Source organism: Bufo bufo, chromosome 9 (assembly GCF_905171765.1).
Source record: "Bufo bufo chromosome 9, aBufBuf1.1, whole genome shotgun sequence".
NCBI classification, from domain to species: Eukaryota; Metazoa; Chordata; class Amphibia; order Anura; family Bufonidae; genus Bufo; species Bufo bufo.
Window position 1 is genome coordinate 220,591,980 of NC_053397.1, and position 72,089 is coordinate 220,664,068.

Sequence of the window (72,089 nt, forward strand, 5' to 3'; positions counted from 1 at the left end):
TCTTACAATATGCTACTAAATTAAACCTCCTTCAGCCACAAGTGACCCCGCACTGACCCCCTTTTTTACTTTTAGCTGCTTGCACACAGTATTCTATGTGGGACACAAAGAAGCCGCTTTTCTAATCCGCTGAAATCTACTTTGGCGGCAGCGATGACTCTCACGACGGCTTCTCAGTGGTGGCACTGACAATGGGGCCTTCATTCCTTCTCACAATACTACTGTACTCCACAAAGAAGCGGCCTCATCGCTGGCGAGTCCTTATTAGCCAAAAAAATAGCATGGCTGCTGCAGGAGGCGAAAGCGATGACGTAGCGATCAGTGACTAATCCGATCACCCACATAAGGGGACGAAAAACAATACAAATACTGCAAAACAATGCCAATGATTGGTGAGGTCGCCACTTCTAGGCACCAGAGGCACGTGCCCCTTACGCCCAATGCCCAAGGTCTGTGAAGGCTAACCTCCGGCACTCCAGCTGTGGTAAAACTACCACTCCCAAGATGTACACTTGCTTGGCTGTTCTCAGAACTCCATAGAAATAAATAGAGCATGCTGGGAGTCGTAGTGCCGGAGGTTAGCCATCACTGCCCTAGGTGTTCTAGATTGGCAGATATTCAGTTCACTGTCCTCACCTGGTATCTATATACCCTGCACCATGTAAAGTAGATAAGTAGATTCTGTGGGCATCTGGGCAACCAGCATCCAGGGCATATGCCCAACCTTGTTTTTCAGCCCCTGCTTTGGTTGGTTGTGACAATTTACTCTCCATTTGGGGGGTATTATCACTCCCTGGAGAGACTTATAGGCCATTCATGCTCCTCTGGAATTCTGGAAATAAGGTTTGCAAATGAGCTCTTAGCAAGCTCTGCCTCTAGTGCCACCAGATGTAAGGCAGCTATCCTATAATGTAATGTTTGACCCTTTAAGTAGGCCTTGAGACATGACTTGGATAATAACTAAGCCAGCATCTCATCTGCAGACAGCTGTTTCAGGGTGATTGCCCCTCATCATGCAGAGCAGAGGCGGACTGGCGTAACTGGGTGAGAGGCCTAGCTCAGGATTTGAGGAGGTACTATTTTGCCTCGGGGAGAGAGCGCCTTAAATGGGTGTTAGGAGACTTATAGGTCATACAGGCTCCTCTGGAATTGTGCAAAAAAAATAAATAATGCAAATTAACTTTTAGCATGCGCTGCCTCTAATGCCACCAGATGTAAGGCAGCTATGCTATAATTCAATGTTCAACCCTTTAAATAGGCCTTAAGACATGACCCGGATAATAAATAAGCCAGCACCTCATCTGCAGACAGCTGTTCTGGGGTGATTGCCCCTCATCAATGCAGAGCAGAGTGGACTAGCTTAACTGGGTAAGAGGCCTAGGTCAGGATTTGGGGGGGTACTATCTTTCCTTAAGGAGAGGCCTTGAGACATGACTTGGATAATATATAAGCCAGCATCTCATCTGCAGACAGCTGTTTCGGAGTGATTGCTCCTCATCAGTGCAGAGCAGAGAGGACTGGCTTAACAGGGTGAGAGGCCTACAAGTATGTCAGGATTTGGGGGGGTACTATCTCTCCTTGCAGAGAGGCCTTGAGACATGACTCGGATATTAAATAAGCCAGCATCTCATCTGCAGACAGCTGTTCCAGGGCGATTGTCCCTCATCAGTGCAGAGCAGAGAGTACTGGCTTAACTTAGTGAGAGGCCTAGGTCTGGATTTAGAAGGTACTATCGCTCCTTGGGGAGAGACCGCTTTAATAGGTGTAAGAAGACTTTTAGGCCATACATGCTCCTCGGGAATTCTGGGAAGAAGCGATTTACTCTCCATGCATGTCTGTTACAGACTAGAACCCGAATCTCAACCTCCATTGTCTTATATGGTAGAGCTAACACTTCATGTAGGCTATTCACTTAGGCAAAACAATTTTTTAAGTCCAGGGTGCTCTGCTATTTTATGAGACATTTATGAGACTTTTCAGCTTGTCTTCTGCACAGGAAATCCATTCTGTACCGACACACACTGTTCCCATAGCAAACATTCCACTCCCTGCAGAGATGTATGGCCAGGCTCATGTCTCTTGCCAGGACCTAACCATCTGATCTCCAGTGAAGACATACTGCCCAAGTGTCCTTCTCTAGAAGGACAGTCCTTGACCTGCCATCAAAAACAATCTACTAAAACAATAATGAAAAGCTAAACGCCTCTAAATTCACAGAAATCATCTCATCACATTTCCATGAAATCATCACCATGCACGTCACCATATATTAAAGACTGCACATTGTGGAGCCCTAAATGCCAATCTATCGCCCCCAGAGAGGGGTTCAGTGATTGATAGAAGCAGAACGTGTAATCTTATATTATCAATAAGATCTGATCTGCAGACAGAGCTCCAGCTGTGGAGGAACACACTAACCTAATACATACACATTGGCGGTCGTGTATTACGCCACTTTTTGTTATATTTAAGTCGAACATTTTGTAGCAAAGATCTTTTGATACAAAATCTGTTACTTTACCCCTCTCACGCCACTTTTGTGAAGTGGCGAAAAAAGGGGGGTGGGCCTTTTTTCCACGCCAGTCTAGGGTGTGGAAAATGGCCTTAAAGTACAACCAGCAAGAGAGCCGACATAGATTAAAGTATGCTGCACGGCCGGTGGCAGCAAGCACCTCTACATACCTTAGGTGCCTCCCCCAGCAGGGCACAGGGATCGAGACCGGAGTATCAATCAACAGGCTTAATAAATATCCCCCATTATATCTAGTGAAAAGATTAAGGGGCGGAGCATGACACAACAGCTTTCTCTGTGGTCGAGCTCTTTAAATCTCCCCCATACATCAGGCACAAAATAATGCATCGGTTATCCCCAAAATCTTCCTTTGAAGAGCAATGCCGGACACAGCCAAATATTGGAGGCAGTATTATAGTAGTTATATTCCTGTACATAGGAGCAGCATTATGGAAGTTATATTCTTGTACATAGGAGCAGTATTATAGTAGTTATATTCTTGTACATAGGAGCAGTATTATAGTAGTTATATTCTTGCACATAGGAGGCAGTATCATAGTAGTTATATTCTTGTACATAGGAGGCAGTATTATAGTAGTTATATTCTTGTACATAGGAGGCAGTAATATAGTAGTTATATTCTTGTACATAGGAGCAGTATTATAGTAGTAATATTCTTGTACATAGGAGCAGTATTATAGTAGTTATATTCGTGTACATAGAAGCAGTATTATAGTAGTTATATTCGTGTACATAGGAGCAGTATTATAGTAGTTATATTCGTGTACATAGGAGGCAGTATTATAGTAGTTATATTCCTGTACATAGGAGCAGCATTATAGTAGATATATTCTTGTACATAGGAGCAGTATTATAGTAGTTATATTCTTGTACATAGGAGGCAGTATTATAGTAGATATATTCTTGTACATAGGAGCAGTATTATAGTAGTTATATTCCTGTACATAGGAGCAGTATTATAGTAGTTATATTCCTGTACATAGGAGGCAGTATTATAGTAGTTATATTCTTGTACATAGGAGCAGTATTATAGTAGTTATATTCTTGTACATAGGAGCAGTATTATAGTAGTTATATTCTTGTACATAGGAGGAAGTATTATAGTAGTTATAGTCTTGTACATATGAGGCAGTATTATAGTAGTTATATTCCTGTACATAGGAGGCAGTATTATAGTAGTTATATATTTGTACATAGGAGCAGTATTATAGTAGTTATATTCTTGCACATAGGAGGAAGTATTATAGTAGTTATATTCTTGTACATAGGAGGCAGTATTATAGTAGTTATATTCTTGTACATAGGAGCAGTATTATAGTAGATATATTCTTGTACATAGGGGCAGTATTATAGTAGTTATATTCTTGTACATAGAAGCAAGTATTATAGTAGTTATATTCTTGTACATAGGAGCAGTATTATAGTAGTAATATTCTTGTACATAGGAGCAGTATTATAGTAGTTATATTCGTGTACATAGAAGCAGTATTATAGTAGTTATATTCGTGTACATAGGAGCAGTATTATAGTAGTTATATTCGTGTACATAGGAGCAGTATTATAGTAGTTATATTCTTGTACATAGGAGGCAGTATTATAGTAGTTATATTCCTGTACATAGGAGCAGCATTATAGTAGATATATTCTTGTACATAGGAGCAGTATTATAGTAGTTATATTCTTGTACATAGGAGGCAGTATTATAGTAGATATATTCTTGTACATAGGAGCAGTATTATAGTAGTTATATTCCTGTACATAGGAGCAGTATTATAGTAGTTATATTCCTGTTCATAGGAGGCAGTATTATAGTAGTTATATTCTTGTACATAGGGAGCAGTATTATAGTAGTTATATTCTTGTACATAGGAGCATTATTATAGTATTTATATTCTTGTACATAGGAGGAAGTATTATAGTAGTTATAGTCTTGTACATATGAGGCAGTATTATAGTAGTTATATTCCTGTACATAGGAGGCAGTATTATAGTAGTTATATATTTGTACATAGGAGCAGTATTATAGTAGTTATATTCTTGCACATAGGAGGAAGTATTATAGTAGTTATATTCTTGTACATAGGAGGCAGTATTATAGTAGTTATATTCTTGTACATAGGAGCAGTATTATAGTAGATATATTCTTGTACATAGGGGCAGTATTATAGTAGTTATATTCTTGTTCATAGAAGCAAGTATTATAGTAGTTATATTCTTGTACATAGGAGCAGTATTATAGTAGTTATATTCTTGTACATAGGAGCAGTTTTATAGTAGTTATATTCTTGTACATAGGAGCAGTATTATAGTAGATATATTCTTGTACATAGGAGCAGTATTATAGTAGTTATATTCTTGTACATAGGAGCAGTATTATAGTAGTTATATTCTTGTACATAGGAGCAGTATTATAGTATTTATATTCTTGTACATAGGAGCAGTATTATAGTAGTTATATTCTTGTACATAGGAGCAGTATTATAGTAGTTATATTCTTGTACATAGGAGCAGTATTATAGTAGTTATATTCTTGTACATAGGAGGCAGTATTATAGTAGTTATATCCCTGTACATAGGAACAGTATTATAGTAGTTATATTCTTGTACATAGGAGGCAGTATTATAGTAGTTATATCCCTGTACATAGGAGCAGCATTATAGTAGATATATTCTTGTACATAGGAGCAGTATTATAGTAGTTATATTCATGTACATAGGAGCAGTATTATAGTAGTTATAGTCTTGTACATAGGAGACAATATTATAGTAGTTATATTCTTGTACATAGTAGGCAGATCTGTGCCTCCACACAATCCTGTCTCTGAGCTCTACAGGCAGTTATTTCCTCCTCATGATGCTTTGTCAGCTGTTAGACATTGTATAGACAGGGCTATGTCTTTCTAAATCATGTCCAATCAACAGAATTTACCAGGGACACTACTCAAGGCGTACAAACTTCTCAAAGATGATCAAGAGGAATGGGAGGCCCCAGAGTTAAATATCAAGTGCCATAGCAAAGGGTCTGAATATTTATGTCCATGAGAAATGTTAGTTTTTACAGTCTAATAAATCTGCAAAAATTTCTAAAATTCTGTTTTTCGCTCTGTCATTATGGGGGATTGAGTGCAGATTGATGGGGAAACACCTGGTATTCCAGTATTCACATCATGTCAAAGTTTCAACTTCTGCGCGAGTCCATTAGCAAATCCATTAATCCGATTCTGCCGGTTAATAATTAACGAGCCGCACTGTATTAGATGACCTGTGTAGTGCGCTGGTTATATTCTGCATATACTGTATTAAGGTTAATTTTTCACATGAAGCTTATTAAACAGAATGTGTATTTGTTAAGCATAACCACAAGAAATACATGGGAATAGATGTGTGGGTGGCCCTTTGATATTATAACCACTTGCGCTCCGACAGGAAGGGCCCTTGACCCCGCACTGATCCCCATCTATAATATTTCTTGTATTCCACAATGTAGAAGCCTCTGGGGAATGTGTCATAATGGGGACACACATGGGGGAGGAACGCCCGCTTATGGTCTGCGTTCCCACCATCACCCCCTTCATTTTGCTTTCCTTAGAGAAGGACGGCGCAGCCTAAAGGTTTGTTCCTCCCTCCACTTAAAGGTGCAGAAAGTAAGTAATGGCTGCACCACAAGGCAGGGGTCTAGGGCAGGTTGGCGCACATAGATTCACCTCATCTGTCCGAAGAACTGAGTGACTATTGGAAACTGCCTATAGGTGGCACTAGAGAGACAAGAGTTTTCTTCTTCCCGGAGGAGAGCATGGAATTGAAAGAGTTAATCTCGGCAGCAAGAAAAGCTGGTATTGGGCTCCTTAATCCTCCTTAGTTTGTTGTTTTAACTCTCTCCTTTCCAGAGCCCACAGCTTAGAGGGAAGCCTGGAAGAGAGGTCATTTGCATGATTGGCCCAGGGAGCATTGCTTATGTCAGTTGAATCTCCCTAAGGAGAACCATTACTTCCACAGTTAAAGGGATTGTCCACTTTCAAACAATTGCAACCAACTGGAGACGGTTTTCTTGACTAATGTGGCTCTTTTATTACTACTAGGCAATACTACTGTTCACTGGACTGACCCACCCAGAGAGGACTGTAGAGCTTCTCCAAAGGCCACTGCTCACTTGGATGTACCTTAGGACTCATGCACACGACCGTTTTTGTGTTCCGTTCCGCAAAATGGGGTTCCGTGATCCGTTTCAGTCTTTGTTTCCGTGTGTCTTCCTTTAATTTTGGAGGACCACCAGACATAAAGGAATGTAAAAAAAAAGTCTAAGACAGGTTTGCCATGCAAATGATAGGAATAAAACGGACGCGGACGACAATCTTGTGTGCCTCCGCGTTTTTTTTTTTTTTTTTAGCGGTCCCATTGACTTGAATGGGTCTGCAAACCGTTTTCCACAGAAATAATAGGACAGGTTATATTTTTTTTGACGGACTGGAACCACGGATCGCGGACGCGGATGGCAAATGGTACACTATCCGCATTTTCAACGGCTCCATAGAAATGAATGGGTCCACACCTGAAACGCTAAAATCGCCGGAACGGACGCGGAAGCAAACAACGGTCGTGTGCATGAGGCCTTATGCTAGTCTTTAGGACAGTTCTGGATGGAACTTTAAGCTTTAAATAAAGGGGCGGGGGGGATATTTAGGTAAACCAGACTTTAAAGGGTAACCGTCATGTTTTCATAAAAAAATTTTTTTTTAGCATATGTTACTGCTGCAGCAGCATTATGCATAGAGCAATCTTTAGTTTCTTCACATACCACTGTTTTCCTTGAGTTTTTCCCTTAGTTACGGCTGTTTAAACATTTACAATATGAGGACCTTCTCAAGATGGCTCCTCTGCCAGTTCTCTGAGGCCAAAACTGCTTTCCCTCACTTCCCATACACACTTGCTGTAGACAGCAGCTCCCTGCTAGCCAATCAGATTGGATTACTGAGAGACACGCCTCCTCACTCTGAAGCCTAATGCAGGCATGCAGTGTGAAGGACCGCCCCTCCGTCTTCTGTTTATACTAAAAGGAAGACAGACAAGCCCTAGTAACGGTCTTTAAAGGGAGCAGTGGAAAGGGACAGGGGACATTAATGAAAGCTGTTATTATAAGGCAATTACAGATCTTCTGACAATCATTGACAAACTAACTCAGGTATACATGCCGAGCTCTAATAAACTAGCAAATAAAATAAAAAGATGACAGTTACCCTTCAAGAGATATTCACCCACAGGATATTGTAAAATGTCGGCTAGGTGCAGGTCCCACCATTGAAATGAATGGGTCAGCTAGAGGGGTCGTCGCCTACCGCACTAATGTGTCCACGTTGGCCATATGTCCCGGTAGCACTGACCTGACTTCTACTAAAAGTCATGAGTAAGGCAGACGTTCATAAAAACTGTTGTAAAAAAATTACAGAGGGGTGAAACCGGTAATTTTAGAAAGACAACGCACTGCCCCCCTTTTACCCAATGAACACAGCAGAAGTTGGTACCCATTAGTCATAAAGAATGTGCAAAGTCCCTGGTCCCGGCTAAAACCAGGATCTTCTAGAAGTAAAACAGCTGCACAGTGTTCAAGCAATGTGCACCTGCTCCGGGAAAATGATACCCACAATAATAACCGCCATGCTGGATGCAGAGCGAGCCAGTATAGGCCCATTGCCTAGGCATGACACGGAGAGCAGACATTGCCAATCGATTGTCAGCAATGTCTGCATTGATCTCCCAGTGCTCAGATCATGTCAGAGACGACACATACCTGCAGGTCCACCACTGGCCATCCCGCTCCCAGATATTAGCGGAGGCAATATGGAGAATCACAATACATTAGTAAGTGCCTCTGTATTAAAGGGTTTTGTGAGTGGTTTACTAATAACGACCTATCCTCAGGATACATCATCAGTATCTGATCAGCGGGGGTCCGACAACAGGGTACCCCCGCCGATCAGGCAGATTGAGAAGGGCAGTAGTGCCGCGCCTTCTCCACAAATTTTTCCAAGGCCAGTGACGTCACGTTCATCGGTCACCGTGGCCCAGGGGCAGCTCAGCCCTATTCAAGTGAATGAACTGGTGCAATACCAAGTGCAGCCACTATACAATGTACGGCGCTGTGCTTGGTGAGCTGCGAGAAGGCAGCCCCTTTAAGTGACCAATTTCCATAAAGCAATCAATGGGCGCCCATCGTACACCGGCTGTTCTTTCTGATCAGTTAGAAGCCTCCATGTCTCGGGCCAGGAGCGGCCGCGATCTTCCTGGCTGATCGCACAGGACGCACCTTCCTCCTCCATCTTCCCTGGAGGGACAGTTGAGCCCGGCCTGGCAGTGAAATGTCATGCATTCCGTCACTGCTAGATTGTCTATGTCCAGGCCTATAAAGCAGCCCCAACTGTTCCTCCGGAGCGCGGGTCATGTGACACTGGCGACTCTCGGCTGGTTTATCGTCTTACTTGTTGTCGCTGTCTGTATTATTTGGCGCAGCTGCTTCGTGTGATATTCCTGTGACCACAACAGACTGGACACGGAGAGAAGAGAGGTGGGGGGGGGGTGTATTCTGTGCCGGCCTGCGGGGCGGACACACCTTCTGTTATCTAGGAAAAGCCAGAATAAACCTAGATTGGGGAACACAGATGGGAGAATTCACCCGCAAAATAAAATAAAAACAACAACCGAATATGAAGACTTCTGCATTGTCATCTTCCCACTCCCGAGCAGTGCATGCAGAGTCTTAAAGGGCCAGCTACACCTTAATATCAAGTCATATGTAGTCTTTGGCTCTCTGCCTGGACCATTTACCTGCCTAATGACAAAAATTTAACCTCGACACCTTTTTCAAAGTCATTTAAAGGGTATCGGTCCCCTCTACGGACACGTCTGCTGCAGTAAGTACTTGCATTCTCCATGTAATAATAACACTTGAGTATCTATTCTGATGAGTCTGACGTGTTTCTCCTCCATTATTATTTTTGCTAGAAGTTATGAATGAATTACCATCTGTTTGCAATGAAGGTCCAAATGGGTGTTACCAGTTGGGGGGGGGGGGGGGGGGGGGGGGGGGGGGGGGTGGGGTGTCCCTGCACTAATCTTGCTAATATTGGAAGGATCAGATTTATCAGTCTAAGACCTCTTGCACACGAACGTGCGCGCCCCGTGGTCGTGCTGCTGCCCACAATGCACGAGCACAGTCCGTGGGGCAGCCGCAGCGGATCGCGGACCCATTTACTTTAATGGGTCCGCGATCCGGCCGCATAGGACATGTTCTATCTTTTTGCAGAACGGAAGTACGGGACGAAACCCCACGGAAGCGCTCCGTAGTGCTTCCGTAGGGTTCTGTTCCGCACCATTCCGTATCTCCGGATTTGCGGACCTATTGAAGTGAATGGGTCCGCATCCGTAATTCCCACGGAACGGCACATGCGGTCCGCAATACGGCAACGGGGCGCACACGTGCAAGAGGCCTTAGGGTACTTTCACACTTGCGTCGCTGGATTCCGGCAGGCAGTTCCGTCACCGGAAGATACGGCAATCTGTATGCAAATGGATACCAATTGTAGACCGGATCCGGATTGGTCTCACAAATGTATTGCAATACTGGATCCGTCTCTCCAGTTGTCATCTGGAAAAACGGATCCGGTATTTATCTTTTTCACATTTTTAAAAAGGTCTGCACATGCATGTAAAATAATGCCGGATCCGGCATGTGTTCCGGAATTTTGGACGGAGAATATACCGCAGCAATACCGGAAAAGAATAACGCTAGTGTGAAAGTACCCTTAGACGCTCCTTCATATGGACCTGATATAAAACAGAATAATCATCCAGTATACGATACTAACAAAGAACGTGTCAGTGTAGGGATCTGTTCATACCTGGGTTGTGTCTTTCACCTGTAACAGAAGCCCCATCGCTCTTCGGGATCCATGAACCATTAACGGTGCCCGTGCATGAGCCCTTAAAGGGGTTGTCTGATTTATACAAAAACCTATCATATCCTAGCAATATGCCTCCAATGTCCAAGACGGGACAGAACCCCATAAAATTCACACGCTGCGCGCCGGATAGGGTTGATCCTGCTGGTTTAAAATTATAACTGTCTTCCTGAAAATCATCTGTGATGTCCTTATATCTTTATGTAATTTAGGGCGTTCCATGCACCGATGGGCAGTGCCTGTGTCCTCAGCTATCTAGTGCAGGTCCCACCTCTCAGTGCACTGAAGTCCTTATTTTTTTCTCAGGGTATCATTTTAATCAGCAGAAACAACCCTACTGGGCTGATCCTGCTGACCATTGGTTTTTAAAGCGTTTTTTTTCTGGTTGATGATTTCTCTTCAGGCCAGTTTAACACAAGTGAATGCAATCAGGGGAAAAAGCTGCATTTCCTAGACCGTCCGTGGCTTGGCTGACCTGAGATCACTCGCATCACAGATCACTAAGGTGCAGTGAGTTTGGGTCCACCAAGCCGCAGTCATTCTGGGAAAAGTGGCCGTCACACAGACAGTTCTTCCTGGAAAGCAGCCTTAGGATAGATCATCAATATCACATTGCAGGGGGCCCAACTGCTGCCACCGATCAGCCGATTGAATGATTGACGGCCACCGGAACAAGCACAGCTCCATACATTGGCCAAGAAATGCACTGCGCATGCGTGGCCCCTGCTCCCATTCATTTCTATAGCCGAGCCAGCCCTTGGCTATTTTCGGCAGCCCCATAGAAATGAAGGGAGTGCGCCCTCCGTTCATTTCCCTGCTCCGTTCTCATTGTAGGTGCGGGTCCCAGAGGTGGGACCCGCACCTATCAGACAATGGTTGCATATACTAGCAATATGCCCCCATTGTCGACTGTGATGGGAATACCCCTTTAATGTCCCACTTCCTAGAAGTGAGCCCACCACGGCCCATCCTCACTTAGGACCAATGCTGCCGGATGACAAGGTCACATGACGTCTACAGAGGAGGCTGGTGCAATTCTCTGCAACAGAACTAAGGGAGCGTCTGAAAGTTCCCAGCGTGCTGACAAAAGAAGCATCTCTTCTCCTAAATCCCAGGGCAGATTACTGGACGCTCCCCGGCTCCGAGTGTGAATGCTACCTCCTTACCTATAGCTCTTACATTGCAGCCAGTGTAACTGCTATGAAACATTGTATCACATGATGTGGTTACCTAGGTTTTTTCTTCTTTTTTTTCTCTATTTGTCAATAAGAATCTTCAAGGAAAAAAGTCTTATAAATAGAAAGAACAGGTTGAGACATGCCTGGAATCTGTCCACCGACTGTACAGCGTCCTAGTTCACATGCAGCAGTTCATTGCCCCGAACGCCAAGGTGGCAGCAAAGCTTCGGAAGACACCAGTTTCATAAATGGTATTTGGTGGGAGGGGAGGCGGGAGGGTTACCATTTCAGATTTTGCATTGGGGTCCAGAAGCTTCAAGTTCTCTGGTCAGGCCCAGATGTTTTACCCTTGCGGGTTTCCTACTAATACGGGCGTTTCATACGCTGATCTTACTCTCAAGTGCGCTGGAGTCAGATGCTACAAATTTACAAAGAGGCCGCAGGACTGGACAGGCAAACATGGCATGAGTTTATATCATTTTTGCTACTTTTTACACCATCTAAAATTAGCAAAAACTAAGAAAAGAAAAAAACAAAGAGGCTTAGGGGAGACTTTATTAATATTCCTTATAATAAAAAAAAAAGTGCCATCATAAGAAGTGCTGAAATGCCTCGACCATTTTGGCTCAACTTTGGGGTCTGTGCACCAGAAAACAAAGCTTCCCCAGTAAGGCGCTGGCATAGACTTATTTGCATCATTGATTTAGCGCATGTACTGTTAAAATATGTAGGGCCCCCTCCACCTATTTTTTTTTAGGAAAGCAGCCAGTGTGATGTAAAAGGGGGAAAAGTTGGAATTTTTATTTAGTAACCATGCAAGACAACCCCTCGTCCATACGTCCTACTAGGGTTTATGGGTTTCATACATGACCCCTATTCACAGCTCTCCCTCAGGACAGGCATTAGGCACATAAGCTGGCGCTATGGCGGGCAGGTAATTGCCGGTAGATAGTAGGGCCACAATAGGGCGCCTTAGGTACTCCATGTGCCACTGTGTGGCTCCCATAGAAGGAAGTACAAGCCACCATTTGTATCAGTGATTCTGTGTATTATAGATGTGATACTCAGACACGTGGCCTGTGCCCCTATAGCGCTCTATGGACAGATCCTGCACTAAAGAGCGGCTTGTATGGGAAAGAGGTCCAAGATTTTGCTGCGAGGGGCTCATCATACATATTTTATTGCACTGTGCCTGTAATGGAGTGACCCCGTCTATGTACATGAATATTGCTGACTGAACGGTGCCACAGCAGATCTATAAAACAGGCGACCCAGACAAAGTCCTGTTTGCAGATCGACGTGTTACACCCTCCGGAGCACCTCACCCGAAATAAACTGCAGCAAGGGAGAGGCTATTAATTCTCCATCACCTGAGATGTAATCTCCGCTCCCAGCCCGGGGTGACTGCAGGGTGTCACAAACTTTCTAAGAATGTCAATAAGTAGGGAGGATATGTGAGGTTCAGCCAACGTAAAGGGCGAGTGTAATATGAGGTCAGCAGAATTCGGGAGGTTACACGTTACAGAGAATGTCCCATTACCATGTAAATCCCTGAGGTTTCCTCTGTCCTGTTAACACCAAGTGGTTAAGGCTGCGGCAACACTGCGGTTTTTGGGGCATTTTTTTTAATCACATTTTTCTCGCATTTATTTTCCATCTAGAGAAGCCTATAAGAAAACATCTTAAAACCTCCAGAAACAGAACATGCGACAATTTGAAAACAAAATGCCAAAGGACGAAATTATGTAAGAAAACTGTCTCTAAATGACACATCAGGCAACATCTGTCTGCGGCATTTTTCCGTAAAAAAACCTCTTGGTGACCCTTTTTTGTTAGCATTCCTCTGGGTAAGCGGATCACATAGCTCCTGCTGCTGCCTGGACCCCCAGCGATCAGCTGTTATCTAGGGTACCAGTTTTCATACACTGCCCCCACAGGTGAAATGAAGCATTACACAGTTTCCACTGAAATCAATGGACCATCCACGTAACGCTGGGTCTTCCCAGGATCCTGTACAGGGACCCCTCTATTAAATCACAAGGAAAATACCTTTGAATACATCCAGCCAGTTCCAAGTTACACGTGTTTCTGGGTAGTAACTAATCTGTGGGATCGATCTGCAGATTACCAGTATTGCACCACGTACGGGCACCTTAACAGTGGAAACACCATGGGAACGGACTGACGGGTGGTACGTAATATCCAGGTGCATGCTTCCAATATGGCGTTTGTGGATCTCTATGACCAATGCAATGTTAAACGGGCGGCCTATAAACCCTATAGGTCATATGCATGTTATGGAGGGGGGGGGGGGGGGGGGGGGGGATAAATACGTATGAGGCATGTGGAATAGGCCTACGCGTGTAGCAATGGTCACTAATGAACCCCTTCTTTTTAGTTGCGTGCGATTGTCAGGGCGGTCAGGTGACCGGTTACTACCCCGAATTTTTCAGGCTCATATATCCTCATACTCTTGTCTGATGACTGTAAATTCACGTGACATGGGCTTAGCGTACATTATTCTAAGTGCAGGGAAGTCATACGATAATCGGTGGAGGAGGGGCGGCATTTTCAGTTCCACATTTCAAACATATCTTTACAGTGTAATCCCAGACATTCACACAGAAGGTTGTCACTGAAGGCACCGCCATGGACGGCGCTATTTCTGGAGGGAGAAAAAGACCCTTCCGTTTAATAGTGGACAACCCCTTTAAGCTCTCTCCTCAAAGCTGCAGGAGTTTTAGGATAAGTGCACCCTGGATTTCGCTCCAGATCCGCTGCATGTACAACATACGTGTGGAATATCCCTTTAAAGGGCCATACACAGTATAGTTGATTTCATGCAAGTAAAGTTCAATCATTGTATAAATGAACAGTTCTGAAACTCATAATTTTCAAGACCTCTGCTCGTGGTCAGTGAATAGGATAGTAACATAGTATACAAGGCCGAAAAAAGACATTTCCCCATCTAGTTCGGCCTGTTATCCAGAGGAAGGTAAAAAAAAAAAAAAAAAAAAAAAAAAAAAAAAAAACTGAAGTAGAAGCCAATTTTCCCCACTTTAGGGGAATAAAAAATTCCTTCCCGACTCCAATCAGACATCAGAATAACTCCCTGGATCAGCGACCCCTCTCTAGTAGCTATAGCCTGTAATATTATTACGCTCCAGAAATACATCCAGGCCCCTCCTGAATTCCTTTATTGTACTCACCATCACCACCTCCTCAGGCAGAGAGCTCCATAGTCTCACTGCTCTTACCGTAAAGAATCCTCTTCTATGTTTGTGTACAAACCTTCTTTCCTCCAGACGCAGAGGATGTCCCCTCGTCACAGTCACAGTCCTGGGGATAAAATGATGATGGGAGAGAACTCTGTACTGACCCCTGATATATTTATACATAGTTATTAGATCTCCCCTCAGACGTCTTTTTTTCTAACGTGAAGTAACCCAATTTTGATAATCTTTCAGGGTACCTGTAGTTGCCCCATTCCCAGTTATTACTTTAGTTGCCCTCCTCTGGACCCTCTCCAGCTCCTGTCTATGTCTGCCTTGTTCACAGGAGCCCAGAACTGTACACAGTACTCCATGTGTGGTCTGACTAGTGATTTGTAAAGGGGTAGGAATAATGTTCTCATCACGGGGCATCTATGCCCTTCCTTCTGATGCAACCCATTATCTTATGGCCTTGGCAGCAGCTGCCTGACACTGGTTTCTACAGCTGTTTGCTGTTTATTAAAATTCCTGGGTCCTTTTTCCATGTCCGTGTTACCGAGTGTTTTACCATTTAGTATGTACGGGTGACTTGCATTATTCCTTCCCATGTGCATAACCTTACATTTGTCAGTGTTAAACCTCATCTGCCACTTATCTGCCCAAGCCTCCAATCTATCCAGATCCCTCTGTAGTAGTATACTGTCCTCTGTAGTACATATATATATATATATATATATATATATACAGTATACTGTCCTCTGTAGTATATACACAGTATACTGTCCTCTGTAGTATATATATACACAGTATACTGTCCTCTGTAGTATTATATATATATATATATATATATATATATACATACACACACAGTACTGTCCTCTGTAGTATATATACAGTATACTGTCCTCTGTAGTATATATATATACAGTATACTGTCCTCTGTAGTATATATACAGTATACTGTCCTCTTGAGTGTTAATTACTTTACACAGTTTAGTGTCATCTGCAAAATTTTATATTTTACTGTGTAAGCCTTCTACAAGATCATTAATAAATATATTGAAGAGAATAGGGCCCAATACTGACCCCTGAGGTACCCCACTAGTGACAGTGACCCCTCCAGTACTGTCCCATGAGGTACCCCACTAGTGACAGTGACCCCTCCAGTACTGACCCCTGAGGTACCCCACTAGTGACAGTGACCCCTCCAGTACTGACCCCTGAGATACCCCACTAGTGACAGTGACCCCTCCAGTACTGACCCCTGAGGTACTCCACTAGTGACAGTGACCCCTCCAGTACTGACCCCTGAGGTACCCCACTAGTGACAGTGACCCCTCCAGTACTGACCCCTGAGGTACCCCACTAGTGACAGTGACCCCTCCAGTACTGACCCGAGGTACCCCACTAGTGACAGTGACCCCTCCAGTACTGACCCCTGAGGTACCCCACTAGTGACAGTGACCCCTCCAGTACTGACCCCTGGAGGTACCCCACTAGTGACAGTGACCCCTCCAGTACTGACCCCTGAGATACCCCACTAGTGACAGTGACCCCTCCAGTACTGACCCGAGGTACCCCACTAGTGACCCCTCCAGTACTGACCCCTGAGGTACCCCACTAGTGACAGTGACCCCTCCAGTACTGACCCCTGAGGTACCCTACTAGTGACAGTGACCCCTCCAGTACTGACCCGAGGTACCCCACTAGTGACAGTGACCCCTCCAGTACTGACCCCTGAGGTACCCCACTAGTGACAGCGACCCCTCCAGTACTGACCCCTGAGGTACTCCACTAGTGACAGTGACCCCTCCAGTACTGACCCCTGAGGTACCCCACTAGTGACAGTGACCCCTCCAGTACTGACCCCTGAGATACCCCACTAGTGACAGTGACCCCTCCAGTACTGACCCCTGAGGTACCCCACTAGTGACAGTGACCCCTCCAGTACTGACCCCTGAGGTACCCCACTAGTGACAGTGACCCCTCCAGTACTGACCCCTGAGATACCCCACTAGTGACAGTGACCCAGGAGCATTGAATGAGACTGGAATCCTATAAAACTTAGAAAACCTCTGTAAGAAATGCTTCATCTTCCCCTGCCATGGACGGGCCTCCTGGACCAGCTCTGTAATTACAAGGAAGGTAAAGAGGAAACTTTATATCCGTTTTCAGTCTATTCTGCAGAATTGTAGCAAAAACCATTTCATTAATCATCATCCAATTCATTTTGCGCTCGGCTTCTGTTACACCCAGGGCTGTTCTATGCCAAGACTTCTATATGATTAGACCGGCTGCCAGGGAATGGAACAGATGCAGAAAATGACCGCCGCGGACGACCGCTCTTATAATTATTGCACATCTCATCATCCTGAATGCGGCCATAGTCATGCTGATTTTTTTTAGCTCACATTCGCAGTCTACATAGACCGTCATCGCTCACATCAGTCCCGGTCCCCAATTCCCCATCACACCCACTGCGGCTACTTTCATAGGAAGCCGATTAAACTACCAGTATATCTTCCCGCACAAGCACGGAAAGAACATCCAAACTCCATGCAGATGTTGCCTCTGGCCAACGTTCAAGCTCAGGAAACAGCACTAACCACACGGGACTCTATGGGAGATGGGTCCTTGCCCAGCAGTAGGGCTCCCTGCCTGGGTAACCTATCCGGTATCATGAAGAGCCGCTCCGGTGGACTCTGTTGGGGAGATTTATAGCAACCAGAGTCCCCCTTTAGTTTTTCAGAGCGCCTGTGGAAAATGATGGGATCACTGATTGGTTGCTATGGGCAATTAAGCCAGTTTTCCTTTGCGCCAGTTTTGATAAATCTCCCCTTGTGTGTCTCGGTAGAACACAGTTGCCCATTCTTTTCAATGAGTGCCAATCAAATGAACAAATGTGCAGCCGACGGAGGATCCCCGAGGGTTTCAGATCCTGAATCTGCAGCAATCCTTTAGAGAAGGGGTGATAGTGTGTGAACCATAGAGGATCCCCCCCATACAGCTATGGGGTCCAAGGAGAAGGTAGCGCCAGATTAGGGTGACAAGGGATTTCCATCAGTATGCCAACGCTGGAGCCAGCCAGAGGGTGAGGGGCAAACATCGGCCGGGCCCTTTATAGGTTGGTGTGCGAGCTAGCACCAGGAGGGGGCAAAATCATATTTTTGCAATAAGTTCTCCATGTAATGATTCACATTAGTCGGGGCATTTATGAGACACTCAGCGACCTCCAAATCTACGGGGATCATGTGTGATCACTGCTGGGATCCAATACATTGGCATCGAGCAGGTCAGGAAATGATACATATTGTTAGTGTACCCAAGGCCTTTCCTGCTTGGTAGTGTGCCACCGACATCCACAGTGATGATACATGGCCTGCGTCCCCCCTCCCCTGGCAGACACTGCCCAGAAGCGAGCGGGCACATCACAATTTCCCAGCAGAACACCAACAACAAAAAGCAGAAGCGAACGCTCTGCTATAAAACACTGAGCAAGAGCCGAATCACTTCTGATAAAACGCAGCCATTTACCAACATCGCAGACAATCAATAATTGTAATTATCTGCCGAACCCGCTGCCCTAGTGGACATCTCCAGTAAATGCAGAGCTCGGGTTATTCCTGGTAGAGCGGCCATGATGAATCTCATTAGTGGATAGGGACAGTCTAATTGCACCGAACTCATAAAGGGACAGAACTGGCATTAAAGGGATTCTGTCACCTCTTTTTACCCTATAGAGATGCGGACATGCACGGCTAGATCGCCGCTAGCCTGTCCACAATGTACCTGTGTGGTTTTATTGAGTGTAAAAAATGGATTTTATATATATGTAAATCAGCCTGGTAAGGAGCCCAAGGGGCTGCACTAACCGTTCTGGAGCCCAGCCACGGCCTGTACCCACGAATGTCCTCCTTGCTCACAAAGTCAGATCGCCGTAATCTCGCAATGCGCGAGCTCTCGCATGCGCAGTTCCGAGGTGAAAGAATCCCTTTAAAGGGGTTGTCCACTGTTAGAACTTTCCTGCAGACAGTCTAAAAAGGAGGAGACTGTACTCTCTATCTGGGAGACACCTCTTCGTGTACAATGTGACAGACAAGAACGGCTCTCCCAGGACATTAATATGGACTGCTGACACCCCCACCGATCAGCCAGGACCAGACACAGCTCCACACACTGTGTAGTGGCCATGCGTGCTTACTGCAGCCGTGACTAGTTCTGGTGCGCTGCGGCCCCTGCAATCAGCTGATCAGTAGGGGGTGTTGGGAGTCAGACCCCACGAATTATCCTAAGGGCAGGTGATCAATATTAAGGTCCCAGAAAAGCCCATTAATCCCTTAGCAAGTCCGGCTCTGCAGATAAGCGTCCTGCTGGTACTCTGTCCATAGTTGAATTATTTGCTTGCTGTCCTCCTCCTCCACTACTCCCCCACCTTCCGCTGCACTCAGATCCTTCCTCCCTCTCTCACCGACTTCTTTGCAGTCCATTCTTTCAGCAACAGAGCTGATGGGTGACCCAAATGCCAAGCGTGGAGGCGGCGTGGCTCGATGACCTATCAAGTGGGGGTTAGACAGCTATAGGCCACTTGAGACGTCAAGTCATTTTCATGTAGCGGGGATTGACTCAACAGCTGCCAGACTACAACTCCCAACCATCTCCGTGCAGGGCTCACCTTCAGCTCTTGCATATTATGGAATTGCTCTACATGCAATCACAAAAACCTACACATCCATAACGGGAGTAGCATGCCACCCCTGCGCCTGGGCAGTATTTCAGGGCACTGTCACATAAGCAGCTTTGATCTAGGAATTATTAAAAACTTTTCATAAGTCATTGGTAGAAGTTTCCACCGATTTTAGTATCTACTGACCATCGGATGACAACCGGGAAAAATGTACCGACCTGACAGCTGCTGCAAAAGTGGAAACTATCAGATGGCACTGACTTCCATAGGGATCAATGCTTCCTATCACTGGGTGGATACAGGTGGTGCCACCGTATGGTAGACAGAGTATGCCGCACTGCATAATACAAGGTGATAACTCCCATCCGCAAATGTCCGCAAAAATCCAAAGTCCAGCGCCTCCGCGTGATAAAGTCTGACGTGCGTTATAAAGGTCGCTTATAAAACTGCCTCTCCCGACAGTGAGAAATGACCGGTGTGACATCATGGATCTGCACGCCTAACACAAGCAAAAAAATCATAAAAGTTATTATAATGAACCGATACTGAAAATATGAAAACCAACATTAAAACCCCCTAAAATCAGTCCTGGCTAATGTGCAGGTATCGAATAATGGAATTGGCATATACCAGGAAAAACACAGTATCCCCAAGTGGGGTGTCTATCCTCTCCTACAAAAAAAAAGAGCCCCCTCTCAAAGTGTGGAAAACGCGTCTCACATCAACGCAACTGCGTCTGTGGCCCTAGGGTGTCAGCAGAACCCCCGTGCGTTTCTGACTGGCCAAGAAGTCTCACCGCCATCGCTTAAAGGAGACCGACGGACTCCCTTGAAGAGTACAATGGTATTTCTGGCCGAAAACCAAAGTGAATCCTTTCCCAGGAGGGCAGGGAATCCTAAAGGAAAGTCTTTCCTAAATTAGGATCCACGCCCGCTTCTTGCATACAACTTGTTAGTGCTATTCAGGTCTTCCAGCCTAAATCTGTCTAGTAATGGGTTAACTTCTGGCTGGACTCAAAGAAGACCTGACAAGCCCTGGACGGGGCCCCCGGGAGGGAGGAGCCAGTCCGTCCCACACACAATATATGGTCATTATGTGCCTTTCTCACAGGAATGGGCACAATACCCGTCAGTCACAGCCCGGCAGGCACACGTCTCCAGAGATCCCACCCTTTACTTAACTCCTTCTGAGTAGAACGGGCCCGGACGGGAGGAAGGCACGTAGGAAGCGATAATGCATGGTACAGCGCCAAACAAGATAAGACAGAAGAAAGAAGCTACATAAAGGGTTAACTAAGCCTTTATAACCAAACCTGTATCGGATTTTATTATAAGAGGGACTACAAGTCACAGCAAACGTATGATGATATTGTAGAAATGCTTGGGAGCCACAGCCTGCCAGCAAATGCCCGCTGTCAAAACTGTCCGAATCTGCCCCTAGTTCACAGCATGCTGGAGTTGTAGTTTCATAACTGCTGAAGAGAAGTTGGACTACAAGTCACACAATTGACACATTGTATCTTCTTCCTCATTCCTTGGTTACAATGTATCAGCAGAGGCTTCTATTTTCTTTTAGCTGTTGTCATTTTCACTTCTAGTAATCATCTTGAAGATCTGGTTTCTACACAGAGAACAGAAGGTCTGGCTGGAGAGGACCAGGGGTTTCCTCTCTAACTGGCGGACTTAACCCTTCAGTGTCCCGTCACTCCCTGCTAAGGTTTAACCCACAAAACAGCGACTACGGTGGTGAACCCCCCCCTCCCCATGTAGAAATCATAACTGCTAGTATTCTGCCCCGCCGCACAGATCTGTAAAACTGTCACCGTGGACCATCGCCAGTCACCCCACTGGCCCAATGAGGTTTTGCAGAGGGCACACTCCTGCCCCCCCCCCCCCATATTGTACTCCATCTGTATCTCCACCCACACTGGTGTATCACTAATCTACGCCTCCTCTTCTGGTTCCTGGATGTTTACAGCTCCGAGCCCAGAACTGTGGGAGAAGGAACCGGGACGCCCCCCCCCCCCCCCCTGATCTCCGAGCCCCATTACACGTACCCGAGGGGAGCGCTCCTGACTTACACCAAGTCTGAACTCCAGCCGAAAGCAATCTACTGTCCTCCGCCGTCAGCCCCAATCTACTGTCCTCCGCCGTCAGCCCCAATCTACTGTCCTCCGCCGTCAGCCCCAATCTACTGTCCTCCGCCGTCAGCCCCCCGCCATCAGCCCCAATCTACTGTCCTCAGCCGTCAGCCCCAATCTGCTGTCCTCCGCCATCAGCCCCCTCGGGCCGATCCCCCATGTCTGACAGGCCCCTCTACCCTATTCTACTCACCATCAACCTCCACCTATAGGTGGTTAGCAATTTCCCATTATGTATCTGATTGGGGGAGGGGGGGGACTTTCATCTAGTTAGGGGACAGAGACCGGAGGGGGGGGGGGGGGGGGGCGCGGTTCAGCAGAAACCCTAATATCCTCTGGAAGAAAAGGTGTAGCGGAGACCCTTATGAACTTGAGGGAGAGACAGACGAAAGTTCTACAGTATATCCTGGGGGACCCTCATATACTGGTGCAGAGACCTCTATATCCTATGGGGGGAGACACCAGACACCCCTATATCCCAGAGGGGGCAGCAGACATCCTTATATCATGGGTGGGGGGAGGGGGCAACAGGGACCCCACATATCCTGGGGAGACCTTCATATACTTGGGGGGGGGGGAGCACAGGGACCCCAATATCAAAGGGGCAGCAGAGATCTTCATGCCCAGGGGGGGGGTGGGGGGGGGAACTAAACTGTTGAACTACAACTCCCAATATACTCCTGCCTTACGGATGTCTAGCATATGATCCTGGGTGAAGTTGCTGCAGAACTTCTTTGGCGGCTGCAGTTTGGACAAGCTTCCATTAAGGAGGTTCTGCAGCAGCTGTGCTCTGGGTCTCCAACAAGTCCAAAAATAACTGGTAAAACTTCACACCTGCCCCGGTGTTGAGCTGGAGAAGGGGCGGTGAGCCGTCAGGCAGGAGGTTCTGCAGCGGCGGTGTCTGGAGCGGGCAGTCACTTCCAGGCAGGTGGCGGGAACACACATCAAACCCGCGTCCCGGACACCGACACCTCCAACAACACGACGTCAGCCCACAATGCACCGCGGCCGGTGACCAGCATTACCTCATCCCGTCGTCCTCTGCGAGAGTTAGAATCTTCTAGGGCGGTCACCATAGCGACCGGGGGTTCATTTGCACCCTTAGCCCCGCCCAGCGGGCTCCTCAACCAATGGCAGGCCTCCGGAGTGACATCATGTCTATTTTTAGTGGGTGACTGGCCGCAGATAAGAGTTAGCTGCACGCTGCCCGGGCTCAGAGTGTGAGAGAGCGGAGCTCCCAGCGGTGTCAGCAGCTCAGCCCGGGACCGGCCAGCGGCAGCCTGACTCCAAGTAAGAGCGGGGACCCGGCTGTGGACGGGGGGAGAACTTACACAACTTCCCGGGGAGGGGCAGAGCGGGAGACTGGAGTTGTCACAAGTTCTGACGGCACCGAGACCCGGGGGTGAAGGGGTGCACAACAACTCCCAGGGTGTCATGAAGAAGTCTGAAAGTTTAGACTCATGGTGAGGGGGAGGTAAAAAGTGCAGCTGGAGAATATCATAGGGGTGCAGTAGAGAAGTCAAGTTATTGGGGTGTAATAGAGAGGGGAAGTTATTGGGGTGCATTAAAGGGTTAAAGAAGTCCAGTTACTGGGGTGCAATAGAGAGGGGAAGTTATTGGGGAGCATTATCAGGGTGTCAGAGATGTCTGGTTATTGGGGTGTACTGGAGCAGCCGACTAGGACCATCATAAAGATCTGGATGTAATACAGCAGCATTATAACTATTAGGGGTCATTATAGGGGTCCTGATCAGATAAGTTATAGGGGTGCTGATCAGAGATGTTATAGGGGTGCTGATCAGAGATGTTATAGGGGTGCTGATCAGAGATGTTATAGGGGTGCTGATCAGATAAGTTATAGGGGTGCTGATCAGATAAGTTATAGGGGTGCTGATCAGATAAGTTATAGGGGTGCTGATCAGATAAGTTATAGGGGTGCTGATCAGATAAGTTATAGGGGTGCTGATCAGATAAGTTATAGGGGTGCTGATCAGATAGGTTATAGGGGTGCTGATCAGATAAGTTATAGGGGTGCTGTACAAAGCCCTATTGTTGCGGTTCCTTCATGTTTGGGGGGACGTTGTGCTCCGAGGAGACCCTACTAATCTCCTATTTGCCCTCTTGCAGGACGTCTTTGTAGACCCCAGTGACTGCTGCACGGCGCCTTTCCCCCGGTGGTCCGCTCGCAGAGTGTATGACGGCTAGGATGGAGCCTACTTTCTACGACGATGCCCTGAGCGCTGCCTTCGCTCAGCCCGAGCCCGCCGGCTACGGATACAACCCTAAGGTGCTGAAGCAGAGCATGACTCTCAACCTGTCCGACCCATCCAGCGCCATCAAGCCTCACCTGAGGAACAAGGCGGCGGACATCCTTACCTCTCCGGACGTTGGACTCCTCAAGCTAGCCTCCCCGGAACTGGAGAGGCTCATCATCCAGTCCAGTAATGGGATGATCACTACCACCCCTACCCCAACCCAGTTTCCTCTGCCCTAAAAATGTCACGGACGAGCAGGAGGGGTTTGCGGAGGGATTTGTCCGGGCGCTGCAAGAACTTCACAACCAGAACACCTTGCCCAGCGTCGCCTCTGCCCCCCAGCCGCCCGCCTGCAGCGCACTGACCTCTGTCTCCTCCATAGCAGATAACAGTGGATACAGTAACCCCTTGCACAACGAGCCGCCCATCTATGCCAACCTGAACAGCTTCAACCCAACCACCATCAGCACCACCCCTGCCTTCAACAGCAACGCCATGGGCTTTGCCTCCCAGCATCACCCCAGCCCCCCCATCCCCGTCCAGCACCACTCCAGGCTCCAGGCTCTGAAAGAAGAGCCCCAGACTGTGCCCGAAATGCCCGGCGAGAGCCCTCCTCTTTCCCCCATTGACATGGAGTCTCAGGAGAGGATAAAAGCCGAGCGGAAGCGTATGAGGAACCGGATCGCCGCCTCCAAGTGCAGGAAGAGGAAGCTGGAACGCATCGCCCGGCTGGAGGACAAAGTGAAAAACTTAAAGTCCCAGAACTCTGAACTGTCGTCCACGGCCAACATGCTGCGGGAGCAGGTCGCCCAGCTCAAACAGAAAGTGATGATCACGTCAACAGCGCTGCCAGCTCATGTTAACGCAGCAGCTGCAGACGTTCTGAGCCCAGCGGCCCCGGAGGAGGAGAAGGAGCCAGGAAAAAAAGAGCGTCCGGAGAGAACACGAAGCGATTTCAGGTTGAAACTCCTGATTGGAGGAGAAAACAAAAATAGGCGTCCGTGATCTGACTGTTGAACACGCGTGCGCGAGGCGGGTCTGCCCGGCCTTCCTTCGGAGCGAGAGGTGGTAGGGCAGAGAGCGGTGTCAATTCTACAGCACCAGGTGTAAGATTGAGACCTGCATGGACCCTTTAAGATTTAACGATCGTTCAGTATTAAGGATAACCTGCCATACGGACTGTACAACTTCTGTAGTCCTCGTACAGAGGGGGTGGGGCGGGAGGGCGGTTGTCTGAAAACTGATTATTTTTTTTTTTTTTTATATGACAAATTCTGCTTGTCTTTGACTTCTATATTATATATATGTGTACATATCTGTTTTTTATATATTATAAAGCGGCTTCGAGCTCTTTGTAAGTTATTTATGTCTTTATTTTGGGTTCCTGAAAACCCATCATAGTCTGTACAGAAGAGAATTTTTGAACTCTTTTTGAGTTTAACCTTTTGTAATAAAGTGATATAATTTTTCTATGTTTTTTGTTTTGTTTGTTTTTGTTCTTTTGTCAATTCCACACGTTCTATTTAAGAGAAGTTTCAAAAAGATCTGGAAAAGCTTAGACTTTTTTTTATTTATTTATATTGAAATATAAATATTTTTTTTTTATATATATACATTGCAATAAAAGTGCATGTCAAGAGTAACTCATGTCGTCTTTGCCTTGTAATATGGTATAAAAATATACTTGTGGCAAATTGGGAAGAGGGAGTTTAAGGCTTTCAGAGTGTTCGTAAAAAGTGTCATTTAATTCTTCATATTGGTCGGTATCTGAAGTTATAAAAACTATACATAAAAGATAAAACAATCTCAGTGTCAGAGCTCGTAATTAAATCTAATGAAGGTTTATGGTGCAAAATACATGTAAAAATGACAATTTTATTATACTTATATGTCATTTTTTTTTTATAGATCTTTTGTGCAGTTTTTAAAGGCATTATATTCCCATTGTCTTTTCTAAACCTATAAAGTTATAGTACAGTGAAACCTTGTGCGCACGCGTACGCTGCCCCTTTAACATATGCCGTGAAATGTAATACGTAATGTAATTATAGTATATGGGGAACAATACATGAACTGGAGCCTTAGACACAGTGAAACGCGGTCTCTTTCGGAGATTTCTTACCAGTTTCAGTCTCGGCAGGCGTCCACAATGGTTTCTGTGTGTATCATGTGACCTCGGCACAACAAACTTTTAAAGGGAAAGTACACGCAGGGGGGGGGGTGATGAAAACCTAAAAACATTCAGTATGCACCACTGTAGTCAGAGTTATGTATAACTTGTGTGTAGATAGATTATATATACTATCTGTCTAGTTTTTAAGTTAATTTGCTGTGCACCAGAGTATGTCTTCCTCTAATAAGGGCTCATGCACCTGACCGTTGCCTGTTTTTGCGGAACGGAAGGTCCAGGCCATAATAGAACAGCCCTATCCTTGTCCGTAAAACAAGAATAGGACATGTGCTATATTATGGCGAATGCGGACGGGTGTATTGTAAGGCAGGGCTCACCTGTACCGTGGCGTGCCACGCGGCCAGTAACCACGCCTCAGCACCAGCTGCTATGGTTCTGTGATGCGTTTTATGGCTGGGCATTTTCTACATGTGAAACACTCATATTTTTTATGTGTTTCACCAGTGAAAACCGCAAATAAATGCATCACAAAACTGCGGCACACTACTGGTGTGTGTGAACTCAGCCTTAGGTCGCATGCACACGGCCGTCGTTTTGGGCCGTATCTTATCCGCGTTTCTTGCCCCATTCTTCTCAATGGGGCCGCAAACGATGCGGACAGCACACCCATCCATAAATCCATTTCACGATTCCGCAAAGAAATACAACATGTCCTATATTTGTCCATTTTGCAGACGAGGATAGGATATTTTTGCAGGAGTAAAAAGAAAATGGCGACACACACTTGGCCAGGGTTCGTGTTTTGCAGATCAGAGTTGCGGACCGCAAAACAAGGCCGTGTGCATGAGTCCTTACACCCAGACACCATGACCCCCCAACTCCTAGTTTTACTGAACTGAACTTACAGCAGCGATCTGTGATCCACCTTGGGAGGGAGGGAGATCCAGAATACATGCGCCCATCTGAATAAGCCCCAAATCCTCTGGAAGAATTAAACATGGCGGCTCTATGAACAGTAGAGCTTCTCCACATAGCAACTGATCAAATTACTGCTCATATTTTCAAACCCGTTCTGGAAAAAAGAAAGCTTGAAGGTGACTGGGCCTCATCGATATTGTCGCCCATATCAACCAATCAGAATACTTTTTTTATCTAGTAATCTGCTCTGAATGGTTGCCATGGGTAATGAGGCTTCCTGTTCACAGTGAGACCCAATCAGATTCAAGGTTTTGTTTGTCCAGAGAAGGTTAGAACATTAGGGCCGATATCTGGTTGGTTGCTATGGGCAATACCTCCATTTTTTGGGGTTAGTAGCAGGTTTCACAGTTGAGGCCTCTTTTACCTGCCACATAAAACTTTTGTATCCCTGAGCAGATGGGTCTGTACAGCGGCCTCCTCCTGTCATCCTTCTCCTCCTGTCATCCTTCTTCTCCTGTCATCCTTCTCTTCCTGTCATCCTTCTCCTCTTGTTATCCTTCTCCTCCTGTCATCCTTCTCCTCCTGTCATCCTTCTCCTCCTGTTATCCTTCTCCTCCTGTCATCCTTCTCCTCCTGTCATCCTTCTCCTCCTGTCATCCTTCTCCTCCTGTCATCCTTCTCCTCCTGTTATCCTTCTCCTCCTGTCATCCTTCTCCTCCTGTCATCCTTCTCCTCCCTGTCATCCTTCTCCTGTTATCCTTCTCCTCCTGTCATCCTTCTCCTCCTGTTATCCTTCTCCTCCTGTCATCCTTCTCCTCCTGTCATCCTTCTCCTCCTGTCATCCTTCTCCTCCTGTCATCCTTCTCCTCCTGTCATCCTTCTCCTGTTATCCTTCTCCTCCTGTCATCCTTCTCCTCACTGTCATCCTTCTCCTCCTGTCATCCTTCTCCTCCTGTCATCCTTCTCCTCCTGTCATCCTTCTCCTCCTGTCATCCTTCTCCTCCTGTCATCCTTCTCCTCCTGTCATCCTTCTCCTGTTATCCTTCTCCTCCTGTCATCCTTCTCCTCCTGTCATCCTTCTCCTCCTGTCATCCTTCTCCTCCTGTCATCCTTCTCCTCCTGTCATCCTTCTCCTCCTGTCATCCTTCTCCTCCTGTCATCCTTCTCCTCCCTGTCATCCTTCTCCTGTTATCCTTCTCCTCCTGTCATCCTTCTCCTCACTGTCATCCTTCTCCTCACTGTCATCCTTCTCCTCACTGTCATTCTTCTCCTTAGTAGCAGGTTTCACAGTTGAGGCCTCTTTTACCTGCGGCCACATAAAACTTTTATATCCCTGAGCAGATAGGTCTGTACAGCGGCCTTCTATCATCCTTCTCTCATCAGCCTCCTCCTGTCGTCCTTCTCCTCCTATCATCCTTCTCCTGTCGTCCTTCTCCTCCTGTCTAGGGTTGCAGCTGTCTGTTCACCATCTTCCCTCGCCCCGGACGTCCCTTTGATACCCAAAACTCATCATCTCTGGCGTTGAATTAATATTTTATCTCTTTCTGCACATCTCCACACTTAACCTCTCACATTACAGCATTATCACCGCACCATCCATCTGCCTGCTCCCCAAGGGCTGGGGGCGGGGGTCTCCATCTCCAGTAATTAACTCGCTAATCATCCCAACACTCAGACAAGATCCACGGGGGACACACTGTTATGGGGGATATGCGGATGACACTGTTAGGGGGGATCTGTGGACTGCACACTGTTATGCGGGGATGTATGGATGACACACTGTTATGGGGGATATGCGGATGACACTATTATGGGGGATCTGCGGATGACAATGTTATGGGGGATCTGTGGATGACACTTATGGGGGATCTGCGGATGACACACAGGGGGGATCTGCGGATGACACTATTATGGGGGATCTGTGGATGACACTGTTATGGGGGATCTGCGGATGACACTGTTATAGGGATCTGTGGATGACACACTGTTATGGGGGATCTGCGGATGACACTGTTATGGGGGATCTGCGGATGACACACAGGGGGGATCTGCGGATGACACTGTTATGGGGAATCTGCGGATGACACACAGGGGGATCTTCGGATGACACTATTATGGGGGATCTGTGGATGACACTATTATGGGGGATCTGTGAATGACACTTATGGGGGATCTGCGGATGACACTTTTATGGGGGATCTGCGGATGACACACTGTTAGGGGGATCTGTGGATGACACTGTTAGGGGGATCTGTGGATGACACTGTTATAGGGGATCTGTGGATGACACTGTTATGGGGGATCTGCGGATGGTGCTGTTATGGGGGATCTGCGGATGGTGCTGTTATGGGGGACCTGTGGATGACACTGTTATGTGGATCTGTGGGTGGCAGATGAAGCAAATTTTTGTTGACGTGCATGATTTCCAGACCATCAGGTGGCGGATTAAAGGAATCTCACCATTTCTTTGCTGTAAATAGGAAGCCATAGAGATTGGTCTGATTATTGATATTCATTGAGGAATTGTTATTTAAGTGATTTCCTGTGGTTTAGTAAAGTGTTTTTCTACTTCCAGAGCTGATACAATGTATCATACCCCTTCACTGCCTTTGTATCTCTTCCCGCTGTTTTCCTGTGAACTTTTTAACTTCTGACTGAAATTTCTTTTCTTTTTTTTTTTTTATGTCTTTTTAAAAAAAAAATTATAATCCGCGGGAAACTTCTTGCGCTTTACTTTGAAAATTGCATTGCAGAGGGTGTTTGGAGAGCAGGGTTTCACATGTCTGTTGGTTGCTGGGTGGGTCTATTGCCCTGCTCCAATAATACACACTGATGATGTCACCATTCCCGGAAGCCAGCCCGCCTGCCACCATATATGGGCAGCACCATGCACAATGCCCAGGGATGGGTGTGACAGGTTCAGGACTTGCTCCAACAAGCTCCATGTTTACCTGACCTCACTTATTCTGCACTGATTACAGATTTGGCGCTGAACCATTTACTGGGGCAGTTTGAAGTTGAAAATGTACGAATCGTGTCCAAAGCAAACGTTTTTTTTCCCCTCGCGGTGTTTGCCTTCAAGCGATAGGGAGATTATTTATAGGTTTGTGCCTTGGTGTAGAAACTGAACATACTGGAAAATTCCTTTAATCTGGCATCCAATACAATCCAGAAAGTCTAAGGCTGGGTTCACAAGTGAATGATTAGCTGCAGATTTTCTGCAGCACAAAATCCGTAGAATTTCTCCTTCTAAAAAGGCTACATACACATGAACGTTTGTTTCAGTGTCCGTTCCGTTTTTTTGCCTAAGGCTACATGCACACAGGTATGCTGTCCGCGAAATGGAGAACGCACATTGCCGCTGTCCGTGTTTTGCGGATCCGTGGATCCGCAATACACACACGGATGTGTGAATGGACTCTAAACTGACGTGCTGCAGATAAATCGGCACCGTGTGCAGGTACCCTTAGACCGGGGTCTCACGTGACTGATTCGCTGTGGATTTGCCGTCGCAGATTTTACAGTACCAGCGAGATTTTTAGAATTCCCATCCTTTAGAAATCCTTAGCACGTCAATTTATACAGCGGATTTTATCCTTCTCTATGAAAAGCTGCTCGCTTTTCCGCAGCAAAAAACGCATATGATAAGCACGGTTTTCTTGCGTTTTTTGCTGTGGAAATGCAGCAAAAACCATAACGGATTTTTCCTGCTGAATTGTCTGCCACGTGTGTCCCTGGCCTAGTAATCCAGCACGGATTCCACAAGAACCAGTATTCACCATTAGCCCCCTTTCACACGGGTGAGTATTCCGCGCGGATGCGATGCGTGAGGTGAACGCATTGCACCCGCACTGAATCCGGACCCATTCATTTCTATGGGGCTGTGCACATGAGCGGTGATTTTCACGCATCACTTGTGCGTTGCGTGAAAATCGCAGCAAGCTCTATATTCTGCGTTTTTTCACGCAACGCAGGCCCCATAGAAGTAAATGGGTCTGCGTGAAAATCGCAAGCATCCGCAAGCAAGTGCGGATGCGGTGCGATTTTCACGCATTGTTGCTAGGAGATGATAGGGATGAAAGCGACCCCGGACCCCATTAAAGTAAATTGACTGTATTATTTTCCCTTATAACATGGATATAAAGGAAAATAATAGCATTCTGAATACAGAATTCTTACAAAAATGTCCATTGAGGGGTTAAAAAATGAAAATAATGAACTCGCCTCATCCACTTGATCGCGCAGCCGGCCTCGTCTTCTTGCTTCTTCTTTCAGCACCTGCAAAAGGACCTTTGATGATGTAATCGCCACGTGGTAAGCGCGGTGACGTCAGCGCAGGTCCTGCTGAATGAAGATAGAAGATTACATCATCAAAGGTCCTTTTGCAGGTCCTGAAAGAAGAAGAAAGAAGACGAGGCCGGCTGCGCGATCAAGTGGATGAGGCGAGTTCATTATTTTCATTTTTTAACCCCTCAATTCACATTTTAGTAAGAATTCTGTATTATGAATGTAATTATTTTCCTTTCTAACCATGTTATAAGGGGAAATAATTCAATTTACAGAACACCTAACCCAAACCCGAAATTCAGTGAAGAAGTCCGGGTTCGGGTCTGGGTACTACATTCAGGGTTTTTTCACGCACGTGCAAAACGCATTGCACTCGCGCGGAAAAAACTGAACATCGGAACGCAATCGAAGTCAAAACTGACTGAAACTGTGTGCCTACTCGCACGGGTTTCCCACAATGCACACGCGACACATCCGGAGGAAATCCGAAACGCCCATGTGAAAGAGGCCTTAAAGAATCAGGTTTTCCACCATGTATCTACTTCTCTATCACGGTCCATAATCCAAATGATTCCAGAACCTTTCAGTTCCAAATGATGCCAGATTAAAGGTCTCAGACTGTACACCGCGTCTCCGATTTTGAGTTACGAGACGTGTTTTATCTTTTAAATTCCTTTAATACAGTATCGTTATCACCTTCCGTTGTCCTGTTCTTTTAAAGCAGAACAACAAAAAGAAAGGAAGTGCCGGATTCAACACTAAAAGAAAATGAGATGAACCGTCTCCACTGACTACAATGTGGTCCATTCAGTTTCTGCTCCCGATTCTGCTTTTTACCGAACAAAAAAGTCCTACATGTTTTTTTTAACATAATCTGTGACAGAGGTTCCAACGCACATGTGAATAGATAGTATCACATCCAAATACAGTGCCAGAACCCAGATCACTACATAAATACTACACTGGAAGTAACTTTAGTCCACAAGTACACCACCAGAACCAAGCTCACAAGACAAATACAGCACCAGAACCAAGCTCACAAGACAAATACAGCACCAGAACCAAGCTCACAAGACAAATACAGCACCAGAACCAAGCTTATAACACAAATACAGCACCAGAACCAAGCTCACAAGACAAATACAGCACCAGAACCAAGCTCACAAGACAAATACAGCACCAGAACCAAGCTCACAACACAAATACAGCACCAGAACCAAGCTTATAACACAAATACAGCACCAGAACCAAGCTCACAAGACAAATACAGCACCAGAACCAAGCTCACAAGACAAATACAGCACCAGAACCAAGCTTATAACACAAATACAGCACCAGAACCGAGCTCACAACACAAATACAGCACCAGAACCAAGCTCACAAGACAAATACAGCACCACAACCAAGCTCACAAGACAAATACAGCACCAGAACCAAGCTCACAAGACATATACAGCACCAGAACCAAGCTCACAAGACAAATACAGCACCAGAACCAAGCTCACAACACAAATACAGCACCAGAACCAAGCTCACAACACAGATACAGCACCAGAACCAAGCTTATAACACAAATACAGCACCAGAACCAAGCTCACAAGACAAATACAGCACCAGAACCAAGCTCACAAGACAAATACAGCACCACAACCAAGCTCACAAGACAAATACAGCACCAGAACCAAGCTCACAAGACAAATACAGTACCAGAACCAAGCTCACAAGACAAATACAGCACCAGAACCAAGCTCACAAGACAAATACAGCTCCAGAACCAAGCTCACAAGACAAATACAGCACCAGAACCAAGCTCACAACACAAATACAGCACCAGAACCAAGCTCACAAGACAAATACAGCACCAGAACCAAGCTCACAACACAAATACAGCACCAGAACCAAGCTCACAAGACAAATACAGTACCAGAACCAAGCTTATAACACAAATACAGCTCCAGAACCAAGCTCACAAGACCAATACAGCACCAGAACCAAGCTCACAACACAAATACAGCACCAGAACCAAGCTTATAACACAAATACAGCACCAGAACCAAGCTCACAACACAAATACAGCACCAGAACCAAGCTCACAAGACAAATACAGCACCAGAACCAAGCTCACAACACAAATACAGCACCAGAACCAAGCTCACAAGACAAATACAGTACCAGAACCAAGCTTATAACACAAATACAGCTCCAGAACCAAGCTCACAAGACCAATACAGCACCAGAACCAAGCTCACAACACAAATACAGCACCAGAACCAAGCTTATAACACAAATACAGCACCAGAACCAAGCTCACAAGACAAATACAGCACCAGAACCAAGCTCACAAGACAAATACAGCACCAGAACCAAGCTCACAAGACAAATACAGCACCAGAACCAAGCTTATAACACAAATACAGCACCAGAACCAAGCTCACAACACAAATACAGCACCAGAACCAAGCTCACAACACAAATACAGCACCAGAACCAAGCTTATAACACAAATACAGCACCAGAACCAAGCTTATAACACAAATACAGCACCAGAACCAAGCTCACAAGACAAATACAGCACCAGAACCAAGCTCACAAGACAAATACAGCACCAGAACCAAGCTCACAAGACAAATACAGCACCAGAACCAAGCTCACAACACAAATACAGCCCCAGAACCAAGCTTATAACACAAATACAGCACCAGAACCAAGCTCACAACACAAAAACAGCACCAGAACCAAGCTCACAACACAAATTCAGCAACAGAACCGAGCTCATAACACAAATACAGCACCAGAACCAAGCTCATAACACAAATACAGCACCAGAACCAAGCTCATAACACAAATACAGCACCAGAACCAAGCTCACAAGACAAATACAGCACCAGAACCAAGCTCATAAGACAAATACAGCACCAGAACCAAGCTCATAACACAAATACAGCACCAGAACCAAGCTCATTACACAGATACAGCACCAGAACCGACGTCATAACACAAATACAGCACCAGAACCAAGCTCATAACACAAATACAGCACCAGAACCAAGCTCATAAGACAAATACAGTACCAGAACCAAGCTCATTACACAGATACAGCACCAGAACCAAGCTCACAACACAAAAACAGCACCAGAACCAAGCTCACAAGACAAATACAGTACCAGAACCAAGCTTATAACACAAATACAGCTCCAGAACCAAGCTCACAAGACCAATACAGCACCAGAACCAAGCTCACAACACAAATACAGCACCAGAACCAAGCTTATAACACAAATACAGCACCAGAACCAAGCTTATAACACAAATACAGCACCAGAACCAAGCTTATAACACAAATACAGCACCAGAACCAAGCTCACAAGACAAATACAGCACCAGAACCAAGCTCACAAGACAAATACAGTACCAGAACCAAGCTTATAACACAAATACAGCACCAGAACCAAGCTCACAACACAAATACAGCACCAGAACCAAGCTCACAATACAAAAACAGCACCAGAACCAAGCTCACAACACAAATTCAGCAACAGAACCGAGCTCATAACACAAATTCAGCACCAGAACCGAGCTCATAACACAAATACAGCAACAGAACCAAGCTCATAACACAAATACAGCAACAGAACCAAGCTCATAAGACAAATACAGCACCAGAACCAAGCTCACAACACAAAAACAGCACCAGAACCGAGCTCATAACACAAATACAGCACCAGAACCAAGCTCATAAGACAAATACAGCACCAGAACCAAGCTCATAAGACAAATACAGCACCAGAACCGAGCTCACAACACAAATACAGCACCAGAACCAAGCTCACAACACAAATTCAGCAACAGAACCGAGCTCATAACACAAATTCAGCACCAGAACCGAGCTCATAACACAAATACAGCAACAGAACCAAGCTCATAACACAAATACAGCAACAGAACCAAGCTCATAAGACAAATACAGCACCAGAACCAAGCTCACAACACAAAAACAGCACCAGAACCGAGCTCATTACACAGATACAGCACCAGAACCGAGCTCATAACACAAATACAGCACCAGAACCAAGCTCATAAGACAAATACAGCACCAGAACCAAGCTCACAACACAGATACAGCACCAGAACCAAGCTCATAACACAAATACAGCTCCAGAACCAAGCTCACAACACAGATACAGCACCAGAACCAAGCTCATAAGACAAATACAGCACCAGAACCAAGCTCACAACACAAATACAGCACCAGAACCGAGCTCACAACACAGATACAGCACCAGAACCGAGCTCATAACACAAAAACAGCACCAGAACCGAGCTCATAAGACAAATTCAGCAACAGAACCGAGCTCACAACACAAAAACAGCACCAGAACCGAGCTCATAAGACAAATTCAGCAACAGAACCAAGCTCATAAGACAAATACAGCACCAGAACCAAGCTCACAACACAGATACAGCACCAGAACCAAGCTCATAAGACAAATACAGCACCAGAACCAAGCTCACAACACAAATACAGCACCAGAACCGAGCTCACAACACAGATACAGCACCAGAACCGAGCTCATAACACAAAAACAGCACCAGAACCGAGCTCATAAGACAAATTCAGCAACAGAACCAAGCTCACAACACAGATACAGCACCAGAACCAAGCTCATAAGACAAATACAGCTCCAGGAACCGATCCCAGAAGTACAGCACTAGAATTAAGTTATTCTTCCACCTCAGACCACCATGATGACTTCTCCCAGAGTCTGCAGCCTCATGTAATCTGGTAAGGATGGAGATCTGGTTAATCGTATAGTCTGGTAAAGGGATGGTCTGGTTACTCATATGGTCCAGTAAGGAGGAAGGTTTGTTTAATCAGATGGTACAGTAAGAGGAAGGTCTGGTTACTGGGAATGCTCTGGTTAATCAGATGGACCCTTAAGGATGGAGCTCTGGTTAATCGTATGGTCAGGTAAGGAGGGAGCTCTGGTTAATCAGATGGACCCTTAAGGATGGAGCTCTGGTTCCTCGTATGGTCCAGTAAGGAGAGAGATCTGGTTAATTGTATGGTCAAAAAGGGAAGAGGCCTGGTTATTCATATGGTTCAGTAAGGAGGGTGATCTGGTTACTTGTATGGTCCGGTAAGGGGGATGGTCTCATTGCTTATACGGCCAGGTAAGGAGGGCGCTCTGGTCCACTATGTGATGCCCGGAGATGACCATACCCTCTGGCCCCGTCGGCTTCCTTTTTATTTCTCCTGTGTTTTTTTCTTATTATCGCCACATTTGAAGGCGTCTTAGGGATTACACAGAACAATCCACCACTGAACTGAAGACTCTTTCTTCAGGCTGCGGACAGGATGCGACATTTAGAGCTCGGTTGGGTTGTGAGGTTACAAATCAAAGTTGGTCACTACAGAGTGCAGCTAAATTATGTGGGAGCGATCAGCTTTAATCAGCATCAGCATTTCCGGGTAATGAATCACGCCATAAGCCTCTTTACACCTAATGTCTCAGACAATTTCAATAAGTCTCCTATTTCCTCAGACTTAAAGCCACAGATGGACGCCGGAGCCGACATAGTAACCCGCCTGTCCTGGTTCTGGGCCCACCAATGCAGATTCAGTATAGAACTGCTGTCCTCTAATGCGCCATAGGGGCTCTCTCTTACTGTATGCACCAGGAAAGCTCCCGGCACATCCGTTAAGTGGACCCAAATATTGGAGGCCAGTGAGTGGCATCTGTCCCCGCTAGACGCCCATGTTGTATACCGCACAGTACTTTACTTACTGGACGCCTCTGCATGGAATGGCGCAGTTTTATTATTACATGTGGCTAATACAGAAACCCCACCAGATGCCTCCAAATGGAGGCTAAAACTGTACTATTTTGGCATCCGATGGTTTAATGGGGTCTTTCCCAATGAATCCATTAAGCAGACCCTCAAGATATGCAATGTGAAAAGAGCTAGCCTTGCATAGGAAAGGATGTTACAGCTGGCGAGATGGTCCTCTTTTCTCAAGGACCTCATCTAAAGCTGCATTGACTTCCTCTATGGTAGTTATGGCGAACCTATAGCACAGGTGCCAGAGGCGGCACTCAGAGCCCTCTCTGTGGGCACCTGCACCCTGGCCAAAGTCTAAGGTGTACCGATATACTGTACCTTAGACTATTCCTGCCATTCATCAGCACAGGGCGCACTATGAATATAGGCAGACTATTATAGATAAATGATGTACATGGAAGATATACTATATTGGACTGTAGTATTCTGGTTAAATTGCCGTGTTGGCACTTTGCGATAAATAAGTGGGTTTTGGGTTGCAGTTTGGGCACTCGGTCTCTAAAAGGTTCACCATCACTGCTCTATGGTATGTCTTCTCAAACATATACACTGACGAGCAAAAGAGTAACAATGTTTTGAACTTTTGACTCTCAGGCTCCATATCTCAGCATCCACTGCAGCTTCGAACGTGAGACCCCCATCATCTTACAGACAGTCATCTTGGCTATCTCATACATACATTGGACTTGCAGCTATTTAGCATCTGATTAGTTCTGCAGATTCTTCTCATGTAACTGCATTGTTACTGTTTTGGTCCTAAAATTCAATTTTTTGAATTTTTATTATTTTGTTAGTATTTTGTAAATCCACCTTCGTTTTTAAGCACGGCCTGTGTCCTTCTGGGCACGCTCTTGATCAGACTCAAGCATGTCTCGACAGAAATCTGTTCCCAGGTCTCTTCTACACGTTCCCGATGTTGGTCCATACTGGTCGACTCACTTGGGTATGAAAACAGCTTTTTCTTCTACTTTACCCACAAGTGTTGGATTGGGTTGAGGTCTGAAGACTGTGGGGGCCAATCCAGCACCTCTACTTCATTGTCACTGAACCATTTCTTCACCAATCTCGAGGTATGCTTCAAGTCGTTGTCCTGCTGGAACACTATGTCCGCCAGTTCATACCCATAGTACTCGAGTGTATGAAGTAACTCATCTTGAAGGATACTCACATACAGCTCAGCACTGAGACCACCATCGATTCTGGTCAAGTATCCAACACCTTTGGCTGTGAAACAACCCCATATCATCAGGCTTCTTCCAACGAACTTGACAATTCCTTCAATTTCTCCATCCATTAGACCCTTTTCCCTTGTTTCTTCCAGAAAAGTTTTATCCTGTGAGTGAATAAATTGTCCTTCTTATATCTTATGATGCGAATCTTCACTATAAATTTTGTTGTTCTGCTGTTGATGGTGCTCCATTGAAAGGGTGACAGAACAAACTTAATACTTGGAAGGAGGATCAGACCATGAAAAGAGATCAGGAGAAGGAGCTAGATTCATGGAGAAAGGAATATACTTACCCTTTAGAGACCACTGCAGTGAGGATCGGCGCGGATCCAATTAATGAGAAGAAAAAATATTTTTTTCACCACCTGGAGAAAAAATAGCAACAATGCAGTTACATGAGAAGAATCTGCATAACTAATCATATGCTAAATAGCTGCAAGTCCAATTTATGTATGAGATAGCCGAGATGATGTCTATAAAATGATGGGAGTCTCACGTATGAAGCTGTAGTGGATGGTGAGATATGGAGCCTGAAAGTCAAGAGTCCAAAATATTATTACCCTTTTGCTCACCGGTGTAACTACAACTCCCAACATGAATCCCTTTTATGGTTCAGAAATTATGTAACTATGAAAAATGTTTATACATTGAAATTAAAGGATCGTCCAACATGCCAACAAAACATTGTCTAAATGGCAAGATTTGCAAACTTTGTAAGGCTGCTTTCACATGTATCAGGCCGAGTTCACATCAGCGTTCAGCCTTTCCGTTCTCCTGCTCCGTTATAGGAGCAGGAGAACGGAAAGGACGAATTCGGCACATAACTGAGCCGAACGGAGCCTACGGACCCCATAGACCCCCATAGACTATAATGGGGTCCGTTAGGTTTCCGCTCAGATGATGATTTTGGAGCGGAGACAAAAGTCCTGCATGCACAACTTTTGTCTCCGCTCCAAAATCATCTTCTGAGCCTAGGTTGAACTAAGCCTAGGTTGTTTAATGCTGGAGCAGGACACAGCTGATGAATATGATGGATCGGGCGTCTGTCTGTACACTGATTGCGATGGACAGAAAGACTGAGCGTGCAGGGTTTTTCTGCCCAGCACTGTTTAGCATCCGGCACCACAACTGATGCACGAGATATATGAGAATGATCCCAGAGAAAACAAAGTTCTGGCTTCAATTCCTCTCCTGTGTTTTCTGCTTCACTCCGGAGGGGAACTGAGCCGGACAGTCGAACATATCTATAGGGGGCCTAATGCACAAGATCTGTGCTTGCATTTAGTGAATTGGCACATTCTTATCTACGTCGAAGGCTGCAAACCTGTCCATATCTAAAACTGTATATCCAGTCTGAACAATGCTCTGGGAGCCAAACACATCTGAAAGTAGATCTCCCTCATGTTCTGATAGTTTGATACAATGTATCAGTGCGGGCTAAATGTATCAGTCTAGAGTCCACAGAGAATTATCTAGACTGGGTATAATTATAACAAACCCTCAGTTGTTCGAACCATTGGGTCAGAGCATAATGCAGAGTAACTCTATCTATCACTGCACCACTTCTCCACACTCTTCACCGTTTTCAGTCCGTTGGAGAACAGAATGTTCTGCCTCTTTAAGTACTTGGAGAGATTCTGGCTCTGTTTCAATCAGGAAACTCCCACTAACTGCACTTTGAGCTCCACATAGGAACCTCTTTGCTCCTCTCCCAGCTGTGCTCACAGGAGAACACTCTGCAGATACAGCATTGTGAAATTTACTGCACTTGGCTGCAAATCTCTGACAACAGAAACAGGAAGTCAAATCCAAACCACAGGATAAGAGGCAAGAATAAAACTAGTATAAAATACAAAAGATTCAGGAAAATAAGTACTAAGACCTGCAGACCAGTATTATAAGGAAAAAACAATACTGCTTAAAAAAAAGTTCTATACACTTCTGGTACAGAGCATCTCATTCATTAGTATTCATAATAAATTCATATTCATCATATTCTTCTATTATAGTAGTTATATTCTTGTACATAGGAGCAGTATTATAGTAGTTATATTCTTGTACATAGGAGCAGTATTATAGTAGTTATATTCTTGTACATAGAAGCAGTATTATAGTAGTTATATTCTTGTACATAAGAGCAGTATTATAGTAGTTATATTATTGTACATAGGAACAGTATTATAGTAGTTATATTCCTGTACATAGGAGCAGTATTATAGTAGTCATATTCTTGTACATAGGAACAGTATTCTAGTAGTTATATTCTTGTACATAGGAGCAGTATTATAGTAGTTATATTCTTGTACATAGGAGCAGTATTATAGTAGTTATATTCTTGTACATAGGAGGCAGTATTATAGTAGTTATATTCTTGTACATAGAAACAGTATTATAGTAGTTATATTCTTGTACATAGAAGCAGTATTATAGTAGTTATATTCTTGTACATAAGAGCAGTATTATAGTAGTTATATTCTTGTACATAGGAGCAGTATTATAGTAGTTATATTCTTGTACATAGGAGGCAGTGTTATAGTAGATATATTCTTATACATAGGAGGTAGTATTATAGTAGTTATATTCTTGTACATAGGAGCAGTATTATAGTAGTTATATTCTTGTACATAGAAGCAGTATTATAGCAGTTATATTCGTGTACATAAGAGCAGTATTATAGTAGTTATATTCTTGTACATAGGAGCAGTATTATAGTAGTTATATTCTTGTACATAGGAGGCAGTATTATAGTAGTTATATTCTTGTACATAGGAGGCAGTATTATAGTAGTTATATTCTTGTACATAGGAGCAGTATTATAGTAGTTATATTCTTGTACATAGGAACAGTATTATAGTAGTTATATTCTTGTACATAGGAACAGTATTATAGTAGTTATATTCTTGTACATAGGAGCAGTATTATAGTAGTTATATTCTATGTACATAGGAGCAGTATTATAGTAGTTATATTCTTGTTCATAGGAGCAGTATTATAGAAGTTATATTCTTGTACATAGGAGCAGTATTATAGTAGTTATATTATTGTACATATGAGGCAGTATTATAGTAGTTATATTCTTATACATAGGAGCAGTATTATAGTAGTTATATTCTTGTACATAGGAGCAGTATTATAGTAGTTATATTCTTGTACATAGGAGGCAGTATTATAGTAGTTATATTCTTGTACATAGGAGGCAGTATTATAGTAGTTATATGCTTGTACATAGGAACAGTATTATAGTAGTTATATTCTTGTACATAGGAGCAGTATTACAGTAGTTATATTCTTGTACATAGGAGCAGTATTATAGTAGTTATATTCCTGTACATAGGAGCAGTATTATAGTAGTTATATTCTTGTACATAGGAGCAGTATTATAGTAGTTATATTCTTGTATATAGGAGCAGTATTATAGTAGTTATATTCTTGTACATAGGAACAGTATTATAGTAGTTATATTCTTGTACATAGGAGCAGTATTATAGTAGTTATATTCCTGTACATAGGAGCAGTATTATAGTAGTTATATTCTTGTATATAGGAGCAGTATTATAGTAGTTATATTCTTGTACATAGGAGCAGTATTATAGTAGTTATATTCTTGTACATAGGAGGCAGTATTATAGTAGTTATATTCTGGTACATAGGAGCAGTATTATAGAAGTTATATTCTTGTACATAGGAGGCAGTATTATAGTAGTTATATTCTTATACATAGGAGCAGTATTATAGTAGTTATATTCTTGTACATAGGAGCAGTATTATAGTAGTTATATTCTTGTACATAGGAGGCAGTATTATAGTAGTTATATTCTTGTACATAGGAGGCAGTATTATAGTAGTTATATGCTTGTACATAGGAACAGTATTATAGTAGTTATATTCTTGTACATAGGAGCAGTATTACAGTAGTTATATTCTTGTACATAGGAGCAGTATTATAGTAGTTATATTCCTGTACATAGGAGCAGTATTATAGTAGTTATATTCTTGTACATAGGAGCAGTATTATAGTAGTTATATTCTTGTACATAGGAACAGTATTATAGTAGTTATATTCTTGTACATAGGAGCAGTATTATAGTAGTTATATTCCTGTACATAGGAGCAGTATTATAGTAGTTATATTCTTGTATATAGGAGCAGTATTATAGTAGTTATATTCTTGTACATAGGAGTAGTGATGTCGCGAACATAAAATTTTCAGTTCGCGAACAGCGAACGAGAACTTCCGCAAATGTTCGCGAACTGGCGAACCGGGCGAACCGCCATAGACTTCAATAGACAGGCGAATTTTAAAACCCACAGGGACTCTTTCTGGCCACAATAGTGATGAGAAAGTTGTTTCAAGGGGTCTAACACCTGGACTGTGGCATGCCGGAGGGGGATCTATGGCAAAACTCCCATGGAAAATTACGTAGTGGACGCAGAGTCGGGTTTTAATCCATAAAGGGCATAAATCAACTAACATTCCTAAATTGTTTGGAATAACGTGCTTTAAAACATCCAGTGTGTGTATACGATCAGGTATGATGTTGTATCGATCAGGTAGTGTAAGGGTTACGCCCGCATCACAGACATTGACAGACCAAACTCCCCTTTTAATGCACCGCAAACAGTTCATTTGCACAACCGCAAACTCCCCATTTGCACAAGGTTGGATACCAAGCTAGCCACGTCCCGGTGATGTCATTGAAGGTTTCTTCCTCCACCCAGCCACGTACAACACCAAGGGTCCCCGAAAGGTCAATTGAATTGATTTTTCGAACGGGGAGATGGTTAAAAAAACGCTGGCTCCCTCCCCTTTGTTTTTATCCACGGTGACTGCGTCTGCGCCGTGCAATTTACTGTCACACCCGATATGAGTGGTATTTTCTGTAGTACTATTCTCATCAGTTTAATCCCTCTAACGTCCCCAATCTGGGTGCCATTTATTGAATAGATTTTTCGAACGGGGAGATGGTATCAGTGGTTGGCACTGGCAGTGGGCACACTACAGTCAGTAGAAGCGGGCCTGACACACACTGGCAGCAGGCAAGCAACTGAAATTACACTAAAGTGTAAAAATTAAATGCCTTATTTATCGGCAAGCTACTGTGCCACCCGGTATGAGTGGTTGGCACTGGCAGTGGGCACACTACAGTCAGTGGAAGAGGGCCTGACACACACTGGCAGCAGGCAAGCAACTGAATTTAGACTACTGTCTAAAAATTAAATGCCTTATTTATCGGCAAGCTACTGTGCCACCCGGTATCAGTGGTTGGCACTGGCAGTGGGCACACTACAGTCAGTGGAAGCGGGCCTGACACACACTGGCAGCAGGCAAGCAACTGAATTTAGACTACTGTCTAAAAATTAAATGCCTTATTTATCGGCAAGCTACTGTGCCACCCGGTATCAGTGGTTGGCACTGGCAGTGGGCACACTACAGTCAGTTGAAGTCGGCCTGACACACACTAGCAGCAGGCAAGCAGCTGAAATTACACTAAAGTGTAAAAATTAAATGCCTTTTTTATGCAAAGTCCTGTGCCAGCCGGTATGAGTGGTGGGCACTGGCAGTCGGCACACTACAGTCAGTGGAAGTCAGCCTGACACACACTGGCAGGCAACTAACCTTAGATTAAAGTGTAAAAATTAAGTGCCTATTTTTTAAGCAAAGTCCTGTGCCACTCGGGATGACAGGGGTGGGCACTGGCAGTGGGCACACTACAGTCAGTTGAAGTCGGCCTGACACACACTGGCAGGCAACTAACCTTAGATTAAAGTGTAAAAATGAAGTGCCTTTTTTTTAAGCAAAGTCCTGTGCCACACGGGATGACAGGGGTGGGCACTGGCAGTGGGCACACTACAGTCAGTTGAAGTCGGCCTGACACACACTAGCAGCAGGCAAGCAGCTGAAATTACACTAAAGTGTAAAAATTAAATGCCTTTTTTATGCAAAGTCCTGTGCCAGCCGGTATGAGTGGTGGGCACTGGCAGTGGGCACACTACAGTCAGTGGAAGTCAGCCTGACACACACTGGCAGGCAACTAACCTTAGATTAAAGTGTAAAAATTAAGTGCCTATTTTTTAAGCAAAGTCCTGTGCCACTCGGGATGACAGGGGTGGGCACTGGCAGTGGGCACACTACAGTCAGTTGAAGTCGGCCTGACACACACTGGCAGGCAACTAACCTTAGATTAAAGTGTAAAAATGAAGTGCCTTTTTTTTAAGCAAAGTCCTGTGCCACACGGGATGACAGGGGTGGGCACTGGCAGTGGGCACACTACAGTCAGTTGAAGTCGGCCTGACACACACTAGCAGCAGGCAAGCAGCTGAAATTACACTAAAGTGTAAAAATTAAATGCCTTTTTTATGCAAAGTCCTGTGCCAGCCGGTATGAGTGGTGGGCACTGGCAGTGGGCACACTACAGTCAGTGGAAGTCAGCCTGACACACACTGGCAGGCAACTAACCTTAGATTAAAGTGTAAAAATTAAGTGCCTATTTTTTAAGCAAAGTCCTGTGCCACTCGGGATGACAGGGGTGGGCACTGGCAGTGGGCACACTACAGTCAGTTGAAGTCGGCCTGACACACACTGGCAGGCAACTAACCTTAGATTAAAGTGTAAAAATGAAGTGCCTTTTTTTTAAGCAAAGTCCTGTGCCACACGGGATGACAGGGGTGGGCACTGGCAGTGGGCACACTACAGTCAGTTGAAGTCGGCCTGACACACACTAGCAGCAGGCAAGCAGCTGAAATTACATTAAAGTGTAAAAATTAAATGCCTTTTTTAAGCAAAGTCCTGTGCCAGCCGGTATGAGTGGTGGGCACTGGCAGTGGGCACACTACAGTCAGTGGAAGTCAGCCTGACACACACTGGCAGGCAACTAACCTTAGATTAAAGTGTAAAAATTAAGTGCCTATTTTTTAAGCAAAGTCCTGTGCCACTCGGGATGACAGGGGTGGGCACTGGCAGTGGGCACACTACAGTCAGTTGAAGTCGGCCTGACACACACTGGCAGGCAACTAACCTTAGATTAAAGTGTAAAAATGAAGTGCCTTTTTTTTAAGCAAAGTCCTGTGCCACACGGGATGACAGGGGTGGGCACTGGCAGTGGGCACACTACAGTCAGTTGAAGTCGGCCTGACACACACTAGCAGCAGGCAAGCAGCTGAAATTACACTAAAGTGTAAAAATTAAATGCCTTTTTTATGCAAAGTCCTGTGCCAGCCGGTATGAGTGGTGGGCACTGGCAGTGGGCACACTACAGTCAGTGGAAGTCAGCCTGACACACACTGGCAGGCAACTAACCTTAGATTAAAGTGTAAAAATTAAGTGCCTATTTTTTAAGCAAAGTCCTGTGCCACTCGGGATGACAGGGGTGGGCACTGGCAGTGGGCACACTACAGTCAGTTGAAGTCGGCCTGACACACACTGGCAGGCAACTAACCTTAGATTAAAGTGTAAAAATGAAGTGCCTTTTTTTTAAGCAAAGTCCTGTGCCACACGGGATGACAGGGGTGGGCACTGGCAGTGGGCACACTACAGTCAGTTGAAGTCGGCCTGACACACACTAGCAGCAGGCAAGCAGCTGAAATTACACTAAAGTGTAAAAATTAAATGCCTTTTTTATGCAAAGTCCTGTGCCAGCCGGTATGAGTGGTGGGCACTGGCAGTGGGCACACTACAGTCAGTGGAAGTCAGCCTGACACACACTGGCAGGCAACTAACCTTAGATTAAAGTGTAAAAATTAAGTGCCTTTTTTTTAAGCAAAGTCCTGTGCCACACGGGATGACAGGGGTGGGCACTGGCAGTGGGCACACTACAGTCAGTTGAAGTCGGCCTGACACACACTAGCAGCAGGCAAGCAGCTGAAATTACACTAAAGTGTAAAAATTAAATGCCTTTTTTATGCAAAGTCCTGTGCCAGCCGGTATGAGTGGTGGGCACTGGCAGTGGGCACACTACAGTCAGTGGAAGTCAGCCTGACACACACTGGCAGGCAACTAACCTTAGATTAAAGTGTAAAAATTAAGTGCCTTTTTTTAAGCAAAGTCCTGTGCCACACGGAATGACAGGGGTGAGCACTGGCAGTGGGCACACTACAGTCTGTGGGCCTGCAGCTCCTCACACACAGGCAGGCCAGGCAACTGCAATATGTATATAAAGGAAAAAAAAAAAGCAGACTAATGTTGCAGCCCTAAAAAGGGCTTTTTGGGGTGCTGTCAGGACGCTGTCCTTACAGCAGAGATCAGATGAGTCTTTCAGGACTGGAGTGGACACTGAATTCACTAGCCTAGCTATCGATTTCCCAATTAAATCAGCAGCAGTTACAGTCTCCCTCCTCTCACTAAGACTGCAGCTTCAGAATGAATCTAAAATGGATGCTGTGCAGGAGGTGGGAGGGTCTGGGAGGGAGGGTATGCTGCTGATTGGCTGGAATGTGTCTGCTGACTGTGAGGTACAGGGTCAAAGTTTGCTCAATGATGATGTATAGGGGGCGGACCGAACATCGCATGTGTTCGCCCGGCAGAGGCGAACGCGAACAAGCTATGTTCGCCGGGAACTGTTCGCCGTCGGATAGTTCGGGCCATCTCTACATAGGAGCAGTATTATAGTAGTTATATTCTTGTACATAGGAGGCAGTATTATAGTAGTTATATTCTGGTACATAGGAGCAGTATTATAGAAGTTATATTCTTGTACATAGGAGGCAGTATTATAGTAGTTATATTCTTATACATAGGAGCAGTATTATAGTAGTTATATTCTTGTACATAGGAGCAGTATTATAGTAGTTATATTCTGGTACATAGGAGCAGTATTATAGCAGTTATATTCTTATACATAGGAGCAGTATTATAGTAGTTATATTCTTGTACATAGGAGCAGTATTATAGTAGTTATATTCTGGTACATAGGAGCAGTATTATAGAAGTTATATTCTTGTACATAGGAGGCAGTATTATAGTAGTTATATTCTTATACATAGGAGCAGTATTATAGTAGTTATATTCTTGTACATAGGAGCAGTATTATAGAAGTTATATTCTTGTACATAGGAGCAGTATTATAGTAGTTATATTCTTGTATATAGGAGCAGTATTATAGTAGTTATATTCTTGTACATAGGAGCAGTATTATAGTAGTTATATTCCTCTACATAGGAGCAGTATTATAGTAGTTATATTCTTGTACATAGGAGGCAGTATTATAGTAGTTATATTCTTATACATAGGAGCAGTATTATAGTAGTTATATTCTTGTACATAGGAGCAGTATTATAGTAGTTATATTCTGGTACATAGGAGCAGTATTATAGAAGTTATATTCTTGTACATAGGAGGCAGTATTATAGTAGTTATATTCTTATACATAGGAGCAGTATTATAGTAGTTATATTCTTGTACATAGGAGCAGTATTATAGAAGTTATATTCTTGTACATAGGAGCAGTATTATAGTAGTTATATTCTTGTATATAGGAGCAGTATTATAGTAGTTATATTCTTGTACATAGGAGCAGTATTATAGTAGTTATATTCCTCTACATAGGAGCAGTATTATAGTAGTTATATTCTTGTACATAAGAGCAGTATTATAGTAGTTATATCCTTGTACATAGGAGCAGTATTATAGTAGTCATATTCTTGTACATAGGAGCAGTATTATAGTAGTTATATTCTTGTATATAGGAAGCAGTATTATAGTAGTTATATTCTTGTACATAGGAGCAGTATTATAGTAGTTATATTCTTGTACATAGGAGCAGTATTATAGTAGTTATATTCCTGTACATAGGAGGCAGTATTATAGTAGTTATATTCTTGTATATAGGAGCAGTATTATAGTAGTTATATTCTTGTACATAGGAGCAGTATTATAGTAGTTATAATCTTGTACATAGGAGCAGCATTATAGTAGTTATATTCTTGTACATAGGAGGCAGTATTATAATAGTTATATTCTTGTACATAGGAGCAGTATTATAGTAGTTATATTTATGTACATAGGAGCAGTATTATAGTAGTTATATTCTTGTACATAGGAGGCAGTATTATAGTAGTTATATTCTTGTACATAGGAGCAGTATTATAGTAGTTATATTCTTGTACATAGGAGCAGTATTATAGTAGTTATATTCTTGTACATAGGAGCAGTATTATAGTAGTTATATTCTTGTACATAGGAGCAGTATTATAGTAGTTATATTCTTGTACATAGGAGCAGTATTATAGTAGTTATATTCTTGTACATAGGAGCAGTATTATAGTAGTTATATTCTTGTACATAGGAGCAGTATTATAATAGTTATATTTATGTACATAGGAGCAGTATTATAGAAGTTATATTCATGTACATAGGAGGCAGTATTATAGTAGTTATATTCTTATACATAGGAGCAGTATTATAGTAGTTATATTCTTGTACATAGGAGCAGTATTATAGAAGTTATATTCTTGTACATAGGAGCAGTATTATAGTAGTTATATTCTTGTACATAGGAGCAGTATTATAGTAGTTATATTCTTGTACATAGGAGCAGTATTATAGTAGTTATATTCTTGTACATAGGAGCAGTATTATAGTAGTTATATTCTTGTACATAGGAGCAGTATTATAATAGTTATATTTATGTACATAGGAGCAGTATTATAGTAGTTATATTCTTGTACATAGGAGGCAGTATTATAGTAGTTATATTCTTATACATAGGAGCAGTATTATAGTAGTTATATTCTTGTACATAGGAGCAGTATTATAGAAGTTATATTCTTGTACATAGGAGCAGTATTATAGTAGTTATATTCTTGTATATAGGAGCAGTATTATAGTAGTTATATTCTTGTACATAGGAGCAGTATTATAGTAGTTATATTCCTCTACATAGGAGCAGTATTATAGTAGTTATATTCTTGTACATAGGAGGCAGTATTATAGTAGTTATATTCTTATACATAGGAGCAGTATTATAGTAGTTATATTCTTGTACATAGGAGCAGTATTATAGTAGTTATATTCTGGTACATAGGAGCAGTATTATAGAAGTTATATTCTTGTACATAGGAGGCAGTATTATAGTAGTTATATTCTTATACATAGGAGCAGTATTATAGTAGTTATATTCTTGTACATAGGAGCAGTATTATAGAAGTTATATTCTTGTACATAGGAGCAGTATTATAGTAGTTATATTCTTGTATATAGGAGCAGTATTATAGTAGTTATATTCTTGTACATAGGAGCAGTATTATAGTAGTTATATTCCTCTACATAGGAGCAGTATTATAGTAGTTATATTCTTGTACATAAGAGCAGTATTATAGTAGTTATATCCTTGTACATAGGAGCAGTATTATAGTAGTCATATTCTTGTACATAGGAGCAGTATTATAGTAGTTATATTCTTGTATATAGGAAGCAGTATTATAGTAGTTATATTCTTGTACATAGGAGCAGTATTATAGTAGTTATATTCTTGTACATAGGAGCAGTATTATAGTAGTTATATTCCTGTACATAGGAGGCAGTATTATAGTAGTTATATTCTTGTATATAGGAGCAGTATTATAGTAGTTATATTCTTGTACATAGGAGCAGTATTATAGTAGTTATAATCTTGTACATAGGAGCATTATTATAGTAGTTATATTCTTGTACATAGGAGCAGTATTATAATAGTTATATTCTTGTACATAGGAGCAGTATTATAGTAGTTATATTTATGTACATAGGAGCAGTATTATAGTAGTTATATTCTTGTACATAGGAGGCAGTATTATAGTAGTTATATTCTTGTACATAGGAGCAGTATTATAGTAGTTATATTCTTGTACATAGGAGCAGTATTATAGTAGTTATATTCTTGTACATAGGAGCAGTATTATAGTAGTTATATTCTTGTACATAGGAGCAGTATTATAGTAGTTATATTCTTGTACATAGGAGCAGTATTATAGTAGTTATATTCTTGTACATAGGAGCAGTATTATAGTAGTTATATTCTTGTACATAGGAGCAGTATTATAATAGTTATATTTATGTACATAGGAGCAGTATTATAGAAGTTATATTCATGTACATCTAATACTGTATACTATTTATACTGTTGAGCACTTTAGCAGGGGTCAATATTGAGCAAAGAAGACATTTTCCCTAGAGGTAAGAGGTTATGAAATTTGAGTATTTGTCCCAAAAAATACTATTGAATCCCTTGGCTGTAACTTAGGGATGATAACATGACATGAAATTCATGTAATTTGTGCCTGGGGCTGATGATGAATGAATGATTCTGACGGTGTGTAGTCTCTTCGCTGACTATATCTTTTCCATCAGCAGTTTTGCATTCATGACAATGATGGTTTTACACTGACTGGGACAAGAAGCTGCAGGTTCTCCACCTATAGATGAACACAGGTTAGACCAGTTAGCACTTCATGAGAAATGCCGTAGAGGTGTGTCCCGTAATTATCAGGAAACAATATCAGATGATTTTAAAAAGATTCCGGGTTTTTGTAACAGAATGTAAATTACAGAGACTATTTCAGTTGCTCTCGCACGTAGCTTCCCACTGATATATCTCTAATTAGTTCCTATTTCATGCTTTGCACATTTCTCAATTAGAGGAGGTCCCTCAAATGGACCTATTGCATCGGACAGAGCAGTTTTTGGTTCCTAGCAGTTGTTGTAGACGTAATGAAGCTATTTTCCAACCCTATCCGCACTATATTGGAGGAAGGGGCATACCAAGTGGCCATGGCTATGCCCAAAAGTTTAGTTTTGGTGTAAAATGATGAACAAGGTTCTGTCCAGGTCAATAAGGTTTGTTTGAAAAGTGTTGGAAAAAGTTATTTTAAGGATATTCTACATATTCTGCCTTCTGCCTTGCATGTGGTTTTCTCCCCATCTACAGCCTGTGTAAGCTCTCCTCTCTCTCTCCATACTCTAATCTGTCGTGCACAACAGCCTCCCCCTCCCTGCTGCTATAACTGAGAGAAGGGAGGGGGAGAGCAGACAGAGCCGTCAGAGGAAAGAGCGGAGCTCTGATGGCTTTAGGTTTGATTCAGCAGCACCAGTAGCTAGGTAAATGACTAACACAGATCTGCATAGTGAAAATGGTAGGAAATGTTTTTTTTATTTTTTTTACGACTTGAAAGTTTCTTAATTCTACAAAACCGATTAACAATCCCAAATTAATACCACGTTGCCCATAGCCTTTTACAATGATAAAATAATTTGTTATAGCAGCAGCTGTGATCCTCCGCTTCGCTGCTTTATTTATCAGTCGGACCACGCCAACTTACCGGTGTCTTCTTCCGAGCAAGCCTAGCCGCTGCGGCCAGCTTCTCCTCCTGTGCCCACAGAGTGTGTGTGTGTGCACTTTCTCCAAATCTGAAATGGCCAGCTTGGCCGTCATAATCTCTACCAGCCAATCCATGGCTGGCAATCCTAATGGACATCAGGCACCTTCCCCAGTGCTAGGTCTGCTCTATCTTGTTGCCTGCCCATGTACTGACCTCTGGCTGTTGACCTTGGACCTGTTACTGTATTGCACGTACTCCGCCAACCCTGACCTCGGCCTGACCCCTCTCGTGCCCTGCACTGTTGACTGTGACCCCATGGGTCAGCTGTTAACCACACAGAGACAATTCCAGGAGGTAGCAGCCTGGTGGTTTCCCTGCAGCAAAGTACAGATCCCTTTATAGAGGTTAATTGGTGAAAACCAGGGAAAAAGATGTGCACTGCCAACAAGGACCCTTTACCAAATTTGCTAATCTTAATACATATGTCCGCCTTTCCCTTTGAGCACAGTAAGTGTTTCTTTGAGGTGGGATGGGAGGGTTACAGCCATATCGAGATCTTCTTGCGCAAACAAACTTTATCTGCTTTACAAAAACAAGCAATTATACAGCCGCTGTCAGTTTTTACAGACACTCCCTAAGTTAATGCAGGAGGCGCCTGACAGCAGGTGATGGATCAAGAAATGAAAAACAATAATTATAGCAGATATGGCAGAAGGGGAGAGGAAAGGTGCAGCACGGACTCGATCTTCCCATTCACACTACTATAAAAAAGGACTAAAAAACAAGACATGGATGTGTACACCTGCAACAAGTAATGAAAACAATCCACATCATCCAACCACAGTGAGAAGTCTCCGACCTTATAAATGTCAGCAAGCTCCAGATAATTGAGGTTCATGTGAGGATCACTCACATTTAGATAAATATATACAATTATAAAACCATTTATTATACAAAATCAGTTCCTGTGGTGAATGGGAAGGTAAACAGTGAGCAAGACCTCTTGTCGTGTGATAGACTCCAAAGATAAGGTCTTGTAAGGGGCCTGAGAATGCCCGCACCCCCTCTTACAAGAAGAAACGTAGTATCCCTTTCAATGTTCTGCTGCTACAGGTTACAGTTAATTAAGAAGTTGAACCGGCACTCAGAACAATTGGAGATCACGTGGAATAGTGTAAAAAAAGAGTTTATTATAAAATATTTATCTCTACCTCAACATGTACACATAAAATAAAATACATAAAAGTATATAAAAATTGGAGAATATAGGTATATCTAAAACCTGAATTTTGCAATGATGCGAAGCCGTCGTCTCCGAGGTTCGCTATATCAAGAGAGCTGCATCCGTATCCTCCCAATGGGGATGATTCTTATGGATCACAGCTGATGTGGTAGAGCGAAATCCTACATTGGACGACGTATACACCGGTGTATTTTAAATTGTAATGCTCATTATACTAGCAGGTGGCATATATAGTATAAATTCAACACATACCAGTCCCGTGCAGCGTGCTATTTCTTCATGATGGATAAATTCATACAGGACCTCAGGTAATGGATCACTTTGTATATGTAACTCCACATTAAACAAGGTTCAGACCGTACTTCTGTTTCAACTCTCTCAGGAGTCTGAGCACACCATACATATGGTTCCAAGCGTATGGTCAATGTAGTCAACCCACATGTGCAAAACTTTTGTATCAGAGATATGTTCTCTGTATAGTCCCAATTCAGTCTGCCCGGATTGTATCTGTACTCACGGTACTCACGGTATGCCTCGCTAGTCCACCTTCATCGGTGTGCGAAGATTCCTACTGTGGCGTCCCACAGCTCAGCCGCTCTCCACTCCGGCGGCGTTGGTTTCGGTTTGTAGCGTCGCCGGGATCTCGTCCCAGTTCTCGTGAGAGTTTTTTCGTATCTTACTTTCGCGAGTAGAGTAGAAGAATACTGCGCTTCTTTAACAGTAAGTTTTAATACATGGCCATGTATATTTGAGACTGGTTGTTACACAGGTATTCCGCCCAGACGCGTTTCGAGATGACTTATCTCTTCCTCAGTGGGTAACCTGTGATCTGTGTCGTCTCGATTTTTATATTCCCTTCATTAGTAGTTAATTGATTCCATTCGATTGGGAGTTAGGTTGCAATGCTGAAAATTTGCTATCTGTTGGTCTTTTCACTAATCGGCATAATTCCGTATGTTTTTTCATACTTATATACTATCACATCTTTATAGTTGCGTTTTTTTCAAAGAAGTGTGCAGAATGGCCCTATTTGTCCTCTGTATAGGGGATTTCTTTCAGGCCCATAGTTGTTTATAACTACCAGAGGATTCCCAATAACATCATGATTTTAGTTACTTTTATAAGGTCCTGTATGGTAAATGCATAATTATTCTAATTGTTTATCGACCATTTTTCGTACCATATTAGTGAAATTTCATAAATGCATTTTACATATGTTTTTGGGGGTTTATATTTATGATCTATCTAAATATTGTTCACCTCACTTTCTCTTGATATTCAGCACTCCTGTGAAACGTTCTGACATAACATGACACATGAAGTGATTACATATACAGTACAGACCAAAAGTTTGGACACACCTTCTCATTCAAAGAGTTTTCTTTATTTTCATGACTATGAAGGCATCAAAACTATGAATTAACACATGTGGAATTATATACATAACAAACAAGTGTGAAACAACTGAAAATATGTCATATTCTAGGTTCTTCAAAGTAGCCACCTTTTGCTTTGATTACTGCTTTGCACACTCTTGGCATTCTCTTGATGAGCTTCAAGAGGTAGTCCCCTGAAATGGTCTTCCAACAGTCTTGAAGGAGTTCCCAGAGATGCTTAGCACTTGTTGGCCCTTTTGCCTTCACTCTGCGGTCCAGCTCACCCCAAACCATCTCAATTGGGTTCAGGTCCGGTGACTGTGGAGGCCAGGTCAACTGGCGCAGCACCCCATCACTCTCCTTCATGGTCAAATAGCCCTTACTTTCAAAGTTTTCCCAAATTTTCGGCTGACTGACTGACCTTCATTTCTTAAAGTAATGATGGCCACTAGTTTTTTCTTGCCATAATACAAATTCTAACAGTCTATTCAGTAGGACTATCAGCTGTGTATCCACCTGACTTCTCCTCAACGCAACAGATGGTCCCAACCCCATTTATAAGGCAAGAAATCCCACTTATTAAACCTGACAGGGCACACCTGTGAAGTGAAAACCATTTCAGGGGACAACCTTTTGAAGCTCATCAAGAGAATGCCAAGAGTGCGCAAAGCAGTAATCAAAGCAAAAGGTGGCTACTTTGAAGAACTTGTTTGTTATGTATATAATTCCACATGTGTTAATTCATAGTTTTGATGCCTTCAGTGTAAATCTACAATTTTCATAGTCATGAAAATAAAGAAAACTCTTTGAATGAGAAGGTGTGTCCAAACTTTTGGTCTGTACTGTATACACTCACCTAAAGAATTATTAGGACCACCATACTAATACGGTGTTGGACCCCCTTTTGCCTTCAGAACTGCCTTAATTCTACGTGGCATTGATTCCACAAGGTGCTGATAGCATTCTTTAGAAATGTTGGCCCATATTGATAGGATAGCATCTTGCAGTTGATGGAGATTTGAGGGATGCACATCCAGGGCACGAAGCTCCCGTTCCACCACATCCCAAAGATGCTCTATTGGGTTGAGATCTGGTGACTGTGGGGCCATTTTAGTACAGTGAACTCATTGTCATGTTCAAGAAACCAATTTGAAATGATTGGAGCTTTGTGACATGGTGCATTATCCTGCTGGAAGTAGCCATCAGAGGATGGGTACATGTTCTCATTCTGTTTACGCCAAATTCGGACTCTACCATTTGAATGTCTCAACAGAAATCGAGACTCATCAGACCAGGCAACATTTTTCCAGTCTTCAACAGTCCAATTTTGGTGAGCTCGTGCAAATTGTAGCCTCTTTTTCCTATTTGTAGTGGAGATGAGTGGTACCCGGTGGGGTCTTCTGCTGTTGTAGCCCATCCGCCTCAAGGTTGTGCGTGTTGTGGCTTCACAGATGCTTTGCTGCAGACCTCGGTTGTAACGAGTGGTTATTTCAGTCAACGTTGCTCTTCTATCAGCTTGAATCAGTCGGCCCATTCTCGTCTGACCTCTAGCATCCACAAGGCATTTTTGCCCACAGGACCGCCGCATACTGGATGTTTTTCCCTTTTCACACCATTCTTTGTAAACCCTAGAAATGGTTGTGCGTGAAAATCCCAGTAACTGAGCAGATTGTGAAATACTCAGACCGGCCCGTCTGGCACCAACAACCATGCCACGCTCCAAATTGCTTAAATGACCTTTCTTTCCCATTCTGACATTCAATTTGGAGTTCAGGAGATTGTCTTGACCAGGAGCAAACCCCTAAATGCATTGAAGCAACTGCCATGTGATTGGTTGACTAGATAATTGCATTAATGAGAAATAGAACAGGTGTTCCTAATAATTCTTTAGGTGAGTGTATATACAGTACAGACCAAAAGTTTGGACACACCTTCTCATTCAAAGAGTTTTCTTTATTTTCATGACTATGAAAATTGTAGATTCACACTGAAGGCATTAAAACTATGAATTAACACATGTGGAATTATTTACATAACAAACAAGTGTGAAACAACTGAAAATATGTCATATTCTAGGTTCTTCAAAGTAGCCACCTTTTGCTTTGATTACTGCTTTGCACACTCTTGGCATTCTCTTGATGAGCTTCAAGAGGTAGTCCCCTGAAATGGTTTTCACTTCACAGGTGTGCCCTGTCAGGTTTAATAAGTGGGATTTCTTGCCTTATAAATGGGGTTGGGACCATCAGTTGCGTTGAGGAGAAGTCAGGTGGATACACAGCTGATAGTCCTACTGAATAGACTGTTAGAATTTGTATTATGGCAAGAAAAAAGCAGCTAAGTAAAGAAAAACGAGTGGCCATCATTACTTTAAGAAATGAAGGTCAGTCAGTCAGGCGAAAAATTGGGAAAACTTTGAAAGTAAGGGCTATTTGACCATGAAGGAGAGTGATGGGGTGCTGCGCCAGATGACCTGGCCTCCACAGTCACCGGACCTGAACCCAATCGAGATGGTTTGGGGTGAGCTGGACCGCAGAGTGAAGGCAAAAGGGCCAACAAGTGCTAAGCATCTCTGGGAACTCCTTCAAGACTGTTGGAAGACCATTTCAGGGGACTACCTCTTGAAGCTCATCAAGAGAATGCCAAGAGTGTGCAAAGCAGTAATCAAAGCAAAAGGTGGCTACTTTGAAGAACCTAGAATATTACATATTTTCAGTTGTTTCACACTTGTTTATTATGTATATAATTCCACATGTGTTAATTCATAGTTTTGATGCCTTCATAGTCATGAAAATAAAGAAAACTCTTTGAATGAGAAGGTGTGTCCAAACTTTTGGTCTGTACTGTATATATATATATATATATATATATATATAGAAAAGGAAAAAGGGGGATGGCAGCACCGTCACAAAGAAACTTAGAAGAAAAAGGGTGCACAGGCCCAGATATGGATATAAGCCTGCTGTAGCCTATGGGTAAATAAAGTTTATTTTATTTTAATCCAGTGGAGTGCTGCCCTTTTTCATTTTATATATATATATATATATATATATATATATATAGAGTATATGCCCTCATACTTTCATTAAGATCAAGAATTCAATTAAAAACCAAAAATCTCTAGGTCTGAATTCAGACCTGCAGGGAGAAGACTACCAAAGTCGTAAATTCTTCTAGACTCAGCTCGGGACATTCTCATAATATGGTTGCCTCCTCTCCAGTGTATGTCCACCCTCTCCAGGGCCACAAACGAGATACCCCTGAAGTCACTATTATGTGAGACCTTGAAGTGTTTCGATAAAGAGTGGTTTTCGTAACCTTTTTTGATATTATTCAGATGTTCCGTTATTCTTACTTTCAGGGGTCTGTTGGTCCTGCCAATATATTGCCTCTGGCAGGGGCACTGGATAAGGTAGACAACACTGGAGGAATCACATGTGAGGCAGCCTTTAATGTCTAAAGTAAACTGATTCTGAGTGGATTGGACCTTGGTAATTTTTTTCGGAAATGACGAGCTTTTACACCCCAAACATCTCCCACACCTATAGAAGCCATTCATATTCAGCCATTTTTGTAATGTTAGTTCCTCTTTTTTATTGTGATTCTTTATGGAAGGTGCTATTTTTAATCCTAGGTTTGGTACCTTAGTAAATGTGATAAGGGGAGAAGTGTGAAGCATAGGCCCAATAATCCTATCTCTTAATAAAAAGTGCCAGTGCTGATTAATAATGTGACGTACCTGTTTAAATTGTGCACTATATGGTAAAATCAACCTCCTTTGTTTTCCCTTTGTGCGTGTGTGGCTGAAAGAAGGTTTCTCTATCAGTGTTCCTTATTTTCTCCAGGGCATCTTCCAAGATTTTCTCAGGATAATCCTTGCATTCAAACTGTTGTTTCATTTTTAGGGCCTCAGACTCAAAATTCACTACATCAGTGCAGTTACGCTTAATCCGACGGAACTGACCCGAAGGGATATTTAGGAGCCACTGGGGTAAGTGGCAACTTGTAAATGGTATGAAACTGTTCTTCGCAGTCGGTTTGTAGTGGGTATTACAGATATATTTATTGTCCCGTCGTGTGATCTGGATGTCTAGGAATTCAGTGAATTCCTCTCCTACCTTAGGCAGGGAGACCAAATTCATATTGTTATGGTTCAGACTATCCAAAAAACGTTGCAGCTGATGTGTGTCTTCCTTCCAAATAAACAGAACATCATCAATGTAATGACGCCAGAGGACCAGGTCCGTCCCCAGCCTAGGAGCAATATTTTCATATTCCCATTGTGCCAGAAATAAATTTGCATAGCTGGGGGCGAACCTGTTCCCATGGCCGTCCCACAGAGCTGCAGAAAGTAATCGCCCTCAAAGTAAAAATAATTATGATGGAGTATGAATTTGATCCCCTCCATCAAGAATTCTATCTGTTTAATACACATAGTGCCGTTCATTTCAAGTTGGGACTTTACTGCTGCAATACCCAGATCATGTTTGTAACCTGTAACAGATCAGGTTACAGTTAACCCGGCTGTGGTGGTAATACCACCTAGGTTATAGTGTTGAGCTGTTAGGTGACTGCTATTACGTGCTATTATAGCTTCCCACACTTCAGTGTGTGTAGGACCACAATGTATTATTTGCCGTGTTATGTACCTTTAGGCTACTTTCACACTAGCGCTTGATCGGATCCGTTCTGAACGGATCCGATCATATTAATGCAGACGGAGGCTCCGTTCAGTACGGATCCGTCTGCATTAATAACTTAGAAAAATTTCTAAGTGCGAAAGTAGCCTGAGCGGATCCGTTCAGACTTTCAATGTAAAGTCAATGGGGGACGGATCCGCTTGAAGATTGAGCCATATGGTGTCATCTTCAAGCGGATCCGTTCCCATTGACTTACATTGTAAGTCTGGACGGATCCGCACGCCTCCGCACGGCCAGGCGGACACCCGAACGCTGCAAGCAGCGTTCAGCTGTCCGCCTGGCCGTGCGGAGGCGAGCGGAGCGGAGGCTGAACGCCGCCAGACTGATGCAGTCTGAGCGGATCCGCATCCATTCAGACTGCATCAGGGCTGGACGGAAGCGTTCTGCTCCGCTCGTGAGCCCCTTCAAACGGAGCTCACGAGCGGACAGCAGAACGCTAGTGTGAAAGTAGCCTAAGTCATTGTGAGATGCCAGCAAGCCTCATTGACAGATCATGCTTAGATAGTGAGTTGGGAGGACACTTCTGGTGTGGACAGAGCCAGCAATACTCCTGCGTGATATTCAGCTAGCATGTGGAGGTTATTTATACTAGCCATATACACCATCTCAGGGCATAGATAGGACCATAGAGCAGCCGAGAGCAGGGGTAGACAGAAACCATGTAGTTACAGTGCCCTGATAGCTGTCCAAGACCTATGGAGAAGCCAGGTTGGGACCACAAACACCTGCTGGCCTGCCACAATATGTTTATGTGTCACAAGGAGAGGTACCACAGCTGGTGAGAAGTACTGCAGAATGTGTGCTGTGAGTTGCCAGGATAGAGATAGTACACTCTGGAAGTGCTCGTTCATATTGTGCAGTGGTGCACTACAAGGAGAGAATGTCATAGCCTATAAAGTACAGTTATCTAACTTACTGATGACACCCTGGGAGATTGGGAGCAATACATACCAAGGGGCAGTAAATTGTAGCCTCCTAAAGAGACAGTGTCCACACCTAAGCCTAGTGTAATCAGTAAAAGCCTCTGTTCAATGTTATATCTGTATCCACTTGTTCTTCCACTATCCTGAGTGGCTACACTTACCACTCACAGAACATAAAGATCCCTCTGTAAGGTTCGACACAACTACAAACTTATAATGGAGGAGACAAAGACTAGGTAATGACGAAGAAACCATTAAGGATATAAGAGGTTAAATAATAAAGAACTTTTGTAATCACACAGTAGACATAATTAAATAATTAATTTTATTAACAAATGATTCTCAACATGATTAGCAAATACAAACAAGTAAAAAAAATGGTAAAAACTATTTGATAATGGTGGTCTGACAGCATAGAGGAAGCTCCTTTGAATCCAGAGGAAAGAAAGCAGTCTGGTTTGAGAGCTGCACTTATACAAGCAGGCAAATAACGCGAGTTTGTGAGCGTTCGCGTGTTTGATTTCCAGTTTGTATTAAGTGCGTGACTTTAGATTACGTGACTTCAGATTCAGGGACTTTAGGAGGGGACGACAGTAAGTTAGATTCTTATCACTGCACCATATTGTATTTTTTCTCTTTTCTTATGTAATCCCGATTTAGTATGTGTTCCGTTATTGAGAGCGCCGTCCAGTGCACATCTTGTCTGATGTCTGCCGTCCTGGAACAGCCGTTTGCATATCTTTGTTCAAAATGTGAGCAAATTGCCAGTTTGGAATTGCACATCGAGTTTTTAACCGGGTGAATTTCAACACTGAGAAGCGTTGACAATTTAGAAAAGAGTTTGCTGCTCACTGAGCAAGCGCTCTATAGGGTAGATGAGGGGGAGGGTGGTAGCGAAGAGGTAGGTAGCTGGGTAACAGTTAGAAAGCGGGGTAGAGGAAAGAGTGCAGGGAGGCTAGCCCTGATCTGACACAAGGTTGGTAGGTTAGCGGGATGTCAGTCCAGGGACGGCACTGCTGCAGCCGGACACTTCCTCTGCCAGTCAGGGGACCAGGAGAGCCGGGCAGACGGGTGCTGGTAGTGGGGGACTCAGTTATTAGGGGGACAGATAGGGCGATCTGTCACAAAGACCGTGATCGTCGAACGGCGTGCCGTCTTCCTGGCGCTCGTCTGACATATCGCAGATTGTGTTGACAGATTATTGGGAGGGGCTGGAGAAGATCCAGCGATCATGGTCGATATCGGAACCAATGACAAAGTTAGAGGAAGGTGGAGCATCCTTAAAAATGATTTTAGGGATTTAGGTCACAAGCTCAGAGCAAGGACCTCAAAGGTGGTATTTTCCGAAATACGACCGGTACCACGAGCCACACAAGAAAGGCAACGGGAGATTAGGGAGGGGAACAAGTGGCTCAAGAACTGGTGCAGGAAGGAGGGGTTTTGGTTCCTGGAGAACTGGGCGACTTCTCTATCACCTACAGGCTCTATCGTAGGGACGGGCTGCACCTCAATGGGGAAGGGGCAGCTGTGCTGGGGGGAAGATGGCTAGAAGGTTGGAGGAGTGTTTAAACTAAGGACTGGGGGGGGGGATTACGTTATAGGAGGGGAAGATGATAGCTATGACAGTGGGAATAACTGAGACACGGCTGGATGATAGCTATGACAGTGGGAATAACTGAGACACGGCTGGATGATAGCTATGACAGTGGGAATAACCGAGACATGGCTGGATGATAGCTATGACAGTGGGAATAACTGAGACACGGCTGGATGATAGCTATGACAGTGGGAATAACTGAGACACGGCTGGATGATAGCTATGACAGTGGGAATAACTGAGACATGGCTGGATGATAGCTATGACAGTGGGAATAACTGAGACATGGCTGGATGATAGCTATGACAGTGGGAATAACTGAGACACGGCTGGATGATAGCTATGACAGTGGGAATAACTGAAACACGGCTGGATGATAGCTATGACAGTGGGAATAACTGAGACACGGCTGGATGATGGCTATGACAGTGGGAATAACTGAGACATGGCTGGATGGTAGCTATGACAGTGGGAATAACTGAGACATGGCTGGATGATAGCTATGACAGTGGGAATAACTGAGACACGGCTGGATGATAGCTATGACAGTGGGAATAACTGAGACATGGCTGGATGATAGCTATGACAGTGGGAATAACTGAGACACGGCTGGATGATGACTATGACAGTGGGAATAACTGAGGCATGGCGGGATGATAGCTATGACAGTGGGAATAACTGAGACACGGCTGGATGATAGCTATGACAGTGGGAATAACTGAGACATGGCTGGATGATAGCTATGACAGTGGGAATAACTGAGACATGGCTGGATGGTAGCTATGACAGTGGGAATAACTGAGACATGGCTGGATGATAGCTATGACAGTGGGAATAACTGAGACACGGCTGGATAATAGCTATGACAGTGGGAATAACTGAGACATGGCTGGATGATGGCTATGACAGTGGGAATAACTGAGACATGGCTGGATGATAGCTATGACTGGGCAGTTAATGTACAGGGTTACAGTCTGTTTAGAAAGGATCGCCAAAACCGGAGAGGGGGAGGGGTCTGCCTTTATGTAAAGTCCTGTCTAAAGCCCACACTCCGTGAAGATATAAGTGAGGGACATGAACATGTGGAGTCACTGTGGGGAGAGATACATGGAGGCAAAAACAATAATAAATTACTAATAGGAGTTTACTATAAACCACCTAATATACCAGAGTCCACAGAAAATCTACTACTAAACGAGATAGACGAGGCGGCAGATCATAAGGTGGGTATTATGGGGGAACTCCGCAGATATAGACTGGGAAACTGAGACCTGTACATCTCATAAAGGAAACAGGTTCTTGGCAATAACCAAAGACAATTTATTTTCCCAACTGGTTCAGGACCGACTAGAGGGACGGCCATACTGGACTTAGTATTAACCAATAGACCTGACAGAACAACAGACGTGCAGGTCGGGGGACACCTGGGAAATAGTGACCAGAAAGTAATAACCTTCCAATTATCATTCTAAAGAGCGTTTCTTCAGGGAGGAACAAAAATACCAGACTTCAAAAAAGCAAAACTTAGTCAACTAAGAGAGGCCATAGGCCTAACTAACAGGGACAAAGTGCTCAAAAATAAAAATACAGCCACAAAATGGGATATTTTTAAAAACATCCTAAAATCTCATTGTGAGAGGTACATACCATATGGGAATAAAGGGTTAAGGAACAAGAAGAAACCAATGTGGATAAATAGAACTGTAAAGAAATCATTTAAATCACTAAAACAGGAGGGGAGCGAGGAAGCACTGAAAAACTTTAAGGAAAAAAATTAAATATGTAAAAAACAAATAAAAGCAGCCAAACTAGAGACCGAGAGATTAATTGCCAAAGAGAGCAAAACTAACCCGAAAATGTTCTTCAATTATATAAATGGTAAAAAGTATAAATCTGAATGTGTCGGCCCGCTACAGAGTGATGAGGAGAAAGCAAAGCTATTAAATATTTTTTTCTCCACTGTATTCTCTGAGGAAAATAAACTGTCAGATGAAATGCAGAATGTAAAAGTAAATTCCCCATTAAAAGTGCCCCGTCTGACCCAGGAAGAAATACAGTTCTGTCCTCAGATGCAAGTCCAGTTGTTTCTGTGTGTTTATCAGTTGTGACATTGCAATTTACCTGTGTTGTATTTCACCTGCGTTATATTGTATGGTAACAGCACCATCTACTGGTGAGTTCATGTATTTCATCCAGCCTGTTTTTCCTATGCATTATGGGAGTCCCAGGGCATTGTGGGTAGTTCCTGGTTCTTTGTTGTCTTGTGCTTGTATTAGAAGCAGTAGCCATCTTATGTCTGTGTGAGAAGCCACTCTCTCACTGGTTCTTCTTCTCCTAATTTCTTATACAGCCTGTTTCAAGCATAGTCAGTAAGGACACTATCTATGTGACATTACAGTGTAGTTTATTGTATGTTTCTTGTATGTGATAGCTCATTATCATTGTATTACCCCATGTACTATGGATATTTATGTTTTGAAATACTACTGTTTTATTCAGTATTTTCATCTTTCCTGTCACAGTCTACTAGCAATAAAGAGAAGGTTAAAGCTGAACAGTCTCTTTTTCTCAAGAAGACAGGGGGTTTAACTACATGTCAGATTACACACCGTGCTAACATGTGTGAGGACAGTATAGTGAAACGACTGCTGAGAACAAGCTCAGAAGATCAGACTAGACAGAGCCCGCCATTACCAACGCAGAGCCTGCATACAGATATCGCAACCGTCTCCTAACGGTCGCACCAAATATCAGACTATACGGAGTCCGCCATTATCCACGCAGATCCTACTTATGGATATTGCAGCAGTCTCCTAACAGTCACAACATGTCTAATAGTCGGGCAAATTCAGTCAAGACAAGGTCTCAGATAAGTGGCTCTAACAGGACATCGATCAGAGAAGCTGCCGCCATTGCCCGCGCAAAAGAAGAAGCTGCAAAGACAAAATCCAGCTTCACAGAACAAGAGATGCAGATAAAGTTGGAGAAAGCGCAACATGAAGCAGATAAAGAGACAGCAGCTGCCATAGCAGAAGCAGAATTTCTAGAAGCCACGGAACATCTAGAAACCCAGAGTCATCGCAGCATTGTCCAGCCAGAACTTAAATTCCAAGATCCAGACCAATGTACCTTACAATACGTCTATCAACATTCCAAGTCAGACGACGACCTAGATCCACAGCTTCATACAAAGCGGTTTGTTGACAAGCCAAGCCAACATGCTTATTCGGATCATCAGAAAGTCGAGTATGTGTCTCCTTGCAGCAAACTAGAGAATACACATCAGAGTGAAGTCGGCTACAACAACTTCTCTCCAGAACAGAGAATCAGAAATCCGCCCCTGCTAAGAGAGATGCCCTTCACTTCAGAACGGTATTACATAGACCGGATTAAACCAGAGACTTCCAACAGGTATGGCCGTGCACCACACATTCACTCTGACAACACAACACCAGCCGGCTCCAGCACCAATCAAGCCACAATGGACTTTGCCAGGTTCCTTGTTCAACGTGAGCTGGTCACCAAGGGACTTGTAAAGTTCAGTGACCGCGCTGAGAACTATAGAGCTTGGCGAGCTTCCTTCCAAAATGCTACCAGAGACATAGGTCTGTCATGTAGTGAGGAATTGGATCTCCTGGTAAAATAGCTGGGAAGTGAGTCCGACGAACACGCTAAAAGGATTAGAGACATCAATGTAAATTATCCAGACGTTGGTCTAAAAAGGGTCTGCGATAGACTTGATGAGGTTTATGGCGCAGAAGAGGTCATAGAAAGCGCCTTATTTAAGAGAATTGAGGACTTTCCAAAAATAGTGAACAAAGGCTATTCAAAGCTTAGAGAGTTAAGTGACTTATTAATGGAGCTGAGTGTAGCAAAGGCAGAAGGAGATCTGGTGGGATTGACATTCCTCGACACTGCGAGAGGTGTGAATCCCATAGTTCAGAAACTCCCATAGAACCTGCAAGAGAAGTGGGTCATGTATGGTTCTCGGTATAAACAGACTTACAATGTACCATTTCCTCCATTTAATGTGTTTGTAGATTTTGTCTCTGAACAAGCAAAAATCAGAAATGATCCTAGCTTTGATTTCATGATGTCATGTGCCACCACCTCAGTCAGTAAACCTCGTAGGGCAACGGTGGAGGTCCACAAAATTAACGTTTCTTCCACAGGTTCAGTCCATAAAGAGTTCAGCTCCTATCAAGGAGGAGACAAACCCAAGGACCCGAGCAGACAGTGTCCCTTACACAGGAAGCCTCATTCCATACTCAAGTGCAGAACCTTCAGGGAAAAGTCATTGGAAGACCGCAAGACTTTCCTCAAGGAGAATAACATCTGTTTTAAATGTTGCTCTTCAACTTCGCACTTCGCCAGGGACTGTGAGGTTAGTACAAAGTGTGCCGAATGTGACAGAACAGACCATAACACAGCTCTACACCCTGGGCCACCATAGTGGGCTTCACCCAAAGTCCAAGAGCATAGCGGGGAGCTGAAGGACACAAATACTGACACTTTGGCAGTTATTTCTAAATATACAGAGGTTTGCAGAGACCTCAGAGGAGGCAGATCCTGCTCTAAAATCTCCCTAGTGAGTGAGGGTTTACCCAGCAGACGACCGAGGCAAAGCCATCAAAGTGTATGCAATTCTAGACAATCAAAGTAACAAGTCGTTAACAAAGTCTGCCTTCTTTGATAGCTTCGACATCAGAGGACTTGGTGCCCCCTACTCTGTAAAAACTTGTGCTGGTATTGTGGAAACCGCCGGAAGGAGGGCAAGCGGCTACATAGTTGAGTCCAGCGATGGTCAAATGCGTCTGCCTTTACCAACTATACTGGAGTGTAACCAGATTCCTGACAATAGGTCTGAGATACCCATTCCAGAAGTAGCAGCGCACCAGCCTCACTTGAAGCGTATAAGACACCTGATCCCGAACCTTGATCCTGAAGCTCAGATAGTCTTACTCCTCGGGAGAGATGTCCTACAGGTCTACAAGGTTAGACAGCAGATCAATGGACCTCACAACGCTCCATACGCGCAGAGACTTGACTTAGGATGGGTCATTGTAGGAGAGGTCTGTTTGGGAGGTGTACACAAACCGACAACTGTCAACAGCATGCTTACCAGTACACTTGAGAATGGACGCCCATCTCTTCTCCAACCATGCGAAAATCACTTCTTCATTAAGGAACTGCCTCAAAGCACTTCATCACCAGGTACCCTTGCAGGTCCTGCCTACGATGACTTCATCTGGGATGGCAATCAAGACCACCTGGGATCCACAGTCTTCCACAAGACTAAAGAGGACAATCGTATGGCGATGTCATTCGAAGATAGACTGTTCCTAGATATAATGGAGCAGGAAATGGTGCAGGACGAAACAAAAAGCTGGGTTGCACCTCTACCCTTTAATCCTCAAAGACAACGCTTACCCAACAACAGAGAACAAGTTTTCAAACGATTTGTCTCTCTCAGGCACAGCCTACGAAGTAAACCTGAGATGAGAGATCACTTCTTTACCTTCATGGAAAAGATATTCCAGAACGATCATGCAGAACTAGCACCCGTACTTCGAGACTTGGAAGAGCGCTGGTACCTGCCCATGTTTGGGGTGTATCACCTGAAGAAGCCAGGTCAGATCAGAGTAGTGTTTGACTCAAGTGCCAAGTATGAACGCGTATTATTGAACAACGTTTTACTGTCAGGCCCGGATCTAAACAACAGGCTCATAGGAGTGCTTCTCCGTTTTCGCAGAGACTCCGTTTCATTCATGGCTGATATCCAACAGATGTTCCATTGCTTCCTAGTTAAAAAGGAACATAAAAATTTCTTGAGATTCCTTTGGTTCAAGGACAACGATTCCTCTAAAGATGTTACAGAGTATCGTATAAAAGTTCACATCTTCGGCAATAGTCCTTCTCCTGCAGTTGCCATCTATGGGTTAAGATGAGCAGCTCAGAAAGTAGAAGAGAACTACTGAGCGGATGTCAGACTCTTTGTAGAGAAGGACTTCTTTGTGGATGACTGTCTGAAATAAATGGCCTCAGATGAGACTGCAATCAGTCTTCTTAAAAGAACCCAGGAGATGCTCTCTCTGTCTAACCTGAGGCTACACAAGATCGCTTCTAACAGCCAGAAATTGATGGAAGCCTTTCCTTCTCAGGACCATTCAGATGACCTAAAAGATTTAGACCTAGGTTTTGACTCACCTCTGATGCAACCTTGGCCTACTCTGGAACATAAAAGCAGATATCTTCACCTTCCAGGTTAACAGAGAAGAAAAACCCTTTACTCGCAGAGGGGTACTGTTGTCCATAAGCAGTTTATATAACCCATTGGGATTTGCAGCTCCTATACTCATCGAAGGTAAAGCTATGGTAAGAGACTTCACCAGAGAAGTGTCGAACTGGGACACTCCTCTTCCCATGAAGGAAAGAGCCACGTGGATGGCCTGGAAGAATTCCCTTACAGCCTTATCTGATCTTCATAGCTCGCCCATATGTTTCTGTACCAACTACTAAGGTTGAGACACAAAGAATTTGTGTTTTCTGCGATGCTTCAGTCAAAGCAATTGCGTGTGTAGCTTACTTGAAGACGTTAGATACCAGCGGACAATGCCATGTGAGGTTCGTCAAGAGCAGAGCGAAACTATCGACACTCCATAAACACACAATACCACGCCTGGAACTATGTGCCGCGGTGTTAGCGGTGGAGTTAATCGAACTCATCGCTACAGAAATGAACCTGGAGATTAAAGACTCTGAGTTCTATACCGATAGCAAGATAGCACTAGGATATATCTGTAATGAAGCTAGACGCTTCTATGCCTACGTCAACAACAGAGTGCTAAGGAGTAGTGATGAGCGGCAGGGGCAATATTCGAATTCGCGATATTTCGCGAATATTTGGGCGAATATTCGCCATATATTCGAGAATTCGCGAATTCATGATCTCTAAGCATTATTTTCTTGATTGCGAAAATTCGCATGAACTGGTATTTAAAAAAATCGGATATTCACGATTACGAATATATTTTGCGATATTCTAAATATTCGCGAATTCTCAAAGTGCCGATATTCGCGATTAAAATTCGCAATTCAAATATTCGTGATCAACACTACTAAGGATCAGAAGATCTACATCTCCTGAACAATGGAAATATGTACCTATGCATCTCAACCCTGCGGACCAAGCAACTACAGTGGCGGAAATAATTATTTGACCCCTCACTGATTTTGTAAGTTTGTCCAATGACAAAGAAATGAAAAGTCTCAGAACAGTATCATTTCAATGGTAGGTTTATTGTAACAGTGGCAGATAGCACATCAAAAGGAAAATCGAAAAAATAACTTTAAATAAAAGATAGCAACTGATTTGCATTTCATTGAGTGAAATAAGTATTTGAACCCCTACCAACCATTAAGAGTTCTGGCTCCCACAGAGTGGTTAGACACTTCTACTCAATTAGTCACCCTCATTAAGGACACCTGTCTTAACTAGTCACCTGTATAAAAGACACCTGTCCACAGAATCAATCAATCAAGCAGACTCCAAACTCTCCAACATGGGAAAGACCAAAGAGCTGTCCAAGGATGTCAGAGACAAAATTGTAGACCTGCACAAGGCTGGAATGGGCTACAAAACCATTAGCAAGAAGCTGGGAGAGAAGGTGACAACTGTTGGTGCGATTGTTCGAAAATGGAAGGAGCACAAAATGACCATCAATCGACCTCGCTCTGGGGCTCCACGCAAGATCTCACCTCGTGGGGTGTCAATGGTTCTGAGAAAGGTGAAAAAGCATCCTAGAACTACACGGGAGGAGTTAGTTAATGACCTCAAATTAGCAGGGACCACAGTCACCAAGAAAACCATTGGAAACACATTACACCGCAATGGATTAAAATCCTGCAGGGCTCGCAAGGTCCCCCTGCTCAGGAAGGCACATGTGCAGGCCCGTCTGAAGTTTGCCAATGAACACCTGAATGATTCAGAGAGTGACTGGGAGAAGGTGCTGTGGTCTGATGAGACCAAAATAGAGCTCTTTGGCATTAACTCAACTCGCTGTGTTTGGAGGAAGAAAAATGCTGCCTATGCCCCCCAAAACACCGTCCCCACCGTCAAGCATGGGGGTGGAAACATTTTGCTTTGGGGGTGTTTTTCTGCTAAGGGCACAGGACAACTTATTCGCATAAACGGGAAAATGGACGGAGCCATGTATCGTGAAATCCTGAGCGACAACCTCCTTCCCTCTGCCAGGAAACTGAAAATGGGTCGTGGATGGGTGTTCCAGCATGACAATGACCCAAAACATACAGCAAAGGCAACAAAGGAGTGGCTCAAGAAGAAGCACATTAAGGTCATGGAGTGGCCTAGTCAGTCTCCGGACCTTAATCCAATCGAAAACCTATGGAGGGAGCTCAAGCTCAGAGTTGCACAGAGACAGCCTCGAAACCTTAGGGATTTAGAGATGATCTGCAAAGAGGAGTGGACCAACATTCCTCCTAAAATGTGCGCAAACTTGGTCATCAATTACAAGAAACGTTTGACCTCTGTGCTTGCAAACAAGGGTTTTTCCACCAAGTATTAAGTCTTTTTTTGTTAGAGGGTTCAAATACTTATTTCACTCAATGAAATGCAAATCAGTTGCTATCTTTTATTTAAAGTTATTTTTTCGATTTTCCTTTGATGTGCTATCTGCCACTGTTACAATAAACCTACCATTGAAATGATACTGTTCTGAGACTTTTCATTTCTTTGTCATTGGACAAACTTACAAAATCAGTGAGGGGTCAAATAATTATTTCCGCCACTGTAGATCCGTCGCTGCTGACCGTCTCAAGGATACAATTTGGTTTACAGGCCTTACCTTTTTACATATATAGCGAAATTGAGGCACACAGATTTTTAGTGTTGCAATCGAACTTTTTATATTTTTTAGTTTCGCAGTAGTTTCATCCAATTGCCCAATATTTTTCTTCAATGTACAAGCAGAGTATCTAGATCAGTCTAGATACTCTGTTTGCACATTGAAGAAAGATATTAGGCAATTGGATGAAACTACTGCGAAACTAAAAACTAAAAAAAGTTTGATTGCAACACTAAAAATCTGTGTGCCTCAATTTCACTATATGTACATTGGCTGTTCTCAGCCCTTGATTGGCACCAGAACCAACTGAATCGAGTGCGGTTCTCCACTCCATTATATATCACCTTTTTGTATAGGCTGACACCCAACACAGCAGAAACTGCCATGTTCGAACTAGTAGACCCACATGCTGATGTTGAGATACGTCCTCAGGTATCTGTGCTACATACAGAGACTCTGGACCACCACCTGAAATCCCATAGATTCAGTAGGTTCTCTACTTGGAGATTTCTTGTCCGTGCCATCACTTGCCTGACTCACATTGCTCGGTCGTACAAAGGAACCTCATCAGCAGATAAAAGTATCTGTAGAGGTTGGCATCATTGTAAACATGTTTACACAGCTCTCGATCTAGAGCGGTCAAAAAATGTAATCATCCAGGCTGTACAGCATGAAACCTATGCAACAGAAATCGACTGTGTAGTCAGCCAAATACCCCTGCCCAAAGGTAGTGTTTTAAGGAAACTTGACCCAGTGACCACTGAAGATGGGCTCTTAAGAGTAGGTGGATGCCTTATGGAAGCCAATGTAGGTCTGGCAGAGAAACATCCTGTGATAGTTCCTGGACAGCATCATATAGCTACTCTGCTCGTGCAACATTACCATGAACGGACAAAGCACCAAGGTCGTCTGTTCACAGAAGGAGCTCTAATAGCAGCTGGACTGTGGATAGTTGGAGCTAAAAGATATGTATGCAGATTCATATTTAAATGTGTTACCTGTCGGAAACTTCATGGTTTGTCACAGGCAACGAAGATGGCAAACCTCCCTGTTTGGCCGACTAAGTATGGATCCACCCTTCACCAATGTTGGCCTAGACGTGTTCGGTCCTTGGCCTGTGGTTGTCCGGCAAACCAGGGGAGGCCGTGCTCATGGGAAACGTTGGGCGATTATGTTCACTTGTCTGTCCATCAGAGCTGTCCATATTGAAGTAATTGAATCTATGGATACTTCCTGTTTCATTAATGCTTTCCGACGTTTCATTGCCATTAGAGGACCTGTCAAACACATTCGTTCTGACCAAGGCACAAACTTCGTCGGAGCAGCGAGAGAACTACAACTCTCTTCCAACTTGGACGTTAACAGTATAGAAAGATACTTCAGTGAACGAAGATGCACTTGGACCTTTAACCCACCATACTCTTCACACATGGGAGGTGCTTGGGAGAGGATGATAGGCATCGCACGGAGAATCCTCGACTCAATCTTCTTACAAGAAGGATCTTCAAAACTGACTCATGAAAGCTTGACTACCTTCATGGCGAAAATATCGGCTATCATAAATGCCAGACCGCTATCTCCGATTTCTAGCAATTCTGATGACCCAACAGTTCTCACACCCGCCACACTGCTTATCCAAAAGACTGAACAAATTTGTGCTCCACCCGGAGAATTTAATTCCAAAGATCTTTACAGGAATCGATGGAGGCAAGTACAGAGTCTCTCAAACTCGTTCTGAGA

At 43.8% G+C, this 72,089-nt stretch overlaps 1 protein-coding gene and 1 long non-coding RNA gene across 2 annotated transcripts; both read left to right on the top strand.

Moving 5' to 3' along the window:
• Window positions 1–1,657: 1,657 nt before the first annotated feature.
• On the top strand, window positions 1,658–22,889 carry LOC120979043. The gene is made up of 4 exons (XR_005774229.1): window positions 1,658–1,668; window positions 9,086–9,092; window positions 22,042–22,046; window positions 22,550–22,889. It is a non-coding gene; the product is annotated as an uncharacterized LOC120979043 (long non-coding RNA).
• An 8-nt stretch (window positions 22,890–22,897) lies between these two features.
• JUN (Jun proto-oncogene, AP-1 transcription factor subunit) lies at window positions 22,898–25,519 on the top strand. Its single transcript, XM_040407560.1, is given in 4 exon segments — window positions 22,898–22,989; window positions 23,827–24,178; window positions 24,180–24,784; window positions 24,786–25,519. Coding segments are annotated over 3 exon segments (945 nt in total). The 5' UTR covers window positions 22,898–22,989; window positions 23,827–23,893; the 3' UTR covers window positions 24,841–25,519.
• The last annotated feature ends 46,570 nt before the right edge of the window (window positions 25,520–72,089 follow it).